The sequence below is a fragment of the Eschscholzia californica genome, unplaced genomic scaffold, assembly GCF_041429995.1.
Source record: "Eschscholzia californica isolate CP2 unplaced genomic scaffold, dmEscCali1.0.p SCAF_4, whole genome shotgun sequence".
Lineage (NCBI taxonomy): Eukaryota > Viridiplantae > Streptophyta > Magnoliopsida > Ranunculales > Papaveraceae > Eschscholzia > Eschscholzia californica.
In genome coordinates this window covers 16,331,211-16,398,678 of record NW_028238461.1, presented here as the reverse complement: position 1 = coordinate 16,398,678, position 67,468 = coordinate 16,331,211, and the positions used below count along the sequence as shown (strand labels likewise).

General features: G+C 37.0%; 5 protein-coding genes, 1 long non-coding RNA gene and 2 other non-coding genes across 58 annotated transcripts; 7 read left to right on the top strand and 1 right to left on the bottom strand.

Moving 5' to 3' along the window:
• Positions 1-9,823: 9,823 nt before the first annotated feature.
• Positions 9,824-11,320, top strand: LOC147543215 (blue copper protein-like). 2 transcript variants are annotated; one of them, XM_086633703.1, is made up of 3 exons: positions 9,824-9,859; positions 10,247-10,472; positions 10,583-11,320. In XM_086633703.1, exons 2-3 carry the CDS (start codon positions 10,286-10,288, stop codon positions 11,083-11,085), a joined length of 690 nt encoding a protein of 229 aa, XP_086489829.1. In that variant the 5' UTR covers positions 9,824-9,859; positions 10,247-10,285; the 3' UTR covers positions 11,086-11,320. The 2 variants fall into 2 exon arrangements, with proteins under 2 accessions (XP_086489829.1, XP_086489828.1); XM_086633702.1 differs by having other exon boundaries at positions 9,824-9,964.
• A 450-nt stretch (positions 11,321-11,770) lies between these two features.
• Positions 11,771-18,634, top strand: LOC147543214 (Mitochondrial substrate carrier family protein). Its single transcript, XM_086637209.1, has 9 exons — positions 11,771-12,201; positions 12,754-12,869; positions 14,296-14,353; positions 15,321-15,470; positions 15,878-16,088; positions 16,975-17,020; positions 17,456-17,576; positions 17,689-17,761; positions 17,942-18,634. Exons 1-9 carry the CDS (start codon positions 12,120-12,122, stop codon positions 18,180-18,182), a joined length of 1,098 nt encoding a protein of 365 aa, XP_086493335.1. The 5' UTR covers positions 11,771-12,119; the 3' UTR covers positions 18,183-18,634.
• Positions 18,635-18,900: 266 nt separating this feature from the next.
• RUS3 (root UVB sensitive protein (Protein of unknown function, DUF647)) lies at positions 18,901-24,979 on the top strand. Its single transcript, XM_086632493.1, has 15 exons — positions 18,901-20,009; positions 20,096-20,153; positions 20,248-20,307; positions 20,743-20,781; positions 20,874-20,936; positions 21,063-21,119; positions 21,257-21,320; positions 22,133-22,216; positions 22,732-22,814; positions 22,939-23,068; positions 23,591-23,683; positions 24,016-24,154; positions 24,238-24,278; positions 24,380-24,567; positions 24,661-24,979. The coding sequence occupies exons 1-15, from the start codon at positions 19,864-19,866 to the stop codon at positions 24,757-24,759; spliced, it is 1,344 nt and encodes a 447-aa protein (XP_086488619.1). The 5' UTR covers positions 18,901-19,863; the 3' UTR covers positions 24,760-24,979.
• TRNAD-GUC (transfer RNA aspartic acid (anticodon GUC)) lies at positions 19,608-19,679 on the top strand. The gene has a single exon. It is a non-coding gene; the product is annotated as a tRNA-Asp (tRNA).
• Positions 24,980-28,251: 3,272 nt separating the features above from the next.
• On the top strand, positions 28,252-31,729 carry LOC147543211 (DNAJ heat shock N-terminal domain-containing protein). Its single transcript, XM_086632492.1, has 3 exons — positions 28,252-30,104; positions 31,079-31,134; positions 31,254-31,729. Exons 1-3 carry the CDS (start codon positions 28,353-28,355, stop codon positions 31,309-31,311), a joined length of 1,866 nt encoding a protein of 621 aa, XP_086488618.1. The 5' UTR covers positions 28,252-28,352; the 3' UTR covers positions 31,312-31,729.
• A 561-nt stretch (positions 31,730-32,290) lies between these two features.
• On the top strand, positions 32,291-33,016 carry LOC147543210 (uncharacterized). The gene is made up of 2 exons (XR_015224280.1): positions 32,291-32,588; positions 32,743-33,016. It is a non-coding gene; the product is annotated as an uncharacterized LOC147543210 (long non-coding RNA).
• A 2,739-nt stretch (positions 33,017-35,755) lies between these two features.
• TRNAG-CCC (transfer RNA glycine (anticodon CCC)) lies at positions 35,756-35,826 on the top strand. The gene has a single exon. It is a non-coding gene; the product is annotated as a tRNA-Gly (tRNA).
• A 66-nt stretch (positions 35,827-35,892) lies between these two features.
• LOC147543208 (uncharacterized) lies at positions 35,893-50,525 on the bottom strand. Of its 50 annotated transcripts, XM_086632447.1 has the most exons (18): positions 50,372-50,525; positions 50,154-50,243; positions 44,026-44,098; positions 43,820-43,916; positions 42,747-42,836; positions 41,517-41,602; positions 41,133-41,278; positions 40,842-41,051; positions 40,658-40,753; positions 40,409-40,558; positions 40,154-40,303; positions 39,904-40,044; positions 39,650-39,796; positions 39,424-39,556; positions 39,044-39,259; positions 38,527-38,651; positions 36,500-37,989; positions 35,893-36,426 (listed from the first exon to the last, which is right to left on the bottom strand). In XM_086632447.1, exons 4-18 carry the CDS (start codon positions 43,853-43,855, stop codon positions 36,166-36,168), a joined length of 3,477 nt encoding a protein of 1,158 aa, XP_086488573.1. In that variant the 5' UTR covers positions 43,856-43,916; positions 44,026-44,098; positions 50,154-50,243; positions 50,372-50,525; the 3' UTR covers positions 35,893-36,165. The 50 variants fall into 50 exon arrangements, with proteins under 50 accessions (XP_086488573.1, XP_086488565.1, XP_086488572.1 ...); XM_086632439.1 differs by having other exon boundaries at positions 40,842-41,278; XM_086632446.1 differs by lacking the exons at positions 50,154-50,243; positions 50,372-50,525 and adding an exon at positions 44,358-44,766.
• Positions 50,526-67,468: the final 16,943 nt, after the last annotated feature.

The window sequence follows — 67,468 nt, the reverse complement described above, 5'->3', positions numbered from 1 at the left end:
AAAGTCCCTAGTTGTCAAGTGGAGATTTTCTTTTCTATAAGTGGCAATGTAGAGATACTCTAAATTAATTTTTACCCTAATGGAAATCTTTAAAATACTTCTACTTCGTACACTTGTCACTATTAAATTCAATAGAGCTAATGGTCCCCTAATTTGTGATCAGCTTCCCGCCTGGCCCCCTACTTTACAAGAAATACCCATATGGCCCCCTAGTCGCTGTTACCGTCAGAAAATCGTGAAATCGCACATTTTACTTCCGTGATTGCCCTTCCGTGTTGTCAGGCGTGCCTGACAACCACGCCCCGTCAAATCGATACATTAAATGGACGTAGCCCGTCAAATCGACGCATTAAATACCACTCCCCATCAGGTTGCCTTTCCCCCATGCCCGCCGTTTCTTGGGAAGACAACGACTCCCCTTCGCCTTCACTTACCCACCCAGCATTTAACTTCCTTCTTCTTCTGGTTCATTCTCTCTCTGACTCTTATCTCTTCTCTCTCTAAAACTCTGCTTCATTCACCTACTTTATTCTTCTTCTTCTCATCTGATTTTCCCCAAAATTCTTCCATGGACGACAAATACGAACCCCTTTATCCAGTAGAAGATCTGATCGATGTTCAGGTTCACTATGGTGGTTATTTTCCTGAGGGCACCGATTGGAACCATATTCACTACACACAATACATTGGTGGAGATGTAGTTATATTTCAAGACATTGATGTCCCTCTGACGAAGGAGTGGACGCTCTTGAAGTTCCTTGACGCCGCATGCAAAGGGTTTAAGTTACTAGAGGGAACGCTTGTGCTTAGTTTGTGGGCAATTGTTCAAAGCAAGTCCTTTCTTAGTATGGTCTTAGACGATGAAACATTGAACCTTTGCTTTCTGAAGGCTAGAACTTTGAGAAGAGGCGGTGGATATCTCCATTTTTTTCTTGTTGTTGAACATCCAGAAGCCCCCCCCCCCCCCCCCCCCCACCACCATGTCTGTACCTTGAATGGCATGGTGAATGGCATAACCCCCCTAAAATGAAGAGGTTTAAGTCGAAGGGTGGGCATGGGCTGAGGGAAAGAATTGCCACAAAAGGGTTGAGGTTTCTAGAAGAACAGAGGAAGGGAAAAAGGATAATGTTGACTAGAGGAGCAGTAAAAAGAATACCTAACCTGATCATTATTGATTCTGATGATGAGATTGAACAAAAAAGAGGTCATTTTGCTAGCGGGTCTGGTAGTTGTCCACAATCTTCAGGGGGCGAATGGGAGATGCTTCATCATCGACATCAACAGATTCATCATCGACATCAACGGATTCGTCAGATTCAGGTTCAGAAGTTAGACAACCAGACATTAACCAGAACGAACAAGATTCACCATGCCTGCAAACCGAAATTGATCAACCAGATATAGATTTTGAGGAAGGCACAAAGATTGATGGAATGGAGGAAGACATAGGTGGATATACTGAGGTTGATACGATGGATCAAGATTTGGGGGGTCAAACGGGAAACAATCAAATGGAAGAAGATTTGGGGGGTCAAACGGGAAACAGTCAAATGGAAGAAGATTTAGGGGGCCAAACAGGAAACGATGAAATGGAGGAAGATCTAGGGGGCCAAACCGGAAACAATGAAATGGAGGAAGATCTAGGGGGCCAAACAGAAAACAATGAAATGGAGGAAGATCTAGGGGCCAAACAGGAAACAATGTAATGAAGGAAGATCTAGGGGGCCAAACAGGAAACAATGTAATGGAGGAAGATTTAGGGGTTCGAACAGATTCAAACCAAGTTGAGGAGGATTTAGGAGGTCAAACAGGAAATGATACTGACTGGGCCAACTTTGATTGGGATCAGTTTATGTCTAGTGATGCTGATACATGGAGATCGATGCTAAGACAGATAGTGGGGGCAGAAGAGGTCATAGTAGGAGGAACTGAAGGAGGGGATGAGGATAACCCTACTGAAGAAGAGGAGGGTTGTAACTTAGATGAGAATGTCGATCCTCAAGAAGGTTATCAGAGTATGGATTCATCAGAGGACGAAGATGATGAATACGATTCAAGATTTGATGAGTATTTAGATTTTGTTGAAGGGACTCAGAATATGTACATGGCAGAGGAGGCAGGGGCCGAAAGAGAAGTTGGGGAGCAACCACTGGTGGCAGGCATGATGTGGCCAACCATTAATGAGGCCAGATCATTCATGAGGTCATATGCCATCTCTCATCATTTCACATTCAAACAAGTGAAGAATGAGAAGAAGAGGTTGAAGTACAAATGTAGGGAACCGAGTTGTGAGTGGAGGGATTACATTGGTCTAATGCCTGATGGCAATACTTATAGGGTTGGGGGGAACTGTAATTTTGTGCATACTTGTGCCGCGGATGCTGAAGATAAAAACCCAATGGCCAATTCTCAGTGGACAGCACAGGGTCTGATAGAGGAATTTATGAGAAACCAAGAGATGACTGTCGATACTATAATGAAATGGGTTAGGGCAAATCATGGGGTGAATGTCACGTACAAAGTTGCCTGGAATGCTAAGAATATCATGTTGGAGAAGGTTAACGGGAATTTTGAAGAAGGGTATCGTCTCGCACCAGAAATGGCAAGACAGATACTTCTGTCTAACCCAGGTAGCATTGCAACTGTTTCTAGGGATGACAACAGTGGCAATTTCACAGGTATGTGTGTCTCTTTCAAATCTAGTATTGATGGGTTCTTGAATGGTTGTAGACCAGTATTGGGTCTCGATGGGTGCTTTTTGAAGGGTAAATATGTTGGTGTATGTTTGTCTATAATGGCTCTCGATGCTTGTAATGGCCTTTTTTCCAATAGCCATATACATCTGTCGAAATGAGTGTAAGGAAACCTGGACTAGGTTCCTTGAGACTGTTGGAGGTCATCTAAAGAGACACCCTCAACCTCTTACCCTTATTTCAGACCGACATAAAGGGTTAGTAGATGCAGTAGATACTGTATTTGGTCCTGGTAGGCATAGGTACTGCTTCAGGCATATGTACAAAAACTTCAAAAGGGTCCACCCTGGTCTGCATCTTGAAGAATTGGCTTGGAATGCATCCAAGTCATATACCAGGAGTGGGTTTGATAGATGGATGGGAGTAATGGAAAGTACCAACTTAGTCGCCAAACAGTGGCTTATGAGAGAAGAGCCAAGTACATGGGCACGATCCCATTTTGATGAATCTGCTAAGTGTGAGTACATCACCAACAACTTCTCTGGGAGCTTCAACAGTCAAATTTTGAAGTTCAGATACAAACCTTTGTGCAAGATGATTGAAATGTACTGGATGATGGTTATGTCATCTATATATAACCGAAAGATGAAGGCCAGGGGATGGAAACAGGATGGATTGGTACCAAAAGTGGAGAAGGAGTTGACAAAAAGGAAGGAGAACATTAGGGACTACATTGTATCACCATCTGACTCAACTCTTTGGAACGTTTCTATACCTAATAGGGCTAGGTGGCAAGTAGATTTGAACTTCAAGACTTGCACCTGTTGTGCATGGCAGATCTCTGGTTTGCCATGTGTACATGCACTGGCTGTTATAGTGCCTAGGCGAGAAGATCTGACTAAGTAAGATTTATTTTCCCTATTGGCCCCATTTCCTTATGTTGTGATTTTGAACAAAGTGGCAACTTATACTATGTTATCTTTTGTTCATATATAGGTATTGCAGTCCCTTCTTCACTGTTGAAGCCTTCTCGAAGACGTATAACCATCGAGTTGTTCCAATTCCTGATGAATCAGTGTGGGGAGAGGTAAATTTTTCCTTTTTGCCCCTTTTCCTTTTTAGCCCCCTTTTCCTATTTAGCCCCTTTTCCTTCTTAGCCCCCTTTTCCTATTTAGCCCCTTCTCCTATTTAACCCCTTTTCCTTCATATGCCTTATGCAGCCCCAATATGTAGTAAGACCTCCTGTACTTGCAAGACCTCCAGGCCGACCAAGGAAAGAAAGAAGGAGAGATCGGGACGAAGATGGTCGTTACATCTGCACAACTTGTGGTAACAGAGGCCACAACAAGAAGAGTTGCAGAGGAGCCCCACCACCAAATGCAGCAAATGTAGGAGAATCATCTCCAGGAGGTCGAACTCAGAGTCAGCATGGAAGAGGTAGAGGAAGAGGCAGGAGGGCCGCTGGATGGGGTCAAGGAAGAGGAGGTGGACGGAAGAGGGGGGCAACTCAGGAGGTCGAACTCAGACTCGGCAGGGAAATCAACAGAGTGAGCAGACTCAGCAAGGAACTCAGCAAAGTGACCATACTCAGCAAGGAACTCAGCACAGTGAGCAGACTCACCAAGGAAGTCAGGAGCAAAGTGAACAACAAAGTGGTGTAGCCAGTCAGCAAAGTGTAGTCGGACAACAAAGTCAGCAAACTCAATCGCGGCCTTACACTAGGCCAAGGTTAGTAATTCCTGGGAGGCCCGACCCACAGCCCATCTTCATCGAGCGAAGGGGTCGAGGAGGACGACGCACAACCTTTTTCAGTATGAGTCGAGACCCGGGCGGCCTGTGATAGCTTTTGAAAAGTCTTTTGACGTTCGTGAATGGTGTTTATTTGATATTTTGGACATGGTATGAATGATGTTTTACTTAGTAATTCGATGTGTTTTGAACTTAGTGTTCTGGATGTTATGAATGATGTTTTGAACTTAGTATTCTGGATGTTTATGAATGTGTTTATTTTGAACATATCAATTTCCTCAGTGTTACGATTTAGTTTGAACTTAGTATTCTGGATGTTTATGAGTAATGTTTTGAACTTGGTATGTTGGATGTGTTTTGAACATTATATTTGAGCCTTTTCCCATATGGCCCCATTTTCCCATATGCCCATTTCCCATATGACCCCATTTTCCCGTAAGACCCCATTTTCCCATATGACCCCCTCACTATGTGACACTGATCTATCCACTCAAATAACAGCAGGTAGAACAAAGATGGGCAAAATATAATGAAATTCATACTCAAATAACAGCAGGTAGAACAAAGTTTAGGGTTATTTCCCAAATGGCCCCCAACTTTGTGACCAGCTTCCTGCCTAGCCCCCTACTTTAGCAAATATTCCCATATGGCCCCCCTTTTTCTGTTATCTTTAACTGTCCGTTACTCTCACTCCTCCACCTCATTTCCTCTTTCTGCCAAGTCACTCAAAATGCCACATCATCGTCTTCTCCGGAAGGGTCGCCGGCCGGCCAAATTTCCGGCCGGCGACCTCCATTGAAGGTCTGTTCGATTGAAACAGACATTCAATGAAGGTCTGTTCGGGTCTGATTCGAACAGACCTTTGAAGGTCTGTTCGAATCAGACCTAGATCTGGTTCATGATAAACCAGATCTAGAGAGAGAAAGGGAAATTTTTTTTTTTTTTTAGAGAGAGAGGGAAAAAAAATTTTTTTTTATGTTTGAAGGTCGCCGGCCGGAAATTTGGTCGGCCGGCGACCCTGCCGGAGAAGACGATGATGTGGCATTTTGAGTGACTTGGCAGAGAGAGGAAATGAGGTGGAGGAGTGAGAGTAACGGACAGTTAAAGATAACGGAAAAAGGGGGTCATATGGGAATATTTGCTAAAGTAGGGGGCTAGGCAGGAAGCTGGTCACAAAGTTGGGGGCCATTTGGGAAATAACCCCAAAGTTTATAGGTTACATAACATTCTTCTTCATAAAATCCTTACAGAACTCATCACAAGGAACCTCACTATCTACCATCTTAGACTTTCCTTTGGGTGATTCAACCTTTTCAATCTATTCCGCGACCCAATCGAATTTGTTGCAAGTACCACAAGTAAAGAATTTTCTCCCATAATTTTGAGTCGTTAACGAAGTTCGGATCACCCTCCTACCTATGCAATGTGGTCTCGGACAAGGTGTATCGGACCATGGGCATTCCTTAGCCCAATGATCAAGCTGACCACAGTTGAAGCAGGGTTTAGGCAAATCTAAAGCAGTTGAGCCATTTCTTGAAACCGGTGAAGATTTTAAGACACTTGATCCAATTTTTACTTCCTCCTTCGCCTCATCAAGCCACTGGAAGCTAGGGCATGTAATAAACTGACAAGCTAGGTATTTTCGAACTTTACCTTCCCTGTTCGTCGCAGCAGAAACACATCGAATGCCTATACATTTTGTAGCTTTGCAGGGACTGTAGATCCATGGACAATCTAACCCGTAATGTGTTTTTTCATCACAAATTTGACATATCTAGAGAGAGAAAACGTAAAACCAGAGAAGTTTTATGGGGAAAAAAATGGGGGAAAATGAAGATGGAGAGAGAGTGAAGATAAATGAAGGTATCTTACCGTAACTGTACTTTGTTGTTCATCGCCACCACCCATATCTTCTTTTTTTTATCTTCTCATGAACCAGTCTTTAATGGTGATGAAGATGGAGACAGAGAGTTAAGCTTGTTGTTGGGAAAGATGAACTAAATAGAGAGAGATAAGATGAAGAATAGAGGAGAGAGAGGGACTAAATCTTGTGTTGGAATTGACAAAAAGGTGAATCTGGGCATTTAATCTATCGATTTGGCGGGGCGTGGTTGTCAGGCACGCCTGACAACACGGAAGTGAAATGTGCGATTTCACGGTTTTCTGACGGTAACGGCGACTAGGGGGCCATATGGGTATTTCTTGTAAAGTACGGGGCCAGGCGGGAAGCTGGTCACAAAGTAGGGGTCCATTAGGGAAATAACCCAAAAAATAATTAGAAACAAGGATTTTATTGGTTTAAATTTTAAAGTGGCACTTATAGAATCTGGAAGATACTCTAATTTTAGAGTGTCTCATTTTTTTTGTAAGTGAACAATGGCATAAATACATCAAAGATGTGATAAACACGGTAACCGCTGAAATTAAACTTTTGAAACAAACAAGCCTAAAGCCCAACTGAACTACTGGCCTACAGTCCAACGAATTAAATGGCCCAAAGTCCAACATTTAACCGGCCTAAAGGCCACCTAACTAAATTATTTATACCTTTTAGTACTCAAGTTCAATAAACCATGGATTCCAACTCTTCTAGGTATCGAACTTGGGACCTCCAGAAATTTGGAGTTTATGTCAACACTATCCACCACTTGGGCTACCAAGTGTTGACTATAGAGTGTCTCTCTTGAGAGTTTCAATTATAAATGCTCCGCATCATCAGGGAGTGTCAAATAGACTGTCCCATTGGAGAAGTTTTTTAACAAAACCTCTAAAAACCCAATGTGACACTTAAGTTGTAGAGTTTGAGTATCTCATTGGAGATGCTTTCAATTCTAAGATATCTCATGATAGAACCCAATATTTGAGATTTCTCTTGAGGATTTCATGTTATCAACTCAGTAGTGAAAACAATATTACCTATCTAAGAAATGACGTCTGAGTAATTTATAAGTTTATACAGTGTTGCATTATAAATGTCTTTTGAATTAAGCATCTGAATGTTGTTATCTCGGAAAGAGAATCCCAACTAAGACTTGATACACAAGACAATTTGATTTGTTTTGTTTGAGTTTTGCATTGGAGATACTTTTAGAGCAATCCTTAACTAAACAAAAAGATACTCTTAGAGCAAGTCCAAGGGGGAGGGGAAGGGGGCCCTTAATTCAAATCCCCCCCCCCCCCCCCCCCCCGGTCTCTCACCTTGGAGTAAGGGAGGGTTGAGGCTCAAACGTTCAGCCGCCCCTTATTAATTAGGGTCGGTTGAACCTCCCCAACAAACCGTTGGGGAGCTCTCAACGGTCATGTTGGGGAGCCAGATCCCACCGTTGGATCACATCCAACGGTGGGATTATTATTATTATTTTTTAAAACAAAATAAAAAATAAATAAAAATTACTCATTAATTTAAAAACTTAAAATTCATTAAAAAACTTAAACTTAAAATAATCTCAAACATTAATTCAAAAACTTAAAAAACGTAAACTTGAAATGATCTATCCGTTGTCGTTAGATAAATTCAAAATTCAAATTTAACGGCCTGGGACCGCTCACCTTTGGAGTTGATTTTGAGGGGCTGAACTGGGGTCCTTAAATTTGAATGAAAAAGTGAAAATAAGGGTCCGGGACAGCTCACCCTTGGACTCGCTCTTAGTCTTAAAAATTTGGTAATTTCTACAAGAGAATCTCCAACGGGACACTCGAGAATTATTTAAAGATCACCTATTTGATATTTACAGAGTAATTTTAGTTTAAACCCATAACTATTTAGTATTTCCAACTATTTAGTATTTAGTACCATTGGTCATACAACAACATTTTTAAGTTAAACCAGATGCTTCTAAATGTAAGATGAACTTCTTTTCTAGAGTGGCTTTAAAAAAAAAATCAAAGATTTTTAGGTCAAATTGTTTTCTCTATATGATCCAAAATTTTGGCAGATAAATGTTTTTTTTTTATGAAACAGATAAATATTGTTAGCCGGTAAAATTTTTTGATCCAATAGACATTTTTAACAATGAAGATTTTCAGTGATGCCACTTAGTTGAATTTGTTTCTAAAAAAATGACAGTAATGATTAAAAATTTGTAACAAAAATTGATTTAAACAAACATTTCAAAGAATTCTATGGAATGACAAATGACAACCAGATAAAAGAAATTTTATTTCCGTGAAATATGTTCCACAAAAACTCTTTATTTTGGAATTGTTTCTCCAGTATCAAATATAGCCAAAACTTTTTATGTAAAGAAAATGTGGTTCTCCAATTTGACGGGAAGCTATGAATTCTTTACTATCCTCTATATAATACTTTTATTGCACAAAGATTGAACAGTTGCTTTCATTATAAGTGTTTCTGTTTTGTATCATCCATCACACTTAGATTGAGGATGTGGTTTTGTGCGTGTAAACATTATATCAAACATTGAACATTAAAATGAGACGACTAGTCGACTAAATCTCATTGTTGAATGTCAACTGACTCCAGGTTACGAGACATGCATGTCGCTGCTGTAGGGAAACGAAGAAACTTTTTAAGAATAATCATGTTCTCCTGACGTTGCTTAATCTGATTTTGTAGACAAAGAATTTCGATGAAGGGGTCCTCCTTTCAATAAAGCTTGGAGAAAGAAGGAGAAAGAGAGAAAAATGCGACGAGGGTAGCCGGCAGAGAATCGACCAACAACCCTTTGCCGGCAAGGTTAGAAGAGGGGTGTGTTCCGGCAAAAATCCCATTTCTCCCCTCTGTGAAATTTTGTACTCTGAATTTTTTTTACCTTAATTTGACTAAGGTCCCTTTGACTAATCCTTTGTTTGACTCTTTAATTTGACTAAACTAACTCCCAGAATTCCTTCGTACACAGTACCTTGTGGATGTCTTCACACCGAAACTATTTATAACAACTTCCCTGTATAGAGGGACAGCTACAATGTAAACTGGCCAAGCGAATAACGATACGACCTAACCCTCTATCTTCTGCCACATCTGTCATATCACATTTATTTTGATAAAAAAGTTACAAAATTACTCAATTATCAGATGAACAGCTACAAATACTGAGCCATACAAATTTCAACCAGCCGAGAAAGACAAAGGGATCATACTTATATTATGGTATTTTCAAATTCAGTCCACGAATCTCCAAAATTTACAAGTTTCACCACTCATTTTCAAGTAAATTACAACCATATCCTCTCTCAGACTCTCACAGCCTCAGTCAGTCGTCAATTTTAAATGTTTAATTGCGGAAATGCCATTATTTGTTTTTTCCCAAAAATACCCTTGTACCACACTGTAAAAGGACACTTTTTCTGCAGAAGGTACCTAAAAATGACCAATCTACCCTCCTATCCACAACTATATATAAGATGGAAATTTTGAAGAAGGAAATCAATACAAACTCTTCTCTATTTTCTTGAGAGTGAGAACCAAACAATAACCACATTTCATTTCCACATTTTACTGCAGAAATAGTAGTAAAGAAGTTCTAGGGAATTATTTTTGAGAGAAAACTCAATATTTCACAGTGGGTAGTTGATGTCATTAACAAATAACATTTCTATTTAGGCTTAAAAAAACTTTGATTTTTTTTATTTTATTTACATTTAAAGTTGTTATTTACTTATTTACCTTCATTTTATTTAATTAAGGCTTGATTTTAAATTGATTTATCAAAAATAAATATAAGCCAAACTTTTATTTGAAGAAGTACATGGATTTCCTTTAACTATTTGGTCTATTCAATAGTACGTGTAATTCACAACTAGTGCTATAAATGGAAATTGATGTATTTGTGTTTGCATTGCAGAGGAAGTTTTATTTGAGCCAATTGGAGTAATTAAGAAAGATGAATCATTTGGGAAGTGTATGGATTTTTGAGACAATTATCAAGTTAATGTTTACGTTGTCGTTTATCATTTTTCCTCATGTTGGTGCAACTGATTACGATGTTGGTGGAGTTACTGGTTGGGATCTTACTTCAGACCTCCAAAATTGGAAACCATCTAACACTCTTTACACGGGAGATAACTTGGGTATATATATTTTTTTCTTAAATCTAAGTTTATTATCAAAATCTCAAGTCTAAACTTTATATATAAATGTATAATATATATATATATATCTAACACACAAGAAAATGCAGTATTTGTATATGGATCCAGTCACAATGTACTTGAAGTGGACCAAGGAGGATATGCAGTGTGTAACACGAGCAACCCAATCGCTACATATAGTGGGGGAGATTCAGTTATCGCGCTTGATACAGTTGGAACAAGATATTTTATATGTGGTACGCCTGGTCATTGTGCATTGGGTCTTAAACTCCTCGTGGATGTCCTCCAACCTCCTGACAATTCGACCTCAAGTGAACCCAATCGTAGAGGCGGTGGTAAAGGTGGCAACAAAGGTAAAGGTGGCAACAACGGTAAGGGTGGCAACAAAACTCCCCCAAGCCCAAAGCCACTTCCCCCGCCACCGCCAAAAAGTAACACTACTAGAGCTCCTCCTCCTCCTCCTGATTCGATTGAAATCCCAGATGTTCCTATCAGCCCTACTGCTCACAAAGGCTCAGCCATAAAACTCATTCATGACAAATTCATACTACTTAGTCAAGTTTTGATCTTAATTATGATCTTTCATGGATGATATGATCCAATTTTGATGTTTTCGGTTTTATGTCAAGTTTGTGTCTTCATTGCGCTTATGTCTCTAGTTTTGGTTGTCGTGCTTTTACTAAATAAGTATTAATAGTGTGTTGTGTTGGATCTAGTAGTGGTTATTTGTGTTTAAGATGCTTGTGATGTTAGCTAGTTTTATGAGTGTTTTCAAAACCTTTAGTTCTATCAATATAAAAATAAATTCATGTGTGTTTGAAAGAAAAGTGTGGTTTAATTCTATGGTCGATTTGATTCGGAATAATTAAAATTGACCATCTTCATAGCATGCATTGAAAACTAAAAAGTTCCTAATGAAAAGGAACAAAAAGAAACCTAATTTGTATGGCGATCAAGTTTTATTTTCCATTGAGGAATGAACATAGTAAAGTTGGGTCTTAAATGGTGAGATTTTCGGTCCCTATCCATTGATATTTATAGAAAAATAGTAGAAGTCCGATGTTACAAGAACCCATATGCAAGAAAACAAAATGGGGAAGTCAAATATTCACAGGATGAGTGTGCTTATTGGAGATGTGGTGTCCAAGCCCCAAGGCCAGACGATGGTCCCCAAATCATAGATCAAGTAATCTCACTGGCTGGAACAATTAGGCCATTGTAAGAGGGAAACTATTACGAAAGTCGGACAGTTGGGGCTGGGTAAATCTCTTATGCTCATAGTAAGGATGACTGGTGAGCGTCGTTGCCGAGCCAAACCAATTAAATTTGGTCTAATTTGACTCCGCTGTGTTCGGTTTCGACGAGTCCCGACTGCCGAGTAATTTTGTCATTCGGGCGCGCCGTGCGCTTTTGTTTGAGGAGCAAGAAAGAAATGGACCCAAATGATAAAATAAAAGAACGCACCCCGATAAAACCCCGAAATACCATAAACCCTGGAAATGGATACCAGAAACCCTATAACGAACTGACGACTCCAGACAGGGAAGAAGATAGAGAGATAGAGAGAATAGAGAGAGAGTGAGAGAATAGAGAGAGAGAGAGAGGCATATCAGGTGCTGTAAATTAATGGCGGCCTCAAGTTCAAGTTCAGACGGTATCCAACTTCCAAAATCTTTTCTAATGGATAAAAACAATAAGAACTTCTTTGGTAAGCGCGGTCCTTCAATTCATGTTGACTTCGATCCTCGAATTTCTGGAAATTTTTCAATGTGTTCATTTGATTTTGAGATTTAAATGCGTTATTTTAGGTTTACAGTGGTAGTTTCGGATGAAAGAATTAGGTATATTGGAATTTGATTTCAACTATTTTTGGTGTAGCTTCACGTAATCTAAGTTTGACTTGTTAACTTTTTTCTTCAAATTGTAGAAAATCTAGATAGAAATTAGTCCGTCTATTATCGAACTTCAACGAAATTGCTACATATTTGACGAAAGGATTGGTTGTAGGCCGATTAGGACCTTCTAATCGATGATATTAAGTAATTGAATCATCTCATCCACTGTTTTTGAGTAGTTAAGCATTTGCATTGTGTATTTTCAGTGGTTATAATCACCCTTATATGCAGTTGGAAAGGAACAACTTTAGTTTCTCTTATTAACTTGGCTAGTAACTCTTTTTGTCCCACATGTTGGAAGTTTTACGTTTGATACCCACTTCATTAGTTTTTGTAGTTCAAATTCTGTATTTTTCGTAATGCAGTATGGAGGGAATTTGTATATGGAGCCCTTGCAGGAGGTTTTGGTGAAGGCATGATGCACCCGATTGATACGATAAAGACACGGATCCAGAGTCAAGCCATGATTAATGAACTTCAGGTTCGGACACTACGCATGTGAAAACACTGTAGTATATGTTAGGCATCATACCTGATAAGCATGACGTCGAATTAGGGATACACAACATGACTTAGTAAGTCAGAACCGAAAATCATAAAATTGATTCCATAAGCATCTGTTATCAATCAAAGGTGAGTGAACGAGAAACAAGTAAGGCATCCAGCACACTTGTTTGATGCATAGAGAACCCTTACTAATACGACATCAGGATCTAACCCGTCGGACTCAAACTCGGCTTTGAGATCGGTAAAGGGCCGAGCGGGACTCTAGGTCGAGTCAAGCATAGCTACATATCACAATTAACCTATGAACAATATATAATTCCAATGTTGTGCTTATGCATAGTCCGCTATTATGGTTCAAATTGAATTCTCACATTCCACGTAACTACTGACAAATAACAAGTAATATTATAAACTAAAACACCAAATATCAAAGATGCATATGTTCCTGAATGAAAAAATATCAAGTCATTGACGCTACTCAGAATAAACTAATAACTGATAAGTCATATCTTCAAATAAATAGCAAGAAAGACGCATATTAATATGACCAGAGAACAAGTCACTACTTGGCTCGCCAAGTCATACTGACTCTGGACTCGACACAGACTCGACCGAGTCTAACGAGTTCCTCGCGGACATCCTAGACTCGAGTTCTACCAAGGATCATCTCAGGCTATATCCTCGAGCCCGAGCTCGAGTCATGAGCTACTCGACAGAGTCGTCCAAGTCAAACTATATAGATTAGGATGTGTAGAAGAGACGAGAACTATAATGTCTAGGTCCCACATGGGAAAAGGGCGATCTCTTAACCAATAATATAATGTCTAGGTCCTCTCCACAGTCCACACATTGCCAATTGGTTTTGAGTTGGATGACCACAAACTTAACATGATATCAGAGCTAGGCCCCCACTTGAGGTTTAAAATCGACACGTCCTCCATGTCACCCGAAAAGAGAAAAACACGTGTTACGCTAAAAAATGCCACATGTGAGGGGGCGTGCGAGAATAGCCCCAAATAGGGAAAATGTGATCTCTAACCAATAATATAATGTATAGATCCTCTGCACTCATTGCCAATTGGTTTTGAGGTGGATGACCGCAAACTTAACTGTGTAAAAGAGACGAGAAGTACCCAGAGATTGTAAACAACAATAATGCCACGTTACACCGTGAGAAAAGACCTATTAGTTGGCATAAATGACTAAACAAGACCAGAACTGAATTTTACTTCCCTAAAGACCAAATTAAGTTTGTATATTTTTTGAATAGAATAGGTGGGATATTTGCTGCTTTCTGTTTGTTTTACCCCGTGCTCCACTTTGTTGGTTGAACTCTTTCCCCTTTTCGTCATAAATGCATCAATCTGTATATTTACTTGATATTTTCTCACATAGCTCAGCCTCCAAAGAGCATCTTGCAGATGGTCCGAACAGTCTGTATTGCTGATGGATTTAGAGGTAAAGAATATGTTTTCCTGCATAAGTAAATTTAAGAAGATATGGATGACAAATTGTAGATATGTATGTTGCACATAATGGTAGATTAGCTAAGGATTCACCAGTTGTAATGATGTAGGCATTTGAAATGTTTCTTGAAATGTCTATCTTCGTAGTTTCACTTGTTTATTTTATTTAAGGGTAACACTAAGTTGCCTTTATAGTGTTAACTGTTAACTATGAGTTGTTGATCCATCTGAACTGTCACTGCAGTCTGGATAATGTATCTGTCACAGCGTCACGACAGTCTGTAAGGGACTTTCTTAAAGAACCACTCTTGGCTGATCTCTCAAATGACTGAAATTATAAAATTTATCAATTAGGTGAAAAATAGCCTCACGCTCTAAGCTTTCTTTGTAGCTGGATAGATGCAGGGTCATCTAAGCCTGCAAAAGGTAGCTGGCTAGGCCTTGCACCTATGGCTTCGCCAAGTGGTCCATTAGGGGGTTTGGGGTACTTGGGGTAATTTTAAGGGATCAGCAACCATTTAAGAGATTTATGTTGTCATCCTGTAGTTACCTAGGTCACTACGTGGGTATAAACTTGCATAACACGACAAATTAGAAGTCCTAGATACAAGTCCAACTAATATTCTATTTAAGTGCCTAATCTGTTTATGGTTTCAGCCGTTCCTAAGTAGTGTCATTTGTTATATGAAGCACGTGATACATAAAATTTATTTGTTTGAATGGGAAAACAAAATTGCTGATCATGTTACTTATTTATCTTTTTCAAACTCTTTTAAGGCTGAATTTAATGTTTTCTAGCTTCAAGTCTATATGTTTCCAGTACTTCTCGAAGCACTGCCATTTATTCTATCTTCCATTTGATTCATAACTTAAGGTTATAGCACTCAAAAAAACGCTGAGGCAACCGTGTACTTTTTTAATTGTTATGTCTTCACATTTGTTACACATAATTTCAACAGGGTTTTATAGAGGAGTAGCTCCTGGGGTAACTGGATCGCTTGCAACTGGAGCAACATACTTCGGTGTCATTGAGTCAACTAAAAAGTGGGTAGAGGAATTGCATCCAGATCTTGGAGGTCACTGGGCACACTTCATTGCTGGAGGACTTGGTGAGCTTTTGCTAGTACTTTGATCATCTCTTATATGTCGATCTTGATATTTTTCACTACTTACGGAACAGCAGAAATCTTAGACTTTATTGTGTTTTTAATGGTCGCCGGTCACATTTTTGAAGGCGGAATTTGTTGATTTTGGCCCCCTCTTTCTTGTCTTGTCTTGTCTTGTCTTGTCTTGTCTTGTATATGCATCTAAAAGATATTGAGTTGTTTCTGCTTCAAGTGTGCTCAATTTTACTGCGACTTTGCGAGAAAAATCGACTAAGTGGTCAAATTCTGAAATTCTCTCAGATACTATGCTGCTCGAACACATCTATCGTTCATTTTTGATAAAACAAATAAATAGAAATCTGAAGAAAATTTTGCTAAGGGTCCAAGCTTCTGTCTTTTGTCTGTTCCAGGTGATGCACTTGGATCTTTTGTATATGTACCATGTGAAGTGGTGAAACAACGTATGCAGATACAAGGCTCCAGAAATTCTTGGAGTTCTATTGTAAAGAAAGAAAATGTAAGCCAAAAATCTGGGGCGGAGATGTATGGCTACTACTCAGGAATGTTTCAAGCAGGAAATTCAATTTGGAAACAACAGGGTCTAAGGGGACTGTATGCTGGGTATGTTTTTCTTCATCCAAATAGACCATCCAAGTGGATTGCTATACGTTCATTTGGTTTTACTTTTCATAGCATCTCATTGTCGTGGCTCAAATTTGGGGATACCTTGCTCTGCTCACCATGCACATATAGGAGACTGACTATAGGTTGTGGAGTCTCCTAGTGGTATTCTACATTTTGAATTACCAGTCTTAAATTAGATACTCATAAATTGATTATCACGTGGGAACTGGCTTAATTTATCAAGGAAGAGTCATCAGTTCAACCGTCAGATGATTGAGTACGTTCTCTTACAGTTTTTTGGTTGCAAGTCAGATGATTGAGTAATACCTGCTCAACTCCCTAGTGCAAAAGAAGCTTGAGAATGTGGTTGCAAATTTGAAACTCTTTTCGGTTTTACATTTTACAATAGATCAATGTTAGAGTGTTTCCCTGGTGAAACTAAAGATGGTCTCGAACTTCTGTGGTAATCTCAATACCTAAACTTATATCTTGCCGGACATAGTTAATATCCTTTTTCAACCTCTCTTAGTAGTTTGGTCTATGATACCAATAGTGATTATTTGGGTAATATGGAAGGATAGAAACGATAAAATCTTTAAAGACTCTAATCCAAATAGTATATTGGCGGTGGAGTGTGTTCTGGCCTTACTGTTCCAGTGGAACAGGAACAGTATGTGGACAAGAAATATCACTTTTATGGACTTCTTTTCCAATTGGGAGGCTATTATGATGTAACAAATAGGTTTCGTTTCTTTTTGTAGCCTCTCTTACTTTTTCTTTTCTTTCTTTATAAACCCACCCTTTCTTTTCTTATTAATATTAATTCAAAGCTTCAAAAAAAAATCCTTTATCAACCACTGATGTTCTGTTGGTTGTTTGACAGATACTGGTCCACCCTTGTAAGAGATGTGCCATTTGCTGGTCTAATGGTATGTATTGTTAATTTAGTGTGCAGAATCGCGGAGTGAAGAATTGGATATATATTTTTCTTTTTGAAACGTTTGAATTGGATATATATATATATATATATATATAGGGACAAGTTAATTTAGATAAAATAACTGTTTTTCAGTCTTCACAAGGCATGACTTAGTTCTATGTTGAGAAGTTTATCTTTTGCAGTACTTCATGTAACATCGAACACCCACTTCAAAGATAATGCATTTAGATAAGTTGATTGATACCTACTATCTGGTGACATAAGAATTTTTTTTGATTCTAACTATTGTTAAAAGAATCATATAAAAGTCCCCACTTCTCAATGAACTTGGAGATAGCTTACTTATATTTCACTCCCACTCTCTGTTTTTAAGTCAAAATCCGACCTTATGTTTTCCGTTTAAATTGGTTATTTCTATGTGTAGGTTACCTTTTACGAAGCACTGAGAGAGTTGACCGAGTATGGGAAACAAAAGTGGCTGCCTACTACAGAATTTCATGTTCATAATTCTGTAGAAGGATTATTACTCGGCGGAGTGGCTGGTGGTAGGTATCTTACTTGCATATAATCTTCATTACCAAAAAAAATCATGAACATCATCATTCTTTAATTGACCTCTTTCATGATTGTGTTTTATCGCCATACTTCATCTTGTAGGCTTTAGTGCATATCTCACAACACCCTTGGATGTCATCAAAACAAGACTTCAAGTACAAGGTTCAATTATAAGGTATTGATTTCTATACTTTCATGGAAAATTGAGATGGTTTTGCCAAAATAACTAGGTCTCTCTCTCTCTCTCTCTTGCTCTATATTGTGCTGTGTCTTTATCGTCTCAATTGCTTATTTGCTTATGGGTAATCAATTTAGGAAGATCAATCCCCTAAATATCGCTACATGTTCTTAATAGGTACAAAGGATGGTTTGATGCTTTTACGAGGATTTGGATGATTGAAGGACCAAAGGGTTTGTTTAGAGGCAGCGTCCCACGAATCCTATGGTATATTCCAGCATCTGCTCTCACATTTATGGCCGTAGAATTCCTCAGAGATCATTTCAAAAGGGAACTAGAAATGGGTGCTAACGAAGTACATGAAGTTTCAAACTTATCAATAGACAAAACAAGCTCTACTTTACCAAAGGTGTCTTAAAAACCCTGATGGACATCATTGATTCCCTAACTGGTTTACAGATGAGTTATATCAAATTGGAATAGCGCCTTTCTCGGCAAAAACCCTAATTACCTTTTGCCATGAAAGCTAATTTTTTAAACCTTCATTTTTCGAGCAGAGGCAACATGAGTTTTAAAGAAATGGCCTCAGTGATTACTGTAGTCAGGGTTGTATCATTCAGAGTAATTGTTGTCAGTTTCCACTTCATTAAACTAGCAAAAGCTAATACATTTGATTCTTTTCGGTATCTCATTTTCTTTGATTTGAAACGTTTGGTCGAAAAATAATTTCTTGGTTGTGGTCGAAAGATTGTCATTTTGGAAGGTTTGGAAGACTTGTATGTGACTTTTGTATATATTTGAGGAGGGGAAGATCGGAATACAATAATTTGTACAATTTGATTTGGTTCGATATATACCTATCTTCGAGCATGTAGTCGCGATCAATACCTACTCGAATGCTTTTTTATTGGCTAATGTTGATGCTTTGGATGTATGTTTATGTTATTCAGTAAAAACCGGTAAAACATAAGCTCCAAAGAGTTCGATAACATTGTTGCAGGTGCTGGATTGTTCAGGTGAATAGATAGAGAAGTACATGACACTGAGCAAACATGCGGAATGAGTCATTCACATTTAAGTGGTGTTTGATCGTAAGAAAATGTATTCTATGGAAATATGTTTGTTGCTACGAAGTCCGAGGAAATGGTTATGTGGGAGTAGCAAAGAAGTGTATTTTGTAGAAGTATTGAAAACAACAGGTTTAAGTTAAGGTGTCCAAAAGTTCCACGAAATAATCCGACAACCAAAACAGTAGAAACTAGCCTACTGTAATGAGAGGCGAGAGCTATAGGCTACTGTTTGAACAATCAATTGAACTCACGAAGTGAAGTCGACTTATACAGGATCCTGTCTGGGATCCTGTCCGAGGAGATGAAAAACAATTCTTGTCTTTAGAAGACACTAACCTTATAGTATGATATTACCCAACTAGGTAGGGATGTTGCATATTCTACATATGTAATAAAGAATCGTCGAGCAACTACCGGGTAAGCAAGAATATAAAAGACAAAATGCTCAAATTAACAATTTTCGGAAGTACAGTTCAACCAAAAGATCTCATGAAAAGAGCACCTCCACCGTTCCTCTCTCTAGTCCAACTCGACAAACTCGAAGTATCTTTGGAATTATTAAGGTATTTTGTTTTGTTGAAGTCTAAGTCTGATACGTTTGAATCAAGTGAACCCAAAATCAATCTAAATCGTTCACTCAAAAGAATTAGAGTTTGACATGTCTGAATCAAATGAACCAAAATCAGTCCGAAAAGAGTCGAACCAATTCATATATGCTTTGAGTTAAGGTGTAGAATTGCTCAAATAGGCATCAAAGAATTTTGAAGCAACAAGTCGTTGTAGTATAGTGGTAAGTATTCCCGCCTGTCACGCGGGTGACCCGGGTTCGATCCCCGGCAGCGGCGTTATTTATTTTTAATTGTTTTGTGAATTTTCCCATACTTTTTGTTATGCCTTTTGTCTAAAGTCAACTAACCCAGAGAGGCAGATAGATTGATGATTAAATAGAAGAAGAAGAAGAATCAATCTGGGCAATACAGATTTGAATTTTTTGAAGATTTAAAAATAAGGGTTTAGTTGGTTTTGTGCATGATGATGACTGAATTACAACAAAGAAATGAACAAGTTTCTTTACCATCTTCTATTATAATGGAAGAATGGAATGGATCTTCTTCTTCCAAACTTACCCTTTCCTCCATTTTAACTGCTACTCCCTCTTCTCTCCATTTTCAAAGGTATCCTCTCTCTCTCTCTCTCTATCTACAATTTGATGATTTACCCAATTGACTAATCACTTATTCTTGAAAAAAAATTATACAAGATCTGGTAGTAGATTTACCCATTTCTCTACAAGGATTATTGGAGCTTTTGTACCAGAAGTAAGTTACTTTTATTCTTCAAATTATTTTGAAAATTGGTGGGTTACCTATTGTTTTGCATTCTTATTGAGAATCAATTTTTATTGTCTTCTAGGGTTTTCCAAGCAGTGTCACTCCTGATTATGTTCCTTTTCAGATATGGGATTCACTACAGGTACATTATTAGATAAGAAGAAAAAAAAGAAATTAGTGCTTTCATGATAACATGATTACAAGTCCTGTTGAAAGATGAGAAGTCTTTGTTATGTTTGGTTTTCTTCTAAGTCAGATAGAAAATCTGACTAGAGGTCTGTATTGACTCTAGTCAGATTTTAGAGCGTTCGTTTGTGTATGACTCGTGATGTCTGGCTCGTTTGAAGTGCTGGTTTTGGGTCAATTTGATTTAGACGAGTTAGGCGAGTCGATTCCAGAGGATGAGAAACTGTTAAGTTTGTGGCCATCCAACTCAAAACCAATTGGCAATGAGTGGAGAGGATCTAGACGTTATATTCTTGGTTGCATAGCCCTTTTATCATGTGGGACTATTCTCACAGAAACAAAAACTGCCTCTGTTTACTCTTTATGATCCTAAAATTTGATTCTTTTATAGGGCCTGTCGACGTATATTCGTACAATGCTTTCTACACAAGTAAGCTCATTTATGTACTTTAAATGAATGACATTCTATCTTATACTTCAAAGTTCAAATCATATATATGAATTTCATGAATTGTGTTCTAGGCTTTGTTGGGTGCTATTGGAGTTGGAGAGAAATCCGCTACTGTACTCGGTGCGACGTTTCAGGTGATTGTTTGCCTATTTAATTGTTTTTGATAATTGTGATCCGTACAGTTAGCAGCTTCATGTAATACCACTTTATTGTTTGATAGATCGGATGATCATGATGATAAGAGTTGGAATCTTTAACAGTGGTTTTTGAGAGATTTTACTGGAATGCTTGGGGGTATCTTATTCACTTTCTACCAGGTATTTTACTTTTTGTTCTTCTATAACTTTATCCAAATGGGTCGTGTGATTACGAAACAACACCTGAAGAGAGTTAGGTGTTAAACCGAAACCCCACCTGATTGTCTGAATGAATTTTTAAAATGATTTCTGATCAGGGATCTAATCTGGACAATGACGCTAAAATGTGGCGTTTAGTTGCAGATCTTATGAATGATCTTGGTATGAGAAAGTCTATTGTTATTTCTTGTGTAAATGTGTCTTCTTGTTCTTGGAATGTAACTTTGTAGTTTCCAAATTAGAATTTTTTGTCTCGCATATTAAAAATAGACGAATTTGTCTCCACATGTTTGAGTATTGAAGCTTCTTTGTTAGCATAGCTCATGAAAAAAGTCCCCCAAGTGTCTCCCAGTTTCACAGCCTAGGGTTTTTTTCCTCTCTGAACCTGGTATTTGGCTATTCCCTCGAATCATATCTTTACCCGCAAACCTTGAAGAATTTTTTAGTGGAAAGTTTTGTTTTGCTGTCAAATACACTTCTACAACACTGTGTAATAAAAGAAATCACTCAACTTTTTTCTTATTCATATAATGATATAATGTTCGTTAAAGAAAACTTGGAGGGATTTGTCGATTTAAGTACTTTTGATTACATGGACCCCGAGAGTCATTACATGACATGGATACATCATGAATATCTAATTATGTAGATGCATCATGAATCGAATAAGCCTTATAATTGTCATTGCCAAAGACATCTTGGGCCCTAAAATCCATGTAAAGACCCTTAAGGCCATCCTATGGGGCCAAAATCCCATTTGTTCCTACCTTTACTTTATTTATATCCTTAATAACTCAAGTTCAATAAATCATTGATTTCTACTTCCACTGAGAAATCGAACTTCGACCTCTGAGTTCCAAAGTGGGTGTCCAACCACTACACCAAGAGATGGTGGAAATGTTCAGTACTTCTCTATTTGTGTTAGTGTTTGTGTTTGGTATTTACTGATAAGAATTTTTTTCATTCGGTTGCAGGAATGTTGATGGACCTTGTTTCACCCCTTTTTCCTTCTGCTTTTGTTGTAATAGTATGCTTGGGCAGCATATCAAGATCATTCAGTGAGTTATCTTGATATATATATATCCTAATCCTGTAATATAGACCGTAGTTTATGGATCGGCGCTGGACTTGGTTACGCGATTAATTTTCTTGTTATGCACTAATTTCCAAAGCAGAATATATTAATTGCACTGCAATGAATCAGTTTGTGGATTCATTACTCATCTAGCCAAAGTTTGTGGATATATTTCGGTCTGCATTTGCATATTTAAATCTACAATAACCTTTTGTCCTTCGAAGTTGAGTCCTGAAGGGAGGCGTAGTATATTTCTCGAGGGCTCATGGTATCAAACTAAAGATGCAACTTTAAAGCGTAGAGGGGAAGTTTTCCTGTCGAGAGTATAGCTAGAGTTGCAAGTTTTGTAGTTAGATGTAAAGATACATTCTCATAGAACCCTGATTTAACATGATATAATCTTCATATCAATATATAGACACTATAGTTTTAGAGGTTTTCATCTTCAAATTGTTTATTTATATTGGGTCTAAGGGTTATTTTTTTTCTCTCAATTAGCCGGAGTTGCAAGTGGAGCAACTAGAGCTGCTCTGACCCAACATTTTTCCCTTCAAAATAATGCTGCTGATATATCGGCCAAGGTACCAAAATATATGTTCTTCTGAGTTCCATTTATCATAATGATTTGAGTTGTGCTCAAATTACTCTTATTTTGTAGGAGTTAAAATTTAGAACCTCACAATCTTGTGCTTGTGGTTTTGATAGGAAGGGAGTCAAGAGACACTGGCAACAATGACTGGAATGGTGTTGGGAATGCTTCTTGCACGCATTACCATGGGACATCCTTTTGCCATTTGGTTCTCGTTTCTGTCTCTCACCATTTTTCATATGTATGGTAAGTTTATTTTTTTTGCATATCTCCGAACTTGTTTTTATGCTAACAATCCTCTTTATAACCAGAAGGAAGCCCTCTTGCTTTCCTTAGCCTGATAATGGCTACTTTCGCCTTAATGTTCAAATCAAACTGCAAAATAGTGCATATGTGATCCTATAGATTTTGCAAATGTATCAACTCGTAGGAAAGAAAACAAATATGGCTATATATGGTTTTCTTCTCTCACTCTGACCTTCTCGATCTTTCTATTGTGTACTGTATGACAAGTCATTTATTGTTTTTTGTTAAGTAACAATTTGTTATATCTAAAGTTGGTGGATCACTTGTTCATATTTTTTCTTTTGTACTTAACACGAGGAACCTGGTGATTAAGAAGGGCAGTTTGATATATATATATATATGTATATCTATATTCGATACATGCTTATATGTGATGTGTTCTATTTCATTATCAAGCATAACGTGGATTTGCCAATATTGTGTGCTTCATAGACGTAAAATGTTTGCCGTTTCTCTTTATAGCAAATTACAGGGCTGTCCGCTGCCTTTCCTTGACAACATTGAATTGCCAAAGGAGCTCCATTGTTTTGCAGCATTTCATGGATACCGGAAAAGGTGATTTTTTTAAACCTTCGCTATTATATGCCACCTGTTTTCCTTTATTTTCTTCAACATCGTTACTGTCAATCAAGGGTGTCTCGTTCAAAGTTTAAGTTTTAGAGTTGCAAGTTATCGATTTCATGAAATCCATATTAAACTTCTGTTTTATAAGCCATGGTTGAAACTATGAGGGATTTAACGTTTGAGTTTCAGTCATAAAATTTGCTTCATGGTTCTTGATTTTACTAGTGTGAGTAAGCATCACAGTTTTCCGAGACTATAAATTTGAATTCGTGAAGCTTGTCCATGAATTCACGTTACTAACTCTTCTATTGGGATATTCCTAGTTCTCTCTCCACAGCAAGTCTCAAAAATGGAGCATATTTTACCCTCCTTCACTAGCTTATGGGGATCAAAAACTGCTAAATTACTGCACAAGAAGATCCAATTAGGCGTCAGAGCTTCCTCGCTAAATCACCCGGAAATGTAAGTTTATTGCATCATCTTGTTTACTCTGTTAAGTACCCAATAATGATATCATCTAATGATTTTAAGTACTCCAAGAGCAGGATGGACCTATCAGATTCAGCAGGTTCTTACTATAAGAAAGGTCGGGTTTTCAATTTTTTGATTTGCTCTCAACTTCTAAACTATTATTAAGTCTATTAAGTTTTCGGCTCATTCGACATATCTTTGTTTGTCTCTCTTCAGAGAAATATTTGTTGATGGAGAGAAGAGGAGTTATCAATGTCTTTATGCATAAACAATCAGAAAGTGCTGATATTTTGCAGTCCTTTATGCATGCTCTTGTGGTGGGTAGACTCGTTGGTAAAACTAAATCCGTTCATGCTGAAAGTCGAACATGGATGGATAAACATTACGAAAATTTCATTTTAAAGGTACTGTTTATTTCTTCGTGCATTTTCTTCCGCATGAAAACCTAAGCAAGTAAAATAGAGTAACCGACGGTTTTTTCGCTGCTTATTTTGCAGCTAAAGTCATCAGGATGGAAAACGGAGCGGCTTCTTGCTCCATCAATTGTTTGGAGGGCAAACTGGGTTTGTGAACCTTCTAATGAAAAGATTGAATAGGAGAGAAGATAAATTATTACGACAAAAAAGGAAAACTTCACGTCTCGTTTATTTCTATGGGCACAAATTTCGTTCTTTGAATCGATGATGACATATTTTACAAATTATGATAGGAGTATTGATTTAGAACTGTATGATTACTGTAAAATTGGTGTTTTAATGAAGATGCTATTAATTTTATACCGAAGTAATGAAACCAAAGAATGATCATTGTGGGAAACAGTGAATCCAACCTGCATTTGAGACAAATCTTTAACAATCATATACCAGAATATGATGTTTTCCTGTAAAAATAGGAAAACAAATACATTAGACTTATAGATTACGAATTTCCGATGATCGTCTTTAAAATGTAACCCAAATTTTTCTTGTGAGGGTTTCTCCGTGTTTCTTCGGGGTTGAGATTGATTCCTTTTTGGGAGTCCGAGTCTCGGGTGGACGTAGTCTGTAACTACTTTGCTTATTATAGTTGATTTGGTTGGACTACGAGTCCGGTGGTTTTTACTTCTCATATTGAGGAGGTTTTCCACGTTAAAAATCGTTGTCTTATTTACTTTCAGTTCTTTGTTTATTGCTCCCACTATTCTTCTATATTACCCTTGTAACTAACACAAAGGGGGAAAATATTTCCGCTGAGTCGACTCGACCCGTTTTTCCCAACAAGTGGTATCAGAGCTCTAGGTTAGAGAGTTCTTTGGATTGTGATAACTTTGGTTATTGATTTGCTTGTGTTAGTGATGGAAAATATGGGTAGAATGATAAGTTTTGATGGTGCTAATTATCATCTATGAAGGGTAAGATGGAAGACTTGCACTTTGTGAAGGAATTTCACGCTTCGGTGTTTGATGAGAAGAAACTCGATGAGAAGACTGAAGATCAGCGGGCGACTGAAGATCAGTGCGCATTATTACACATCGCCAAGTTTATGGTTTGATGAGGCAATGGGTGGATGATAATGTGTTGCATCATATTAAGAATGAGACTAATGCTCGTTCTTTGTGGGCGAAGCTGGAGCAGTTATTTGCTTGGAAGACAGGAAATAATAAGAAGTATATGATGAAAAAGATTTGAAATATCTTCTAGGAATAGCGGGCTGGTTGTTCAGGACTGCCGAGGAAAAGCGGAGCTGGCTGTTTTCAGGGTTGTCAAGGGGACAACAAGGCTGGCTTTTTCTGCCACCTAGTCGGAGGGGGAGTTTGTTGGGTTTTCCTCCTACTGGGGAACCTAGTTAGATTTTTCTCCTAGTGGGGAAACCTAGTTAGGTTTGGTTTAGGAAACAAACCCGGGCCCAACCAAATCAACTATAATAAGCAAAGTAGTTACAGACTACGTCCACCCGAGAAAAAGGAATCAATCTCAAACCCGAAGAAACACGGAGAAACCCTCACAAGAAAGAACAAAAAAAACAACCTAGAAATTTGCAGTCCAAAATGAACCTCAATGCACTAGGATTCCGGCTACCAATCAACAATCCCACCGTACAAATACTAGATGAATAACTTAAGAATATTTCTGCCAAATTTCAGCTTAATCGGAAAAGAACTCACCGTTGGATTTTCCGAACAACGAAGACGCGCGTGCTGAAAAAGTTGTGCCCCGCTCTTCTCGGCAACCTCCTTCTCTCCCCTCTTCTCTTGTGCGTTTTTAATTGTGCTCTCAACTTCTAATTAAGATTAAGGAAGCATTTATAGACTTCTCCTTAACCCTAATTCCACCGTCATAAGTAACCGACCTAAAGAAACTCGACTCGGGTCCGGGTTTGTTTCCTAAACCAAACCCAACTAGGTTTCCCCACTAGGAGGAAAACCCAACAATTTTATCATTTTTGCATATAATTTTTTTCCCCAGTAACTGACTTATTTATGTGGTATAAATACATCATGAATCCGTCAGTATATGGTATGAATACATCATGAATAACTCTCTCTATTTACGGAGAACCACAACCATTTGTCTAGGGTTTTTTTAGTCGAACTCTTGGTGGAGGGTTCCAGTACACAATGAGAAAGATAGAGAGAGGAGAAAATAGTGGTCTGGTAGCTAGTTGTGGTGGTTTGGTAGCTAGTTGTGGTGGGTGATTGGTGACACTAGTGGTGCCTGATGAGAAAAAAAGACTTCTTTCCAACAATAAAATTCAACCAAATTTTCGGTACAATGTTACCGTGTGAATAGCAATTACAAATCGAACAACTTTTTTTTTTTAATCAACAACTCTACATGACCCATCTCTTTGGACTCCCACTTGAATTGCCTGTGATAGAAACAAGAATTTCTCTCTACACGTGACTGAATATGTGAGAAGAGAGAGAAACAACCCTTGATTTCAACAGCTCAAGTGGGAGTCTCAGAAAGTGGAAGAATAGACATCTTACCAGTTACCACTCCAACCAAATGTTGTTGACCCAAATCGAGGGACTTAACATTTCCTGTGGTGTATATAGCAAAAAACGGGGTGCATATAATGATAGTATAATACTCCATAAAATTGCCCCTTGTTTAAAGGGAGAATTACTGAAACCCCCCAACTCTCATAATGCCTTTACTGAAACCCCCCACTTTAATTAGTAATTACTGAAACCCCCCAACTCCGTTTGATTTAACTTTTATATTTTAAATATTACTTTCTTGCCCTCTTACGTTTTACCCCCACTTCTGATAATTCGTTTACTGAAACCCCCCACTTTTATTAATAATTACTGAAACCCCCCAACTATTTGAAATGAATGGAGAAGCTCAAAATGGATGGCCAAGATGACACAAAATTATGGCCGCTTTTTTTACCGTTTTACACCTTTTTGAGCCTTATTTTTTCTATTTAAACCTATGAAACCACCCTACAAACTTCACCCCTACCATCTCGAGCTCATAATGTATGTCGTCACGAAGCTTTTAACTAAACCAAATCACTAGTAGTTGTAAACTTCAGACAAATAGCAAATTTCAGACATATCTAACGACATGAAGTGCAAACATTAACAAAATTAACAGTATCACATTATTCGGTTCAGACTACTTTCTCTCGGTTAGTAATATGATGTTCCTAATCACTTAAGTATCGCTAAAGTAGCACTAAAGTATCACTAGTAGGATGTAGTTGTAATTGTAATCCTAAGACAGATAAAGAAAAATGGGTGAATTATGAAACTTAAAACAACCATAAATATAGGAAAATAAAACAAAGAAGAAAAGAAAAAGATGAATACATGTTGGTTGATGTTGGTGGGGTAATGAAGAAAGAAAGAGAGAATGGTTTTTGAAGTAAGGGAGAATTACTGAAACCCCCCAACTCTGATAATGCCTTTACTGAAACCCCCACTTTAATTAGTAATTACTGAAACCCCCCAACTCCGGTTTTAGTAAATGGTCTTTTGGACATTTCACTCTCTCTAACGGCACAATACCGTTAAATCAAACGGAGTTGGGGGGTTTCAGTAATTACTAATTAAAGTGGGGGGTTTCAGTAAAGGCATTATGAGAGTTGGGGGGTTTCAGTAATTCTCCCTTGTTTAAACGGTTTCCAAAGCCCCCAACTTGTCATCCTTCGATGAATTGAGAAACCCTAAAATTGAACAAGGTTCCAAATTGATGAAACAATGGCATCCCAAGAGAAGAGATGCCTCTACGAAATTCTAGGGTTAAACAGAGACTGTCCTCCTGAAGAAATTCGTTCAGCTTACAGAAAATTAGCTCTTCAACGTCATCCCGACAAACTAATCAAAACTGGAGTTTCTGAAGAAGAAGCAACCGCCGCCTTCCAAGAACTCGTCAACGCCTACGAAGTTCTTTCTGATCCTCGTGAACGAGCTTGGTATGATTCTCATCGATCTCAAATTCTCTTCTCTGATGCTAAATCTGCTGGGAAATCTTCCTTTTCGTCTGTTCCTGATCTTTTCTCTTTCTTCTCAAATTCTGTTTTTTATGGGTTCGGGGATACTGGAAAGGGTTTTTATAAGGTTTATGGTGATTTATTTGGTAAAATTTATGAACAAGAATTGTCTTTTGTTAAGAAATTAGGGTTAGGTGTTGGAATTGTTAGGGATGCTCCATTAATGGGAAATTTGGAAAGTCCTTATACTCAGGTTTCAGCTTTTTATAGTTATTGGTTAGGGTTTTGTACTGTTATGGATTTTTGTTGGGTTGATGAGTATGATGCAATGATGGGGCCAAATAGGAAGTCAAGGAGGTTAATGGAGGAAGAGAATAAGAAGGCGAGGAAGAAAGCTAAGAGAGAGTATAACGATACGGTTCGTGGATTGGCTGAGTTTGTTAAGAAAAGGGATAAGAGGGTAATTGAGATGCAGCTGAAGAGGAATTTGGAGATGGAGGAGAAGAGAGAGAAAGAGAAAGAGAGGAAGAAAGAAGCTCAGAGAGAGAAGTTGGAGAGAGCTAGGTTATATGAAGAGCCTGAGTGGGCAAAAGTTGATGAGAATGAAATCGAGAATGAATTTGATGAAGTCATCGAAGATAATAATAACAATAAGAATGCGAATAAGGAGTTATATTGTGTTGTTTGTAGTAAGAAGTTCAAATCTGAGAAGCAGTGGAAAAATCACGAACAGTCGAAGAAACATAAAGAGAAGGCTGCAGAGTTTAGTTATTCATTTGTTGATGAAGACGAGGAAGACGAAGAAGAAAAGTATGTAGAGGAGACTCGAGAGGATTTGGTTCCTTCTGTGTCCGGTGATGTGGATGTAGTTGCGGATGAAATATCAGAAAAATTTGAAGATGCTATTGAATTACAGGAAGAACAGAGTGAGGAGGGTAAAAATTCTTCAAGTGGTGAGGACGAGGAAGAAGAAGAAGATGAAATTGACACATTCGATTTGAAAAATAATACTGAAGCAGGTATTTACGTTGGCAGTGATGATGAAATGAGCATTCTCAGAGCTATGATATCTGGGCAGAAAAACAAAAAGAAGGCGTCAAAGCGCGAAGCTGAGATGTCATCTAGCAAAACCCATTTCAGCACTGATAATGGAGAGATGGAATTTATGGAATATGATACTAGGAAAAAGAATACTCGGAGAAATCGTGCGGCAAGGAAAGAGGGTGGCAAAAAGTCCAATGGAGAATTTGCGAAAGCAGAAACAAGTGAAGTTACTGAGGAAGTAATTCCAAATTCTAGTGACAATGTTGGTGAGAATGAGGAAGATAATAGACATGATAACTCGAATGCTTTAGACTCCTCGCCCAATGAGGTTCATGAGGTTGGCCAGAATAGTAAAGTGGATCCACCATCGCACAAAAATGTGAAGGATCAAAAGAAGCCAGTTGATAAAAGAGGTACCGTGAAGGGAGATATCAACACAAAGTCAAAGAGCACGTCTAAAGGAAAGAAACAAAAAGTAAGATCATCTTTCTCCCATGGCTACAGTACTTTATGATTATTCTTTTATAGTTCAGCTCTGTGATTTTTGTGGTTCTTGTATGATAGCTTGGTACCACTCGACTCATTCTTGTCTTGATATTCAATTTCTCATAGTTGTGTTTGGTTCGGGGTTCATTTGGTTCCGAATGAACCATAAGATATGCAAGTTCATAGATATGAATTCACTGTCTAGGACCTGTAGGTGAGGAAATATCTTGTGTTTGCACAACCTAGAGTTGAAGCATCGAGTCCTAATGCTAATTGTTCATGTATCGGGGTTGCTTAAGAATCCACTCGATCTTGTACCTTTTTATATCTGTTGCTGAGAAAATCCCATTGCAGAAAAACTGTCTACCGTTCTTTGTTAGCCCTGGACAATAATGTGTGCATGACAGAAAACATATTTCCAAAATAGTGGATAATTGAGTGAATATGCACAATTATCTAGCTACTTCTCCGTACACAATAGTCTATGTAGCTTGCTAGCTGCTGCTGTATTCTGTTCTTAGCAGCTTATGTCTTTATGAGCCCAGAGTCACATCTTGTAACCATTTGATGTAAATGTTGGTCACTCTATTATTTTATAATCAATTTATTGTGCTGTTGATCTTGTATGTTTTGAGCAATTTACTGAAAACCCATTTTCTTGCATTGCCGCTACCTTCCATCATGAAATGCCCGTGATCAGTTTGAATGGCAAAGATTGCTGTTAAAGTTTGTGAAAAAAATACCTGTCTTTGTTTAGTAGTGATTAAGTTTTACGAGTTTAATTACTATATCTGGATGAGTGCGTTCAGCTTATGGGATTCCATAGTTGTCATTGAGACGGAATAACTTTCTCGAACCAAGTATTTCTAGATTTCAACCTGATTATCTGATCTGCGAACTACTGAGCTTACAGTTAATCTGATCTCCTCGTGTCTAACATAATTGCTACCTCTTTCTTCACAGGGGAGCTCAAAAAATGGTCATTTTTGTGAATCATGTGGAGAGAACTTTGATTCAAGGTATACCTGATTGTTCCAATCACACTCTGAACAGCCATTTCATTATATGTTTTTCTTCTTTCCATTTCAAATTCTCTTGTTTCTAGCAGAATCTAAATCTCTATAATTTGGCATGACAGGAATAAACTGCATCAGCATTTGGGCGAGACAGGTCACGCTTCACTGAAATCACGATAAGAAAACTAATATTCAATATTACAATTTTGGGTCAAAAGCCATGTTTCTCTGCAGCTGTTGCCAAAGTTTAGAGTGAGAAGTTGTGTAAGTTCCAATCAGAAACAGCAGCAAAAAAGCGAAGACGGTTGTGATAAAAAGCAAGGCAAAATGTTGCTAAATGATGAGCTGGGTAGATCTGCAACTAATTCAACTTGATTTGAGTGGATAATTTTTAATGTAAAATTTCAGGCTCTTGATCTTGTTATTATGAAATTGAGATCACATTTTTATTCTTATTCCCAAATTTCAAGAGAGAAAGGGGTTCCAAATTGTCTTGAAAGAAAGATTTTGACAAACTGTAGTAGTGCTAAGCAAATTGTTTCTATTGTGGGAAAATAACAAATCTTTGTTTGATCAAATTAATTAATTTCATTCTATATGTTCTTGTTGTGCTACTATTTAATTTTCAGAGTTTAATAAGAATTAAATGACAGTAAAAAATCATGGGGTCCATTTGAATCTTTGAGGAAATTATGATCTTCCAAGTGAAGAAATATACTTATTAGGTATACTCAACCCTCTTCGTGGGACTCCCACTTGAACTGTCGTGAGAAAAACAAGAGTTTATCGCTCTTCTCACATGTTCGGTCATGTGGATAGAGAAATTCTTGTTTCTCTAACAGTTCAGTCACGTGGATAGAGAAATTCTTGTTTCTCTACTAGGCGGTTCAAGTGGGAGTCCAAAGAGGCGAAAGAAAAAGAGAAATTGTTAAAGAGTTTGGCCTTTGAAAATCCATAAAATTAACAATATCATCATATTAAGGTGCAATTCTAATTCTAACCCTAATCTTAATCCTTTGACCACAACAAAACATCCAAATTTGGTTGTGAAGAAGTTGACCAACTAATATTAGTTGGTCTTAATTATAGACCACTAATTAATCACCACCATCTATAATTAGCAAACATCCTTGTCATTATAAGACAATTCTTGACAATGGTCTCATTGAAGCTTTGAACTTCCTCCATCTTAAGAAAATCCAATCCTTCTCTTATTCACTTCCATTCTTTTATTCCAAAAACAAAACAAGAGATGGAAATGAAGGGTTTCATGATCATTATGTGCATTGTTGTTGTCATGGTTGCTACCATGAGAACAACAGAAGCAGGAGGAGTAGAAGGTTTCGACGCGTGCCATGGTAAATGTTCTGCCCCTTGTCTTCAAGAAGGAAATGACAAGCCCTTTTGTGATCTCAAATGTGACAACTATTGTTCCGATAATGTCAAAATGACCACAGGTAATTTTACGATACAATTCTCCTTTTTATATTCTTCACCATTATTTTCGAAGTTGTTATATTTATGTCATAACCGATCTTAGGATTTTACGAATATTTTCTGAAAACTATAATTAAATTACTTTTTTTGTTTGTTTGTTTCGTGTGGATATAGGAAGCGCTCTGGATAATGATAGAGATACCGATCACAATGATCACATTGTGGAAGATGTTCTAGGAATTACAATACCCGAACTTGATGACCAAGATGAAAAACGTGATTAAGCAAAGCAATTGCCAAAATCTATTTTTTTCCTTAAGATGTAACTGTTGTTCGAATGTATAAGATAATTGTAAAATGTGCAAAAAAAACATTATTGTTCAGGGGAGGAGATTTATGATAAATGACCATTTTTTTTATCATATATGTAATTTGATTATTTGGTGTATTTGAGGTGTTTATGTCTAACTCCTATATGATAACTTGTTCTAATCTACTTATGTTTCATCTTGTTCAAACTAATCAGTCCAACTTTTTTAATTTTAATTAGGATCAGAAGTCAGAACTACTTCAAAACAACTTACAAGAAACAATTGTCTTAATGCCAACACAATTTTCTTTTCCGTAATAATAAACACGAAAATAAGTTTTCATGACATTGGATTTTTCGTGTTTCATTGATTTTTACTACACAAGAAATTAAGAAACAGGAAATTGAGCCGAACACCCAATTTTAAACCGTTTTAAGTTAGGAAACAAATTATAGTTTGTTTGGTTAAATCCAACATGTGAATTTGGATTGGGCAAAACACGATATTTTTGCAATTCATTTGCAAACCAGCGGTAAACTTCTTGCGATCAAAGTTGGAAACCTAGTTCAACAGGAAAAAAAAAAAAATCAAGTTGGAAACGTCTCGGAATCATTGGTAACCTCTTGCAAATTGCAAAAATACCAACAAAGTTGAAGACTAGAAAAAATAATTGAATGATCTTTTTTCACCAAAACAAAAAATACGAAGAGTGTGACCAAAATTTCCATTTTAAAAAATAAAATTTTAAAATCCATAATAAATTTATCAGATTTGCATGTGATGAGCATCTCCAATGTGAGACTCAGAATGCCACATATGTTTTTCTTTAATAGTTTTTTCCTTAAAAACTCTCTCCAATGCAAATCTTAATTTGGATCTCTAAGATGCATAAGTTTTTTATATAGTTTTTTCTTAAAAACTCTCTCCAACGGATGCAAAACTTAATTTAGATCTTTAGGATGATGTAGCGGTAGCCACAATTTTGCAGTTCATCATTTTTTAAAGAGTTAATTCATATTTGGCCCTCTACTTTGTGACCAACTTCCTTTATGACTCCTTGTTTTCTGTAAATTCAAATTTGACCCCCTATTGTTATGTGAATGCCATAACTGTCCCTCCCATTAATATATTTTCAAAATTAATTTAATTAGTAAATATCCCTCTCCACCTCACATCCCTCTCCACCACACATGTCTCTCCACCTCATCTCTCTCTCCAACTCACCTCTTTCTTCTCCGACGAATTTTCCGGCCGACGACCTTCAACATAAAAAAATCTCTCATCCTCTATCTCTCTCCTTTCTTCTCTCCCACTCTCTCTCTCTCTCTTCTTTCTTCTCTCCCTACTCTCTTTCTCTCTCTAAAGCTCCGACAAAGGGGAGGAGCCCCTTCGTTGACCAGGTCTGGTTTCGTCTTTTTCCAGACAAGACCAGATCTGCTCTAGTTGAAACCAGACCTGGTTTCGTCTAGAAACTAGGAGCTCCGGCGAAGGGGCTCCTTCCCTTCGTCGGAGCTTTAGAGAGAGAAAGAGAGTAGGGAGAGAAGAAATGAGAAAGAGAGGGAGAGAAGAAAGGAGAGAGATAGAGGATGAGAGATTTTTTTTTATGTTGAAGGTCGTCGGCCGGAAAATTCGTCGGAGAAGAAAGAGGTGAGTTGGAGAGAGAGTTGAGGTGGAGAGACATTTGTGGTGGAGAGAGATGTGAGGTGGAGAGAGATATTTACTAATTAAATTTATTTTGAAAATATATTAATGGGAGGGGTAGTTATGACATTTACATAAAAATAGGGGGCAAAATTTAAATTTACAGAAAATAGGGGCCATAAAAGAAGCTGGTCACAAAGTACGGGGCCAAATAAGAATTAATTTTTTTTTTAAATTTAGACCAATAGAGATCAAATCTTTACATATCTTCAAAATAGTTAAATATTTATGTACAAAAATTAGTATGTCACACCGATAAACAAAATAATTTTAGAGATTTGCATTGGAAACCTACAAAAATTAAACGATCTCAATAGTGTCATGTAAGAAAGAGAATCTCAATCAAGACTTAGGGGTGAGATTTTAACCCGAGAGCCCGCTACCCATTTTGAGCGCCCGAGTCCGAATTGCCCGTGGGCGCCCACACCCAAGACGGGCATCACCCGCCCTACCCGACAAATATTGGTGGGCGGGCTCGGGTGGATAGGCTTACCCGAACCCGCATGCTAGAGTCCGTCCGAATCCGACGACCGTCCATAATAATTGGTTTATTGTTACAATAGCTGGTATAAGCCCATTAGGAACTATTTTCCACAACTCAAGGAGGCAGAAGGAATACCTCTTATGAGTTCTAGTGTTGGGGTAGTTGGTTTATTTCCTCTTTCTTTTCAATGTGGCGCTATATTCTCAAAGACAAAAGCACAAGATAGCTTAAGTTACATAGTCTCACATCACTCATTTACAAGGGAGAATGAGATTGAAAGCTTTTATACAAGGGTAGGAGGTTAAAGATTTTATGTATCAAGTTAAGGATAGCTAAATGGTTGAGTACTTAAGCTAAATGGTTGTACACTTGAGCTAAATGGTTGTGGACTAAAGGGTAACTAATTTATAAACCTATTGCCAATGAGTAACCTGATGCGCGATTCACCCGAGTGAGTGTACTATTGGGTATGGGTGGGCTATGGGCAGAATAATTTTCAAAAGTACCCACCTGATTCGCATGACTACCCTAATAGCTAAACTCCTAACTTGCCCGACCCGCCCATACCCGCCCGATTCCCACCCCTATCGAGACTTTACACATGGGATGACTTTTGAGTTTTGCATTGGTGATGCTATTAGGTATGGCCTCAATGGTCATTACAAGGGTAACCCAAGTCCTTGAACAAGAAGCGCATCTGGTGTAGTGGTATCATAGTACCCTCCCACGGTACTGACCAGGGTTCGATTCCCTGGATGCGCATTTTTTGCCTTCTTTGTTCTTGCAGTGAAATCTTCTATTAAAACAATATCTGTTTCAAGTACCCAATTTTGCCACAAATAGTTCAATTCTCAACTGTCAAAACATAATATCAATAGTCAAGCATCTCTAATCCAATCCAGAATCTAGTTTTCAAAAATATAAATCCTTGTTTTTCTTATATGATTTAGTATATATTAGTACTTCTTCCTTCCTCTATTTCTTATGGTATTTATTGAAAGACTAATTACCTGATTTGCTCGGAAAATAACACCAGCTTTACACCACACTGCGACTTTCTTTCGATTCAATGCTCCATGTTGTTTATGTACACTGGCCAGGTCAGTTTTTCCTCCCTGCAAACTTTTTTCTCTTAGTCTGGTTTTCGTTCGTAAATAGCTCAGAGAATTCTTCAGCTATTTTGTTCCATTTTGAAGGTTCATTCTTCTTATGCTCTAGTTTGTCATGAACGTTGACACCTTCCCTGTCTTTGCGTTTTCTTGTCGGATCATTCAAATCAGCGAAAGTTACTTTCTTTGGCATTCTTGATAATGGCGGGTTCTCAGTGGCCACAGAACTCGTCGGGGTTCTATGAGTAGTAACCTGCTTATTACATTTAATGGAAATGATTAGATCATTCAATTGAATAACATAGTTGCTTAGTTTAGGCCCGTACCTGATGAGATTTTGGAGGAAGCCCTGGTGGCTGCAAAACTTCTGCAGATCTTTGGGCCTGCAAGTTTGGGCTCTTGAACGGGCTTTTAGAAGGATCCATGGACCTAATATTTCGCATTTTGGATGAGCTAAGAACGTTGACGTCAGCAACATCGGCTTTTTCTTTCTTAGTTGTGGTCTCGGATAACTCATTCCTTTCGTTCGGCTTATAAGGCTTGGCAAAACCAGGTGGACTTTCCAAATCTGTTGCAACACTTGCCGTCCTTGCCAGTGATTTCTCCATGGGTCGATTAAGAGTCGCGTCACCAGTAACCCACTTCTCCCTTGAACCATTATGAGCTACATAACCAGTAACGGGCCTTGAAAATCCAGGAGGTCCATTCTGAGCCACATTAGCAGGAACTGGTTTGGAAAACCGAGGATCGTCATGAGGCACATCATTTGATACCTCAAATGACTCATTTCTTTCATTCGTCTTAAAAGACTTAAGAAAGCCAGGTGGACTTTCTAAATGTCGTGCAATAGTTGCTAACCCTGCGAGTGGGTTTTCCATAGGCTTGTTCCGAGGCGCATCACCAGAGATCTTTTCGTTCTTCTTAAGATGCTCAGAGAAACCAGTAACCCGCTTTTCCGTTGAACAATTATGAGCTGTGTAACCAGCGGGCCTTGAAAATCCAGGAGGTCCATTTGGAGCCACATTACCAGCAACTGGTTTGAGAAACCCATGAGAATCGTCCCAAGCCGTACCATTTGATACCTCAAATGACTCATTCCTTTCATTCGTCTGAAAAGGCTTACGGAAACCAGGTGGAGTTTCTAAATCTCGTGCAATAGTAGCCATCCTTGCGAGTGGGTTTTCCATGGGCCTGTTCCGAGGCGTATCACCAGAGCTGTTTTCATTTTTCTTACGAGGCTCTGAGGAACTAGTAACCTGCTTTTCTGTTAAACTGTTGTGTGCTCTGTAACCAGTAACGGGCCTTGAAAATCCAGTAGGTCCATTCTGAGCCACATCACCAGATACCTCAACCCCTCCATTCTTCAGAGGCTTAACCAAACCTGGTGGAGATGCCAAATTTTGTCCAACGTTTGGCGCCCTCGGAAGTGGCCTTTCCAAGACAGGAAAGCCAGGAGAGTCGAGAGCATTACGCGGATCTGTTTTTGGTGACACTGACTGATCTGAGTTCTTGTTTCGATCAAAAGCATTTGAAGCAAGACACTTTCTCTTTGGAGTCTGAAGCTTGAACTTGACTTTTGTTTGCTCAGGATGCTGCCTTAAGACGGGCTTATCTATCTCCCCGACCTCTACTCCACCCACCATGTCGATTTCCATACTTACTTCTTCAGAGTTACTTACGTTGGTATTGCTCAGAGAAGCAAAGCACAAAGGAACATGCTCTTCCTGCTGTCTCCTTCTCAAAGGTGTAGGAGAAGAACATGCAGATTTTCTGGAAGACCGAAATATACCCCATAGATAGATCTTCATGTCGGTTCCTGTTTAGGTTATCATATATCAATTTCTTGTTGTCAAAGTAAAACAAACACCATACATACAACTAGGATACATGATAAGTTACATTCTTAGATGCCAATTCTTTGTTTATCAAACCCATAAGATAACCTAATCAAATGTAAGTCTCATGATTTCATCCTTCAGCATTCTCCATGACCTACTTCTACATAGTAGTTGATCCATTAACATGACCCACAATTTATCATTTAAAAAGGAGAGATGGCCATAACTTTCTAGGCCAATTCTTTTTGTCAAAAAGGATCCACCGATTCTCTTAGGCTTCAACTCCCTACATAAGGTTGTGCATAGTAAGTTCTGCAGATGTTTGCACATGATTTACATGGCCATAGTTTGCACAAGTTTTTCTGGGGAGGGCAAGCCTAAAAAAGTAGTGACATGAGACTCGATCTTAGGTCCATTTTCCTGTTTTTCGTAAAATCAATGAGGTTCACTGACATTGTTACCGACTCTTTTAGTATAAACAATATCACTCACATCACATAAAGAGAAAAACTTACTTCGAGAATCTACAGCCAATTGTTTAGATGTAAATAACAACAACTCCACGCCATTCACGGAACTTTGCATGGCAAAATCCCCCACCTCAATAAATTCCAACAGATTGTCGTAGTTTTCTTTTGACCTACAAGAAAAGAGAAATTATGTAACGACAGTGCTCCTAAAGGCGTAAGAACGGGAAAACGTAACGGCACAAGCTGCACAACTGGAGAACAAAATTTAAATTTGAGCTAGTGATTTTTTTTCTTCAAATTCAGATATGAAATGACTCAAGATCTTATTGGACTCAAGTCAGATTTCAAAATCTTTGTTTTTCGCTTGACTCATGCGTCTGACTTGTCCGAGTAGCTGACTTGGGCCGATTCGGATCCATTTGAGTTAGATATAAATTGAGTCTGAACTAAAAACCCATTGTTTAGAATAACCTGAAATGACTATTCAGGCAAGTTAGACTAAGGTGAGTCAGATTCAAACTATCTGAAAAAGAAGGAAAAACAACACCAACTAAATGCAAACCTTCCAAAATTGTGAGGGAGAAAATACAAGGCAACATCTTCATGCGTAGGGCAGTCAACTTGGAAGATATCTGGCCACACAGCGGAACGAGCGCAGAGATCAAATTTCAGCATAGTCGGCATTCCTTTTGCAAACTTGTATGCTTTAGGATGAATTTTTCCTGGAGGATGAGCCTGAAGTTCCTCATAAGTACCATTTGAAACCTCAAAGCTTCCCCTGGAGACGTTCAATTTAAATTAATATGGTAATGCAAATTCCATAGACAGAAGATGGAAACGTGAGCTTATCTATAAAAAGATCACTTGTAGGCAGCAAGCTGATCTTTTAGATAGAATAAACAAATTCACTTTTTTCGGTACTACAAGGAAGGAGCTACTCACATCCATAAAGAACCAGCACCGATATTATCTGGAAACCCCTCGAACTTAGATAACATGCTAGATTCGGCATGCGAAGAAGATGTCTTCTTTGAACTTTCAAATTGTTGAAAAGGTTGAGAAAGGTTAACTTGTCCTGAAACAAAAGTACCAAACACCAAGCAGACATAAATCTTCATACTAATAAATAGAGAACAAAACTATTGTAATCACAAACAGGAAACTATACCCATTGGCTTTTCCTTTATCGACAATTCTGGCTCTTCAAACTTCTTTGTTGCAGCATGTGAACTTCCATCTTGTTTAAAAGGTATAGACTCATTTGGCTCTTCCGTGCCAACAGCAATTTCATCGGTTGATTTACAAATCACTTCACCTGAAATGAACCGCCCAATGAGTGTGCGATATATCGGTTATAAGTGAAAATTATCAGGAGCAAACAAAATTATGAATTTTTGGAAGCTCAAAGAGAAGAAACTGTACCATCCTTTCTCGACAGTCTTGGCTCTATACGCTTCCCTCTTGCCCTATGTGAGCTTCCACCTTGTTTAAAAGGTACAGAAACGTTAACAGGCTCTTCCAAGATAACACGGTCTTCATCCCGTGACCTGCCAATCGCTTGGCCTGAAACAAACCTCCCAGTCAATGTGTGACATTATGCCTTTTAAACAAAAAATTCGGTCAAAGACAAACAAATATACGAAATTTTGCAACCTCAAAAAGGAAAATGTACCAGTAGGGTTATCCGTTCTCAACAGTTGTGGCTCTTTAGGCCTCTCTCCTGCAACATGTGAACTGCCATCTTGCTTATAAGGTACAGGAACATTATCTGGCACTGCTGTGCCAGCTAGTATCTCATCTTCTGACCTACGATTCACTTTGCCTATAATAAACCTCCCAATGAGTGTGTGATATAACGTCTTATAAGCAAAAATTTCCCCACAAACAAATAACTGAATGACCTTTTGCAAGTAAGAGGAAATTGTACCAGTGGGCTTATCCGTTCTCCACAATTCTGGCTGTTTACGCTTCTCTCCTGCATCATGTGAACTTCTCCCTTGTTTAAAAAGTGGAGAAACATTAACGGCCTCTTTCATGGCGACAACGTCTTCATTTGGTAATCTTTGGATCACTTTGCCTGAAACGAACCTCCCAATGAGAGTGTGATACTAAGCAAAAGTTCCATCACAAACAGATAAACATACAAATTCTTGCAAGCTCAAAGATGAAACTGTACCAGCGGGCTTATCACCTCTCAGAAATTGTGTCTCTTTAGGTTTCTCTCTGATTACACGTTCCACATGCCCAGGAGAGTTTGATGGGGGGCGGCATGCTACAGCATTTATCATTTTAGTCAACAAAAACTTCACTCTAAGTCGAATGTCTCATTTATCTAAACGTTTTAAAAGTAGAAGACTTACCTGGAGAATTCGTCCGAGGCTTCTTCACATGCCACTGTGGGGAGGGTTTACATTGCCGTGGCTGTAGGCTAGTATTAAGCTGCCCACTGCCCAAAACTGAAGATGTTGAAGATTCAAATGATTTTGAAGTAGATACAGTTTCGGAAAATTTCTGTGAAGCTTCAGCCACAGAAACTGGAATCTTCTTACTGAGTTTGTTAGCTTTGACTCCTGCACTCAGCCTACAAGCATCTTCAGTACTAAGAAATTTAACTTTCCCTCTAATATTTCTGTTTGAGATTCGTATATTGCCTTCCTTGTGAGGAGGCACTGAAGATGAAATGTTGTTTCCCCTAGGAGCAGGTTCTCTCACATTTGAATCTTCTCTGGTAAGACATGCTTCACAAATCCATTTCTCTGGAACAGCAGTGAGGTTAGGTCGCATGCAGTAACTGCAACTAGGAAACATAGTAGGATAAGAAATAGTGTCTCCATTATAAATTAACCACGCAAATTTCCCATGATCTTTTTAAGAGAAGTAAACATGTCATATAGATTATTGATCTAATTGACTCCCAACTTCTATGTACTATTTTCGACACATGAGTATGATATCGAAGGGCAGTGCTCTTTTTCTGAGTCAATGAGAACCCGACAAAATGGAAATAACGAAGTTTGAGAAAGAGTATATCTTACATATGCTCACATGACTTATGGCATATGCAACACGTTGCTATAGCATATGGCCAATCACTACTGCCACAAATATCACATGGTGTTACCTGCAAAATGAATATAGGATAGATGAATTAACACTTGCAAGTGAAAGTAAGTTCCTTCTAGAGAAAGTATTCTAGACTTACATCTTCTGAGAAGAAACAATTAAGTTACCCTATTAAATGTTTCAAACGATATCTATAAGTGAAGTCAGATAAGGAATATATATTTAAAGATAGAGACACACAGACAGTACTAATAGACAATAATTAGCTGACAAGTAATACGAGATACACGTGTAGCTATAGTCATTCTTGTTAAACTAGCAAGAAAGTGCATTCAAGTTCTTCACAAATTGCCCCAAGTATGGTCGAGATAAGAATTCGTAAAAGACTAGCTAACTAAGATGATTGCAAGATGTTCTTGCAACCTTTGATCTCTTGTTGCCTCTATAGCACAAACAATTAATACCCTCTAATAGTTTCTCTTTCAATGTTCTTTTACTGTCTACTTCTTAAGATCCTGATCATGGGCATTAAAATATATCACCATTTCATATTCCTACCAACTAGTTGGTATCACTCAAGCAATTCTAGAAATGAACTCCAGCAATGCCAGAATCCCACTAAGATTTCAAGCAACTGATATGTGCTCTGCCTAGTCAGACATGAAAATTGCATAAAGAGACATAAAAATAAGCTCGACAAACAAAACAATAAACATATTAACAGGAGGTACTTAAATCAAGGATAGAGTAGTATACTACTGTCAAGTTAGTATGTTCTTGGAATCTAGGTACTACAACTTCAATTTTTGGTGTCACACCAGGAGATCTCTAGGAATTTGTTCCTCTTCTTTTCCGATAAGCTTATTGAATTGTTCTTTGACTACTATTACTCACACTAGTAGGAATAAATGTATTAGTAGCTTATATGTGACGGGAAGGGTACAATTTTAAGGAGCCTATAGAGGAGAATCCGAGAATGCTATGCTAGATTCCACTAGAGGCTGCAATATTGAGGACATAATACTTATCAAAGGACATCTATCTAGTATATAGGGACGGTTAGTGAAAATCAAAGCCAATATGAAACTTCAAGACGATACCTCATACTCATAAACACGAAGCAACAAACGTTCAAATGATGCTTATAACAAGCGTTGAAACACGTGACAACGACACTAGAAGGATCAAGGTAGGAAACTTGCCCTGTTGCCTTGAGTCATGATGTTGCTCCCGGCAGCCTTAAAGCTAACTGAAGCACACGGGTTGGGCCTAGAATGGACCCTTCGATACCACTAATAATGAGTGTCACTAAGAAGGGAAGCTTCGATTAGCACCTCCTTCTCCCTCACAAACCTTAAACACAAAAGATACTGCCTCATCTCTAAGAGCTTTTCCAATGCTAAGTCCTACTCTAAAAGCCAAGTAGAAGATACATACTTCGAACCCGAAAAACATTAAAATGATAATGTGATCTCACAATTTGTTTTGTAGATGTTGTGAGAATGGAAAGAACACTCTAATCGATCCTCTTGTTTCTAGATGTGTCCTTAGAGGATCTAGTCACAAAATCTAACTAAAGATATCACTTTAAACATGGATAATCTAAATCAAGAGAATTTATCGAAACTATAATATGGATTTAGAGAATCTTCTAACGAAGTCAGCTGTTAAAGATTATCTTATACAATTTATCGAAACTATAGTATGGTATATTGGGAATTGAAAGAAATAACACAAAATGGAAATATTGTCATAAACAAAACAAGTAGAAGAAAATCAGCATATATTACAATGCAAGAAGTTCAACCCTAAGAAAGAGGCTTAATCTTATACAATTTTTTTTAGTAGGGAATTCAATTAGGACTAAAACAATCTAATTAAGTAATGAAAACCCCATAAGAAAACTTTCTTCCCTTGTGATCAAATTTAAAATGAAAACAAAATATGAATAAATCATAAAGAACTCCTAATAAAAAAATTAGAGAAAATCACAAGGACCCCACAAATAGCATGTAAAACAAATGAAGAACAGAATAAAAGAAATAGATCAAACCCACATTAAAGAACAGATTATTAATATCAACAAATCAATGCCATATCAAGAAGATGAAGAAGCAGAACTTAGAGCTACCCAAAACCCTCATTAAGGGTAAAATATGAATTCATAAAATAATTAATGAAATTGGTTGATGAAACTTAAGAACTAAGAAAACAAGTAGTAGTAAATAAGTTGAAGAATCATTGCAAAAAAAAATAAGTTGAAGAATTTTTTTACTTTTTTTGCAGACGCACTTCTCTTTGACCTTGCCATTTCAAACTTTTTCCAGTTCTTCTTCTTCTTCAGTTCTCCACAATGCTCTTACTTTCTCTCTCTAAAATGAAAACAATAATGGTTAAAATGGGACTGAAAATGAAAATGGAGTAACAAAACCATCAAAAAAACAAAATGAAAACTGAATGAAATGAGAAAAGAATTACTACCCAGTACTTCTAATTCACACCAGAATCCTCTATTAAACTTCTTTCTTAAACCCCCATTAAACCTGCAAAATTCCTGTTGAAGAAATCAAACAAAACCCAAACCAAAAAAAAAAAAAAAAAAATCAAAGTCAGTAGAGATATTCAAAACTTGTAATACTTGAGGGATGGGAAAACGTACAGTCATTGTTGAAGGCTTGAGTTATTAATGGTGGATGGTGTTTTTTTTTTTTTTACTTTTTTCAATAAATTGGTACAAGCATCTTACTATTTTTAGTGTTTTTGTGTATGCTAGTTTTAGAGAGAGAGAGAGAGAGAGGGGGAGAAACCCATACCCATTGGCCATTACCCATTTCAGAATTCACCAAAATAGTAGTAGTAGTGCTTTTAGTGGGGAGGAGGGAGAATGGTGAGTGATAACCTCAAAGAAACAACATGGAAGTTTTATGCAATTTTTTTGTCTTTATTGAATAATGGGGTTGGCCAAGACTATACCATTTAAGGAAGGAAGAAAGTAGGAAGTTCTCAAAATTTTCAAAATGCATTTTTTTTTTTTTGATGAAGGTTTCAAAATGCATTTGGGTGAACAAATTTTATTCTACTACTAGCATTTCACGTTTCAAAACAATGCCCTACTATAATATGTGCAAATTTAGAACCCTATATGTTCTTTTTTGATCACTTTATTTAGGACCAACAAGCTTTGTAATTAGAGAAATTTCTAGTTCTTAATTAACTTTGAATTCATAATCTTGTTAATACTTGTTTGTCCTTTACCCAAACCAAAATGTTTAATGCTAAAAATTAAGGTTTTCTCTAGTTAAAAATGTAGTGTGGGTCTTTGAAGTTTATGTTGTTAGGTATAATGTTACAATCACTTGAATTTAAGGTAAATATTCAAGTGAAAAAGTTCTTTTATTAGTAACCATGAACAATTGCCTCTAATGGTTGTTGGCATTGGTAGTGGAATGTGGTGGCATTGAAATATAACAATTAGTCATGGAAAGGAAAGATTTTAATTTTAATATTAGTTTTGTGAGAATCTAAATCCAAAATTTTAGGAAGATGATGTAAACCATGAATATGTATTGTGTGTGTGTGTGCGAGTAGAGTTAAAGAACCGAGTGCCAAGTTTTTATGGTTATTGCCCGGTTAACAATTTGTCATCTCAACCGACCGAGATTCTACAGGAGAGGGACCAGACATAATATCACTGTTGAAAAAAGATCGAAATTTTAAGTCCAGTAGTGGACTCACTTAAACGGTTTGAGTCAAACTATTTTCTCCTTTAAGATTATCTAAATTACTAAAATACAATTTAATACATCAACAAACCATCCGGGAAATCCAAATACTATTTGTATAATATGTAATATTGTTAAATTTTAAAACTTTATTTCGCCAACCAAATTAGTGATACTGAACAAAAAGATATACTATATAATACATTTATTATTTGGTGTTCAGTCATCTAAACCTTAAATCTACTAAAAAATTGGGAGGCAATCACTAAAATAATCACCTTATCCATGATATATTTTGTTCTAAAAAGTAATGTCCAAGTATAAAGTAATCAAAAGTTACTCAAAAAAATACTCCATAAGTAGGCTTAAAAGAATAAGTGGATACGAGGAAAGTCCTTAATTTAGTGACCCAAGCATCCAAGCTAGACAAATATCAATTAGGTACCAACATTCCGAGTTAGACAAAATATGCTTCTTATGTCTAATTGGACAATTATGTGGGACCAAAGTAAAAAAGATACCTATAGACTAATTATCTTTTTTTTTTTTGATGAAGAATAGACTAATTATCTTAGACCTAACTAACTACAATTTTCTTAGTTCCGAAACTAAAATTTTCTTTTAAGTTCAAAAAAAAAAAACTAACTATTTTTTTTGTTGCAGGATACCTCCAAGGGCATCAAATCGAACAACATTGACAAGTACTTTCTTATATGCGGAAGATCAAGACACTGTTTTCATCTTTTCACATTATTAAGTTTGATCACATAGAGTGTAACAACAAGATCACAACAAATTCTCTTGTTAAATGGACAAGGAGACACAAGTGTAATGATACATTGATGTAGAGGAATTGACCGATAATACATAAAAGAAATGAATGCGGCCAAATATAAAGGTAACAAACTAAAACATCCAATACTGATGTAGAGGAATCGACCGAAAAATACATGGAAGAAATTGATGCGGCCAAATATAAAGGTGACAGACTAAAACGGGCAAAACCGAAGCTATTGGTGTCGGAATTGGATGAAATTTTGAGTGATGGTGCAAAATAACCATTCGCTTATTTGTCGCTTGCTACAATAGGCCCACTTTGAGGGTCAAATTCCATTGTTTAGGTCTCAAAACGGACTTTTAATAATTTTTTACTATTTTAGTAAGTGTTTCTTAGTTTAGGTAGTCTCTTATTTTCTTGAGATTCTAATATTTTATTTTCTTAAAAATTGTTATCTGTATTTGAATAGGTTCAGGAAACCCTAAAGCTAAATAAAAGGGGATCTAGTAGTTGTGTTATTGATTCAGTTTATCAATAAAATATCAGTATTTAGTTTAGTCTTGTTAGTTTCGAGTTTTAGAAGTTTCAGACGAAGATCTAAGATTTTTTCGGAATTTTTCGTTGTGTCATACATGGTCTTATATTCCTCCACCAGTCTATCATTTAAATAATCATGTTACTCTTATCTATTAAGTATTAATTTAATTCTTTATTTCAACAAAAACAAAAACTATTTTTTTTGCAGGATGCATTATTTAGGTGGAAATTATTTTTTATAAACTTCAATAAAAGGATCCCATTTAGAAATATATTTTTCTCAGAATAATGAAATCAAAACTCGTCGAATTAGTTTTTTGAAAATTTACTTACTACTTCTCTGAAAATTAAATAGTTAGTTGATAATGTAAAGACTAAATATCTCAAGAAAATGGTAATTTTTGGGTTTCAACGGTCGGTTTCGTTTGGGTATCTAACTACCCAGAGCTGAAACAACTAAAAGTTTTGGTTCTGGTTCCTAGTAATATAGGGGTCCAGAGTCGGGACCCATAAAAAATGCAGATACACGTCGTCTTGTATTCATTTGTCGTCTGTACGATTTTCATTTAATCATTTTTACACTAATTAAGAAGCTTATACTTCATTGACCTAATTATATTCAGGGTTAATTCCGTTTTGTCTCCAAGTTTTGTGACCAACTCATCGTTTTGGCCCACATAAGTGTCCGACAGTTCGTTTTTGCCCCCAAGAAGCAAAAAAATTTCAACTTCTTCTTGAAGTGCCCTTAGAGGCTAAAATAGAATTAATTCCAAGAAAAATTTAAAATATAAAAACCACATCATCTCCTTATTTTCCCTCCATCTCACCCCTCTCTCTCTCCACCAACACTTTCTTCTCCGGCAGAAGGTCGTCGACTGAAACTTTCCAGTCGGTGACCTTCAGCACTAACTTTTCTTCCGTTCTCTCTCTAAACACTCCGACAAAGGGGAACCCCTTCGCGGGAGTGTTTAGAGAGAGGGAAATAAGGGAAAAAATTGAGAAGAAGGAAGAAAGGAGGAGGAGAAGATTAATTGGAAGTTAGTGAAACCCCTTTTCTGCACTTACTATATTTTGTTACTCTTCCTCTTATATTTCTACTGCCGTCATGACACTCTAACTTCAATCTCCTTGTAAATTCTTATCTAATTTATAAGCTCAATTACTAATTTCTCTTCTATCATTTTGATTTTTCGTTCAGTTCATCATTTCAAGTTGCATTTGCATTCATTGAATGTACACTAGTTATAATTAATAGAAAGAACAACCGAGATCAAGAGGTCTTCTTCGAAATTGACCACTCTGGGAAACATAAATTTTAACCTAAAATGAATAACAATTGAGAAGTTACAGTTTTTGTTGAGAATTTTATGAATTTTATTTGTCGAATTGTTGTGTTTATTAATTTTAAGTGTTAGATGAATGTTGTTAGTGAAAACAAATTGGATTCAAGAGAAAAAAAGACATATATGAGAAATGAAGATTTGTCGGAAGCACATCGATGATGGTGGCATACCAACAGAGGGATACGAGTGATCAAAGAAAAATAGAAAAGACAATAAGGATAAAAAACAATTTTCATACTTTTAAGTGAAAAAAATGGGATTTCACAAATTTCAAATTAAAAAAGGAGGTATCGCTAGTTTGGTTAAAGACAATGTGTCGCTTAAGAGGCAATGGCTCAACCAGAGTTTGACCTAAGAGCAACTCCAACCCCAGTCCGTCTTAGGCCGAAAAAATCACTTTTTCACCCAAAATTTTTGGTCTCAGCTCAGCCTCAAAAATTCAACTCCAACCCCAACGTCTCTTGAGGCCGAATATTTGTTTATGTGCGAGAAACATGTGTGATTTTGTGTATATAAAAAAAAACGTTTTTGAACTATTTTAGAAATATATTTTTTTTTTCAAGGTTGAAAAATTATTCGATGACCGACACTTTCGTTCAATGTATTTTAATATTTTAATGTAAAAGTCGGTTTGTATTAATATATTTTTATTATTAATGTTGGTTTTGATTTTTAAGTTATTTTTAACTTTTTAATTATTTTTAATTTTGTATTTAATTTTTTAGTATTTTTTATTTTACAAAACAAAAAATTGAGGCAGATCTTGCCGTTGGATAATCCAACGGTCAAGATCAACCCCTAATGTTAGGGGCGACTGAAGCATCGGCTGGGGCCTCCGCCCGACCGGCGTTGGAGGGCCGGACGCATGCCATAATTTTGACTGACGACTTTGACTGATTTCTTCTTCTTCTTCTTGACTGATTTCTTTCTTCTTCTTCTTCTTCTTCCCCTCCTCTCTCTGAAACCATCTACCTCAACTCAGTCATTAACCAATCTGTCCTCGAAATATTATTATCAGATGGTGAATGGTAATCAGCTCTTGTAGATGATGACTTCTAGGTGAGGTTATAATCAAGAGAATTTTGAGCGGCAAAATAAATGTGTTGGTTATTGTCAAAGTCATCAGAAGATAGGTACTCAAATAGAGAACAAAATCTGGGATAGACTGATGATACAACCCTTTCTGACATACCCAAATTTTCCTGATTTTTCATTGAATTAAAACCTAGGGATTTATGAGCCCTCCCCTGGAAATGCACAGTAAAACAGGTGACTCTTAAACATGCTATATACTAACATATATAGATGCTTTAGGTTATTATGATGTGTGCTAAAATTAGACCCTGAACTCTGAATTTTGCAGTTGCCCCCTGGTCTGATCCACGAGGGTCTTAGGTCTGTTCTTAGTGATAGATCTAGGCTTATTAGGTCTTGTAAGGAGAAGAAGAAGAAGGAAGGAGAAGGAGAAGGAAGGAGAAGAGAAGAAGATGGAGAAGGAAGGAAGAAGGATTTTTATTTTTATTTTAAATTAAGGTCGCCGGTTAGAGATGACCGACAAGGACTTTTTACCAAGTGGGTGAATTAAACCTTCAAAAATAATATTGTCTTTCACTAAATTTGGTCAGGATGAATTGATCAAAGTCAAACTTAAAAAATAAATTGCCTTTAACGATAAGTGAGTTTGCTTTTAAAATTACCCATGTTCGATACCTCCACACCATGTGCCAAACATTTTTATGGTAACAAAAATTTCCGACCATCAATAATATTGCTCAAAACCCTAAAAAAAGTTTTGTGTATTTTGCCCTAAACAGTTACGCCGCCATCTCTCTGTTTTGTCGCTATCGACTTTTGTTTGGGTTCTGTCTAAAATCTTTTAACTGGTACTTTGAATAACGAATTTGTATCACTTCCATGACATATTTGATTGATTTCAACAAAAAGAATGATAGATTTGATTGTTAAATATTACCATCTTATAGACCACTTTACTAAATGGGATTGTTTCATTAGTTTGATGCATTTTTGCACTATCTCTCTATAGATCGCATGCCTCCAATGTCACATATTTTTGTGACAACATGCATATCCGACATGGTATTTTGACATCTAATAACTAATCTAGCCTGAAAATGAAATTTGCAACGAGGATGTAAAAGAGAATAATTTCACCCCGATCAGTCAAAAGCTTAAATCAAATTTACGAAACAACAGAGTAATTATCCATACCTTACTTGTATCAATTTTGATTGTGGTCACTAGATTTAAGAATCTTGATTGGAGAACTCAAGATCAGAAATTAGATTTCTTTCCCTGAATCTGCGTAAATAATTAGTTTTAACAATGAAATCAGATTTGCATAAAAAAGATTAAGAAAATAACTGGACTCTTAGTATCCTTCAAGAACTTAACTTAAAATTACCAAACAAAATATTGACCAATTGTACCTTATGAATCTCAAATTTGATCGCAATCAGTAACTTTAAGAATCCTTATTAAAAACTTAAGATTTTGCAAGCGGATTTCTCTTCTTGAATTTGCTAGGTTTTTCACCCGTCCACTAAGATATATAACATGAAAGTCTAAACTCTAGAAACACATAGAGAACTTAGAGATTGGCACCTAAAGTTAATAAAATAATGTTGGAGGTGCCTATAGCAATGACACCTGCCATCATCATGGGCTGATTACATTTACCAATGATCAATAAAGTTCACATTTGATTTTAGATTGTCATATGTGTTAGAGTTATTATTGATGTTGCGGCAGTGCCTAGTATGAGTTTGCTCTTGCCCCATACATCTCTTGCCCCATACATGTTTGAGGTTCCCATGATTACAGAGGTTTCAACCAATGAACTTGCTTACAGATGGTATCAGAAGCATAAGAATTTTGTTATTTTCGATCTTGTTTGTTAGTTTTTTTTTTGTTGAAAGCTTTTTTTTTTTGTTGAAATAGCTTATTTGTTAGTTCTTATCATCATCTCTAAGTTTTTTTATCTACGCTCAAAAGTCAGTCTCTCCACCAATTTTTTTTGTTTCATCATTACCATTTTTTTTTTTCAAATTTTGTTTTCTTTAGATTCAGACTGAACTTGAATCACTATGTGTAATCCGACCAATAAGGTACGGTTCAGTTTTTTCCCCCATTACAACATATCCGCATATCTCTATCAGCACCACGAAGTGGTCTCGAGAGCTTTGAACTAAATAGAGCTACATAGGCAAGCTCCGATTTAACCCAATTTCTTTTGAGCCAACTAGCCCGACCCATTTACTTTCAACCCATATACAAATCTTCGTCTCAGTCGTTGAAAACTTTTAGGGTTTTTCCCCTTCTTGTCGACGCCTATCATTGTCCTTCACCTCCGCTGACCCCCTTGCCCACCCATAACTGATATACTCTTGTAAGGGGACTACTCATTGTCCAAGACTATCCCCTTGCTGCATCGACACCGATGGATCCCTATTTTGTTCCGACAACCGTTTTCCTCTCTAACTTCTTCTACATCCGGGACCACCATATTGTCGTTCTTTTTGGCTTTCGTTGGTCTTCATGGATAATTAGCCCCTAATTCACGACTGACTGTTTTGCGATTGCTTCAAATTACACTTTCTCTCTAGTTTATATAGATATCACTTGAGTTTTTCCCCGCCTGATTTCCTACTGATTCACGGCCCGAGTAATCTCTAAAACTGATTCACTCACCGTCTGAGACCATCTCCTTGCCGGCGCTTCTTCTCTGATTGCCTCTTTGCCAGAATTCTCCATTTCATTTGTGACACTTTTTTTCGTGTGACATTGTTTTTTTTTTTGGAAACATCTTATCTGCTGATGCTAATATATGTTAATCATTTCCCACCGTTGCTCCTTGTATAAAGTTGTTCACCAAATAGTTTTTCTAATTGACAATTTATATAACTCTCACCACGTGATCAATTTTTTTTTACATTCAACATGTTTAGTGAATCAACTCCGGTTACCGGCGTTTTAGTTTCTAACAACTCTTCCCCACTAGAAATGAAGTCTCATCCGATTGGCGATGTTTATTATATCCCTCCCTCTGACAGTCCGACATCAGTTTTTTACTCATCAATTCTTTCTGTTGATGACTATACATGATGGGCTCGTGGCATGAAGATGACTCTCATTGCCGGAACAACAGGGGTTCATTGATGGCTCCCTTCCTCCACCAATAAACCCGACCACGTTTCATGATTGGAGGCGTTGTGACGTCATGGTCTTTAGTTGCTACTTCATTCCATCTATCCGAAAATTCGTTCTAGTGTTCAACATTCTCCTTTAACTTTATTGATCTTGGTGAATCTGAAAGACAGATACCACTAGTGGTACCCGTTATAAAACGGTCCAGGCCGAGTTGCGGGTCGAACCCAAGCAACCCGACCTGGAACGGTCCCGGGCGGGCCCGGATTGGCTAAACCCATGACCCAATCTGGGACCAGGACTTGACCTAGGCGGGGCCCAAATCCGAGTCTTTTCAATTAAAAGCTTACCTAATCTTAAAAGTAAATTTAATGAAGAACTTACTTATAAGATAATGAGTTAAAACAGAAGGATTTTTACCTTTTCAAAAGAAAAAAAAAATTAGATCTCAGGATCTAAAGTAATGAGTATTTACCTAAAAGGAAGAACTTACCTAAAAAATTTCTTAATATTACTTGCCTAAAAGATTTTACAGAATTAATCTAAAAGATCCTACAAAACTAATCTAAAAGATTTGATATAGTACTTACCAAAAAAATTTAAGAAAAGATTTTCTGAAACTTAAATAAAAAAGGTTTTATAAAACTTACCTAATTTTGTTTTATATTCTCTACTTAAAAGGAAAAGATCTTCTAAACTTCTATAAGATATAAATTCTTAATAAGAATATAAATATCTTCTATAACTTAAGAAGTTACCTAATTCTTAATAGGAATATAAATATCTTCTATAACATAAGATTTTCTAGAACTTACCAAAGATTTCTTCTCTAACTTTGGTTTTTTATATTCTCTAAATCTATATAATAAAACAGAAGGTAAAACGCTGAGCTGACTGGGACAAACACCCTTTTTTAATAAAGGATATTTTCTAAAAGTCCTTCTCAAAATTTAAAATATAATCCTTCGTAAAGATAAAGTTACCTATTTAAAAATAATAAACGTATCTTTCTTAGAAATATAATAACTAATTTAAGAAAAAAAGAAACAAAATAAATTTCAAGAGTTAAAAAAGAAATTAAAATCTCTCTCAATAAAATAATAATTGGAACGGACCCCTTCCCCTCAAAAAAGCTCCCGGGCGGAGTGATTTTTTGGGGGTGGTGGCGCCACCTACGGTTTGGACGGTTTCCGGCGATTTGGGTGGTTTTTGGGCTCAATCTGAACGGTTTTTTCTTGGCGACTCTGAACTTCTACTTTCTTCTTCTTCTTTCTTTGCTTTCGGTTATTGGTGAGATTTAAGTCTCTTTTCATTTATCATCTCTTCTTCTTCTTCTTCTTCTTCTTCTTCTTCTTCTTTCCCTTTGATAATATGGATGAAGATGATTCACTTCCTCCTGTTCTCTTTCTCTTGTTCTCCTTCTTTCTTCTAATATCTCTCTCCCCTCCTCTCCTTCTCTCTTTTCTCATATGGATGGTTTGTGGTGGAACGGTTGAGTTTGGTGGTATCTGATCTGGTTGTAGTGGAGGGGTTATTGGTGGTGGTGGTATTATACGGATCTGGTGGTGGAGAATTTTATTTTATAATTGAATCGGGTGGTGGTGGTGACTTTAATGGTGGTTTGGGATTCGTTTCTGATGGTGGTATAGGGGAGATGATGGTGTTCGGATCTGCTTCATCATATACTTATTTTGTGGAGCAATTACATTGAAATACTTTATCAAATGTATAAGCAGTTGGGTCCATTCCAAATCTGAAACATCATTTCTAGCAATTTCTTTTGCATTTAAAGGTCTTAATCTAACTGAAACAAAAATCCTTCATGGGTATTTTCCATTTCCATTTTCTCAAACCGGATCACTGGTTCTTCTTCTTCACTCATAGCACCCATTTCTTCTTTGTGGTGTGGTGGTTGTGGCATGGAGCAACGAAAATTTTAGATGTCATAAATGGTGGTGGTGGTGGTGGTGGTGTGGTGGTGGAGAAGAGGTTTGTGGTTAATGATGGTGGTGGGGGGTTATTAGGGTCTTCGTGATGGGAATGTGGGTTGATGGTGATTCGCAACGGTGGTATTTTCGGTGTCTGTTTAGCGGCGGTGTGATGGTGGCGCGGCGAAAGGTAAAAGAGAGAGGTTCTTTAGTATTAAACTATAGATTAGTACAATAAAATACAAGACAGATTACTTAGTATATCCATACACTAAGTATAATTATTGGCGAATTCTCAGTGGTGGTGGCGTCTTCCTGGTTATGGTGGAGGCGGCTCGTTCGGTTAGAGTATTACAGCCTCAGTTATGCGCTTGTCGACCTTTAGGGTCTTTTCGTTCTCGGCCTTTAGGGTCTTTTGTTTGTGTATATATCTTTTATTTTATTGAGTCGGTGTCTAGTCCAATTTCTTTCTCTTCATGAGGCACTTTGCATTTAAAGGTATGTAACTCTCATGAAGTTTTCAGAAGAGAGAAATAAGAATGATCTTCCATGTAACATTGTGATTTAATCACTTATGAATGAAATGGTTCTCAAAAAAAAAAAAAAAAAAAATAATAATAACTAATTTAAAAAAAAGAATACAAAAAAATGACGGTATCCTGAATATAACAATAAAAATTTCGACCACACACAGCAACATCTGATGGGTCATGAAAATGTCCCATCTGAGTCGTTTAATTTAGCCGAATTAGTCCGTTTCGAGTCTTTATTATAATAAAATGGTTGGTTTTCTTGATTAGGTGTCTTTTACAGAGTTAAGTGTGAAAACGGTTAAAAAGGAGAAAAAGAGGCATGAAGGGTATTTTGGTCATTTGGAGACAAGGGTATTATGGTAAATTTGGCCAAGGTCAGTTTATGGGTGAAAAGTAGAGTCCGAGACGAGTCCGTAGGAGAAAACGGAAGTCGATTCGGAGTCCGGATGAGGAAACTAAGCAAAGTCAAAGTTGGGTCAATATTCGGGTAAAGTTCGGGAACAGTTGGACATGTGTCGCAATCTGGAGGCCTGAAGCACTTTAACTCCGTGGTACGTGAAACACCAGAACTGATCTTAAAGTGTTCGATTTAGTGGAGCGCGGAGCAAGTTAGATTCGGTAGTCCCGTCCTCGTACAACCGTCCACATCCGTGCACTTTTAATCGAACGGATGCTGCTTGTGGTACAACATAATACCGTGGATCAGCTCACACAATAACTTTCAATTTCCCAGCTTTGGAGACAAGTAACGGACAAACCTGATTGATGCATTAATTCTATAGCCGACACTTGGCGCCCCCATATTCACAATAGATGCTTTTCCTCAAAACCCCAAAACGGCTAATAGGCTTACCCTCTTGTAACGAGACAAGTGTCCTCCCATTTCTCTCTTTTAAAGTGAGAAACCCTAGCCGCCTGGGTACTCCGGGGTTTTTATATTTTAAACCTAAAATCCCACAAATAACCCTCCTATTCTCCCATTTCTACCATTTAACCTCAATAAACCCTAACACTATATAAGACCTTTTTCCTCCTCCATTAAAACGGAGACTTCAACAACCCTCTCAAAAGGCTTCCTTACCTAATTTCTAAGCCACTTCTTATCCTCTCTTAGCCTCCTTTTCTCTCTACCTCTTCTCAACTAAAAACCCTAGCCACCATTCTTTTCTTCTACTTTCTCTACCACCTTCATCTTTTCTCTACATTTTCTTTCTAATTTCTTTCTCCTTCTAATTTCTTCTTCTAACCTTCTAATTTCTTCATACCTTCTTCTCTAAAATCTCTTCTTCTTCTATCTCTCTTCTAAATTTCTCTTCTTTTATCTTCTAATAAGCTATTATTTGGAGTTTTGAGTAATATTCTTGAGATACTTGGAGCTTAAATTGGACATCAAAATGGAGATACATGGGAGTATGGATTGTGAACATTCTTGGTGATTTCTTTCCATTAATCTTTTGTAATTCCATTTATTTTATGAATTCAATGAATATTATTTTAGATTCCATGAGTAGCTAAATTTTGTATCTAGGGTGTAGAGGAAACCCATATTTGGGCTTATTTTGAGATATGTTATAAATCAATGAATCCTTATTTTGAGCTTCAATGCCTATTGATTGTCATTTCATGTTGATTCTATAACCTTATTATCATTCATGTATTATAATTAGATATTTCATGCTTTTATTGATTTATTAGATGAGATATGCCTTTTAGATCTTGAATGATAGAGTAGGAAATTAGTTTTATATGGTAGTCAATCATACATTCTTGATTTTGAATTGTGTTATTAAAGAATATATTCCGAAATCTAAATAGTTTATTATGTTAGATTTTGAGTTATACATGAGAAAAGGGATTTGTTAATTAATGCATGTTTTAAGTAGTCCATTTATGTGGTGAAATCGAAAACCCTAGATTCTTCTTCTCATCTTGATTTCATTCTTATTAGTCTTTTAGTATTGCTTTCTTTTTAAAATAGTTTCTTAAAAACAAATCAAAATTAATGAAAGGGGGTTTTAATTCGAGATTTAGATAAAATAGCTTGTCCTTGGGACGATTTCCCGATTTACTAAAATACTATAACTTGACCCCGTATACTTGCGGGAATAGACCTATTTTTAGGCCTATCAAGTTTTTGGCGCCGCTGCCGGGGATAAGTTTAATTTTATTTTCAATCTTGAATTGGTTTTTATTTTTATTTTTGTCTATTTTGATTACTTTGACTTGTTTTTCCTTTCTTTTTGTAGATTCACAAAGGAGGGAGCATCAAGGAAGAGGACATCAAGAAGACCCTTTTTAGTTATTTTTACTTTATTTTTATTTTGGTGAGAGAGTGTTATAATCTTTTTTTGTATTTCTTTATTTTTGTTGTTTTGTAATAAGGCCTTTATTGTTTTGACCCTAAATTAGAGGGCATTTAATTTGTAACCGAAACTAAGAAGCCTCGGGTTCGCACACTTGCGGGAAGAGTGGCCCGGGTCGTCTACAAAGGTCGTCGCCCGTCTTGAACGGGAGGTAACTTCTTGATCACCCGCGAATCTCCTGTAAGTGGGTACTTGAGATGTTTTTTTTGCTTGCTAATTGATTGTCGAACCGTTAGTTTAACTATCATATTAGTAAGGGCATTAACCCATTACAAGATAGGAGTCGGATTTCATCACCGGTCTCTTGCCCATCTAGGTAACAACATCGCCGATCCCAAGCCTCACCTAAAATTAAAAATCGATTTAGACATTAGCCAAAGGGTAACGAGCTTATAGGACATTCTTGACAAATCTCGAACTTGATTAGTATTTGGAGTTTTCCCAGGAAGAGGGAACGATCCAAGAACACAATTCTTGATCGTTGTACTGTGACGGAGTAACTCCTCATAAGAATCATAGTTCAAGTTTTGGTAAGAAGTAGAAGCTGTCTAGATCAATTTTTAGGTGAAAAAGACTACCCGGTCGTCTAGATTGTGTCTAGGTTGCTTGGTGGAGTCAGCTTGCTTGCTTTGTTGTTTTCCTTAGGATCTTCGTAGTTTCGTTACTCTTTTAAAAAAAAAAAAAAAAAAAAAACCAAAAAAAAAAATGGAAGGATTCTTCAATGAGGACGAATTGGAAGAGAGACGGAAGGAACAATCATTGTTAAGAACACAAGAGATACTTTTACGGAACATGTCTAGACTTGAGGTGACTAACGCTACTCTTGATAATTTTGACCAGTCCCGTAAAGATGGTCATAACGTCGATAACTATTGGAATCATCATCAACCTCAACAAGGTTGTGTCCCTCAGTTACAAAATACCAATAATTATCAACGTTTTAACTATCAAAATTATTTTGAAAATCCGAGGGATAATGTCTATGGTGATAATTATAGGGAGTATTGTCAACCTCAAGGAGGTTATGAGTCACATTATGCATATGTCAATAGTTCATCCTACAGTCGATATAATGAAGAGTTTTATGAACCAAACATGTCCCAACCACCTCAATGGGATAACATTAGAACTAATGACTCTTCATCATCTTCATTAGACCAAATTTATAGTCGTCTTGTAAGGTTAAATATAGAGCTTGAGCAGAAAGGTCAAGAGCTACGAGCTGAAAGATTAGCTCTAAATGAAAGAATTGATAGAAATCTAGAGTTGCCCCTTAATAAGAAACCAAACATCATGGAAGATGAGTCCTTTGATAATATGGAGTACAATACACAATATCATGAGTCTTATGATGATGAGGAAGGTAGTATAAATGAGGCGAATACTTTGTTTGATCCTACTCCATGTTTAGTTTCTGACCATAGTATTTTGCCAACCATAGAGTCGCCGCTATCATCATATGAGTCCATTGCTGAGGAAACTCTTGAACCACCTTCAGAGAAACCAAAAGCTGAGTCTGTTTTGTCTCCCGAGTCTAAACCTTTTACTCATCTTAATGATAATTTTTTGGATCAAACTAGATGTCTTACTAAAGATGAAACTGATGAACTTTGGCTAGTTGAAATGTCCAAAGAGAGTGATGACTCATTTGACTTAGGTGAAACCTTAGAATTCTTTAAGGACACCGATGACATCATAATAAGAGAAATTTTAGAAAGTTTTTCAGAGTCTTTACCTAAGTCAGACTCAAATGAGCTTGTACCTAACTTGGAGGTGATTTTACAACGAGCCAATGAGGTCATTTTAGAACCTCCTAGTTTGAGTGTTGATCTAGATGAGTCCAATCTCTTAAATAGTTATGCACCATGTCCCTCGGAAGTTCAAGTTACCCCGTTGCAATCGCTTGTAAACTCTACCATGGTCTCTCAATCCATTTGTCATGTTTATGAGGATCCGTTTTATCCAATGTCTTTCAACTTTAGTTTATCGCCAAACTTAATGATTGTTGCTTCATCTAAGTTTGGGGATAAATCATTCACATTGGAAGTCTCACTTAAACTGCCATATCATTCCATGGACGTGAGACTGAATGATGAGACATGAAAATGTCCCATTTGAATCTCTTAACTCGGGCGAGTTAGTCCAATTCGAGCCGTTACTCTAATAAATTAGTTGTTTCTTTTATTCAGGAGGTTTCTATGGGATTGAGCACGGAAAGTGGTTAATAAAAGGGAAAAAGAGACACAAAAGGGTAGTTTGGTCTTTTGGGGAGTTCAGTAATTTTGGCCAACGTCGATGCTCCGATGAGAAAGTAGAGTCCAAGACGAACCCAAAGGCAAAAAAGGAAGTCGAATCGGAGTCCGGATGAATAAAATAAAGCTAGTCAAAGTTGGGATAAAAAAGGAATCAATTGACCACGTCAGCTAGGAGACACGTGGCGGGCGATCCAACGGAGATGGAATAATTTTCGGTACACAGGTTGTAACAGGCGGGTCATCTTTGGCATTTATTTCAGGCGGCAATTCCATGTAATGCAGTGCAAGATACTACAAAGCTCCCGGTACACGTAGTACTTGATCTAACGGTCAGAGATGATACGGGACACGTGGCGTCATTGCTAGGTCTGTTGCGCCTTCATTACATAGTCCGGAAACACCAGATCAGTCCCACTTGCCAGCAATAGTCCCGATTGATTCCCAAGGTCGTGGGTTGCTTCTCCATTATCTTCTCACTCTATTTTCAAAAAGAGAAATTAAAGAGGGAAGGCAAGATTGAGGGATATTTCTGAGAGAGGGAAACCGAGATATTGAGCCTCAACATTAGAAAGAGAAAGGAGATTTCATAACAGAGAAAGATGAGACCGAGACAGAGCTAAAGATATTTAAAGAGAGAGATATTATGGGTATCTTTAACAAAAGAAAGATAGAGAAAGAATAAGGAAGGTTTGGGTTGATGGTAAGAGCTGGATATTGAATATTTGATAACTTCATAGAAATGGAAAGGAAGATAGCTGGATATTGTGAAATCAGTAGAGAGAGAAAAGGGCTGTTACAACTTTCTGTTTCTTGGACTTCTATAAAAACAGAGAGTTGTAGAAGAGGTATATCAACTCGGTTTTGGGGATTGATCCTCTCGAGCTCGACCTATAGCAAAATCAGAGAGAGAGAGAGACAGAGAAAGACAGAGAGAAAGAGGAGAATCATCTCTCCATTCGGCCATTAAAGTATAACCGAGAGCTAGAGTGAGAAAGAGTTTGAGAGTTTACTGTTAGGTTTCTTTTTCTTTTGATTCTTCTCTTTGTGAGAGAGAGAAGGAGAGATTGAAAGAGTTAGTACGAGAGAAGCTCTTGAATTGTAGAGAGAGAAAGAGATTTAATTAAAGTTATAAAACTCCATTATTATTTTTTCTTCTTTCTTCATCATATTCGGTTATAAAGATTAAGAGAGAGTTTCTGTGTTCATTAGAGAGAAAAAGAGAGAAGATTGAAAGAAAAAGAAAGAGAAAACAGAGAAGGAGAAGAAAAACCAGGGAAGGAAAATTATTTTCTCACCTGGAAATCGTTTCCGGGAAGACGAGAAAATAGTTTTCCCTAAGGGTCTGTTTGGCGGAATTTTGGGAAAAACAGAAGGAAATCATTTCCCTAAGGCCCTGTTTGGTTTGGAAATAGCGAAAAAGATAAGTTTTCTTCCATTCTCTTTTATTATTCATATTTATTTAAATCTCGATCATGATTAGCTAAGACTCTCCATCTAGGGTTTTACGATGAAACCCATTTTTGACCTTTTAGAGATATAATTTTTATTGATTAACTCTTGATTAATGTTTCATAGTTTAATTCGTTTTAGTTTGATAAATAGATTTTCTTTTCACTATTTATACTTTTCGATTTGATGAATCGTGCTTATGTTAAATCATTTGACGGTTCATACTTATTAATTGATAAATAGTAGTTTAGAGATTTATTTATTTAAAATAAAATGATTACATTGTTATGTTTTATTCGGTTTTAACGAAAACATCTCCCGGAATTAGGATAGTTCATTATCCGAAATTCTGAGTTATAAAAAAGAGAATTAACCATTTTAAGTATTTGTTTCTAAAAGTGATTTTATGTGGTGGAATCCTAAACCCTAGACTCCTCTCCCCATTTGAGTTCATTTTCATTTCCGTAATTTTATTTATTTTACTTTAAAAACCAAAATCAAAACCATTTTCAAAATCGTCTTACTTCCAAGTCTTAGAATAGGTTTCACTTAGTCTCTGAGGAACGAACCGGTCTTACCGGAAATTATTACAACTTGACACCCGTGCACTTGCGGGTGTAGACCTATTTAGGGTAACCTTTTTAGGCCCATCACTGAACCTTCCTGGATACTTCATCTTTTGGGTTGACCCTCAAATCTTCCGATTACTATTGTATGGGGAGTCATCAACCCTTATTCCAGTAGGTTTACAGTAACTTTTCTTTCCTTTTTCTTTCATCATCGTCTGGCTGAAGACGATAAACTTAGCGCTTTTTGGGAGGCAACCCATGCTTTTGATATAGGACAGTGGAGTCTGGTAATATCTTTCCTCTCATATTTTTATTTTGGCATAGTCTTTAGAACATTGAGGACAATGTTCGGTTTAAGTTTGGGGATAGGGAAGAACTTTTTGCTAAGTCCTTCATTTCGAAAATTCGAGAGGGTTAAAAAAATTTTCAATTTTGGACCGAAAATGTGAGTCTAATGGTTGTTTTTGGCTTGTTAATAGTTATAGAGTCGAGTTGACCGTACTATCCGGTTGTTAAAGGTTTCTTCATGAATTTCGAGTCTTGAGGTCGTCTGTGTGCTAGCCATGTGAGTATTATGGAAGTGAAGGGTAGACGGTTCTGAGAGAACTAGATTAATCATTAGTGGAGACTTAACCCTTGTGAGATTTCTGAGCCTTTCTATTACCTTTGAGTGTACTCTTCTGCGCTGATTCCGAGTAGAGTGAAGAGCTACTCAACCTCGCAAATTTGTAAAAAGAGCTCATTTGATCTCGTGTGCTCAACTTCCATAACCACTAGGAGTGACATCAGGATAGCGAATAAACCTTACTCTTGTAGTCCATGAAACCCGACAATAGTGTCAACTTTAGGAAGACGGATACTCCACCATCCATTCATCATATGACTCCCGAGAATGAAGGCATGAAAAGTAAAGAAAGAAGAATGTGAAAGCAAAGTGCGAAAAATAGAAAAGTTGATTGTTGAGAATACTAGTGTTGGTATTGCATTGTTTGTATTATTTATAGTTGAGTTTCAAAAAAAAAAAAAAAAAAAAAATGAAGTGAAAATCTCTAAAAAAAAAGAAAGTTTGTGTAAAAAGTTCATGTGAACTTTAGTTTGTTATGTAAAATAAGTGTTCGAAGCAAAAAGCTAAGTATGGAAGTTGCTTGAAGTTCTCTAGCATTGAAGGCGTCGACATTCTCGGGATCTCATCACTATCCATCTCATCACTTGTATCCGTTGACCTTTAGGAAGCATTATTAGAGGGTAGAGTGGGCGAGAAGGGTAAGTGAGCTTCCCCATTCCATTTAGTGGTTATATTCCTTTTCGTAGATCATTCGTTCTAAAATATTGTCCTCACCCCTTTTTATGTGTTGAGTCTATAGTCGTGATCACACTCACACATACAAGCGAACCATTTCTGAGTGATTTCATCTTTTAGAGCGTATGTCTGTGAGGCCAAAGTCGAGGCGAAATGTATTAAGATAGGGATCAAGGCTCTGTGTGCTTGGAACTGAAGTGATTCTCATTGTGGCTAGTCACGTACACTTTGAGTCTAGATTATTAGTGAAGAGATTTTTAACATCTGTATAGTGTTGTTAACTTTGACTGATTCCTATTAGCTTGCTAAAATTTTCTAGGAGATAAACATTTTTGGTCTGTCTTAGTTGACTTTGAGTGTTTTTGGACCCTATTATATTTTTGAAATGTTTTTGAATTTTGTGGGTATATTCTCTGGAAACCCTCACGAGACAACACTCGTCCACTAGGGAAACCAAGGGGTTTAACGGCTTGTTGCATACGCTAAATGCAACCGGGATTCCTCCGAAAGTGAGTTAGGTCTTTCTTTTATTTTGTTTTGCTCGAGGACTAGCAAAATCTAAGTTTGGGGATGTTTGATGGGTCATGAAAATGTCCCATCTGAGTCGTTTAATTTAGCCGAATTAGTCCGTTTCGAGTCTTTATTATAATAAAATGGTTGGTTTTCTTGATTAGGTGTCTTTTACAGAGTTAAGTGTGAAAACGGTTAAAAAGGAGAAAAAGAGGCATGAAGGGTATTTTGGTCATTTGGAGACAAGGGTATTATGGTAAATTTGGCCAAGGTCAGTTTATGGGTGAAAAGTAGAGTCCGAGACGAGTCCGTAGGAGAAAACGGAAGTCGATTCGGAGTCCGGATGAGGAAACTAAGCAAAGTCAAAGTTGGGTCAATATTCGGGTAAAGTTCGGGAACAGTTGGACATGTGTCGCAATCTGGAGGCCTGAAGCACTTTAACTCCGTGGTACGTGAAACACCAGAACTGATCTTAAAGTGTTCGATTTAGTGGAGCGCGGAGCAAGTTAGATTCGGTAGTCCCGTCCTCGTACAACCGTCCACATCCGTGCACTTTTAATCGAACGGATGCTGCTTGTGGTACAACATAATACCGTGGATCAGCTCACACAATAACTTTCAATTTCCCAGCTTTGGAGACAAGTAACGGACAAACCTGATTGATGCATTAATTCTATAGCCGACACTTGGCGCCCCCATATTCACAATAGATGCTTTTCCTCAAAACCCCAAAACGGCTAATAGGCTTACCCTCTTGTAACGAGACAAGTGTCCTCCCATTTCTCTCTTTTAAAGTGAGAAACCCTAGCCGCCTGGGTACTCCGGGGTTTTTATATTTTAAACCTAAAATCCCACAAATAACCCTCCTATTCTCCCATTTCTACCATTTAACCTCAATAAACCCTAACACTATATAAGACCTTTTTCCTCCTCCATTAAAACGGAGACTTCAACAACCCTCTCAAAAGGCTTCCTTACCTAATTTCTAAGCCACTTCTTATCCTCTCTTAGCCTCCTTTTCTCTCTACCTCTTCTCAACTAAAAACCCTAGCCACCATTCTTTTCTTCTACTTTCTCTACCACCTTCATCTTTTCTCTACATTTTCTTTCTAATTTCTTTCTCCTTCTAATTTCTTCTTCTAACCTTCTAATTTCTTCATACCTTCTTCTCTAAAATCTCTTCTTCTTCTATCTCTCTTCTAAATTTCTCTTCTTTTATCTTCTAATAAGCTATTATTTGGAGTTTTGAGTAATATTCTTGAGATACTTGGAGCTTAAATTGGACATCAAAATGGAGATACATGGGAGTATGGATTGTGAACATTCTTGGTGATTTCTTTCCATTAATCTTTTGTAATTCCATTTATTTTATGAATTCAATGAATATTATTTTAGATTCCATGAGTAGCTAAATTTTGTATCTAGGGTGTAGAGGAAACCCATATTTGGGCTTATTTTGAGATATGTTATAAATCAATGAATCCTTATTTTGAGCTTCAATGCCTATTGATTGTCATTTCATGTTGATTCTATAACCTTATTATCATTCATGTATTATAATTAGATATTTCATGCTTTTATTGATTTATTAGATGAGATATGCCTTTTAGATCTTGAATGATAGAGTAGGAAATTAGTTTTATATGGTAGTCAATCATACATTCTTGATTTTGAATTGTGTTATTAAAGAATATATTCCGAAATCTAAATAGTTTATTATGTTAGATTTTGAGTTATACATGAGAAAAGGGATTTGTTAATTAATGCATGTTTTAAGTAGTCCATTTATGTGGTGAAATCGAAAACCCTAGATTCTTCTTCTCATCTTGATTTCATTCTTATTAGTCTTTTAGTATTGCTTTCTTTTTAAAATAGTTTCTTAAAAACAAATCAAAATTAATGAAAGGGGGTTTTAATTCGAGATTTAGATAAAATAGCTTGTCCTTGGGACGATTTCCCGATTTACTAAAATACTATAACTTGACCCCGTATACTTGCGGGAATAGACCTATTCTTAGGCCTATCAACATCCTCCTCGTGGAACCCCTCCATCCTCTTTCTAAAATTAATAATTAATATCAAACAAGAGGGAAAAAGCAACACATTTCTAGCGGGTCTTCATTTGACTATTCGACCCTTTTTGTCAGAATTATCGACTTTGTTGCCCCGAATGTCTCGTCTGGCCAATAGAGAAAGCAACCTCGTCCATATTACATGGTCATTCCACTTATAAATGTAATAAGAATGTTGTATGTATCTGTCCATTGCAATAAACGTGGACACCCCATTGAACGTTGCTTCCAGCTACATGGTTATCCTAATCGCAAAATGGCTCGACATTAAACTTTAGGTATTTCTGGTCCCTTCGAGTCGAGCATCTCCACTACTCTTGTTCTTTGTCGAACAAACTATTACAAGATTATAGCTCTTATCTAAGGGGCTTCTGACCAGAACCGCAGGGCTACGACACAACCCCTCGGTCTTTTTTGTACAAAAGTGATGGAAACATGTAATTGGTTAAAAAAACTTGACAAAGTCGTTTTCTCTGACACTTTTTATATAACAATGTTTATCATATCATAGTTTCCATTTTAACTTGATTTATGTCAGTCAAACGAGTAAAGCTTTGAATTGCACCGTTAACTTTTCTCGTAATTGTTATCTTTTTAAGTCTCTTTCAACGAGCATGCTAATTGCTCAGGGTAGCACGACGTTTGGCCACTTTCTTCTTGGACAACCTAGCTCAGACCGTTTACGTTTTTTATCTGAGCACTCCGAATTTATTTCTTGTAATTATTCCAATGATTATTTTGTTTGTCAAATGGTTAAACAGTAAAAATAAAGATATTTATATTAGTACTTCAGTTTTTCAACTACTTCATGCTGACATATGGGGTCTTTTTTTTGTTTCGTTTCTCACGCACAAACATTATTTTCTCACCCCTGTCGATGACTACTCTCGATACATATGGACTTTTCTAATGATTATAAAATATGAGACAAAAAAGTATTTATTCTTTAATTTCAAACTTAAATAATAGAAGCAATCTATCTCATCTACATCACCATCTTCTTCCACCTGCTTTATTCAGAACTTTTCGCTCCGTCAATGGAGCTGAGTTTCTCACAAAGACTTACAATCCTGGTTCCACTCTAATAGGATTCTTCATCGACGTAATCGAGTCTACACCCCTCAACAAAACGGGGTTGTTGAACGTAATTATAAGCATCAACACTTGTTCGACGTCGCTAGTGCCTTGCGTTTTCAAGCTCATTTTCCTCTTAGTTTTTTTTTCGGTGAATGTTTAAAGGCAACAAAATTATGTTATTAATAAGACTAGCGTATTTCCCGTGCCCGAGGGCACGGACACTTGTATCAATCAAATGTTACGAAATTTATTGTTATATTTTATTGAGAGAGAAAGATTTTTATTAGTTATTATTTTTTTGTATTATTTTTTTTTGTTTCTTTTCTATTAAATTAGTTATTATTTTATTGAGAGATCTTTTAATTTCTTTTGGTCAGCGCTTTGGGGAAAGCTAAATAGTTTCCGGGGTGTGAAATTTTAAAGGGAATATGCAAAATTTTGAAAATTTTACGGGGAAACATATTTTATGGGGAATATGTTTCAAAAAAAAAAAAAAAACTCTCCACCTCACCTCTCTCCTCCATCTCATCTTCTATCTCTGCCACCTCATCATCTTCACCGACAAAGGTCGCCGGCAGGTCAATTTTCCGGCCGGCTACCTTCAAACATTAAAAAGAAACAATCTCTCTCTCCTCTCTCTCTCCTCTCTCTCTCTAAAAAAATAAAAAATTTCGTGAAGACCAGATCTAGGTCTGTTCGTGAAGAACGACCAGATCTGTTCCTTACGAACAGAACGGGTCTAGATCTGGTCTGTTCTAGGTCTTAAAAAAAATTAAAAAATTTTAGAGAGAGAGGAGAGAGAATTTTTCATTTTTTTTTTTAATGTTTGAAGGTCACCGGCCGGAAAGATGGTGAGGTGAGGTGGAGAGAGAGAGGTGAGGTGGAGATTTTTTATTTTTCCCCCTAACAATTTACAAAATAAAATTGTCAAACAAAGTTGACCAATTTTTGACCAAGTCTTCACACCCCGGAAACTATTTAGCTTTCCCCAAAGCGCTGGCCTTTCTTTTTAACCATTGAAATTTATTTTGTTTTTTTTTTCTTAAATTAGAATTTTTATTTCTAAGAAGGAAAAGATTATTATTTTTTAAACAGGTAACTTTATTTCTACGAAGGACTATGTTTTAAATTTTGAGAAGGGTTTCTAGACAATATCCTTTATTAAAAAAAGATTTTTATTTCTAAGAAGGAAATGATTATTGTTTTTTAAATAGGTAACTTTATTTCTACGAAGGACTATATTTTAAATTTTGAGAAGGACTTCTAGACCATATCCTTTATTAAAAAAGGATGTTTGTCCCCGTCATCGTTTTCCCTTCTGTTT

Coding starts and splice junctions, on each gene's coding strand:
- LOC147543215 (XM_086633703.1), top strand. CDS start 10,286: ATGAATCATTTGGGAAGTGTATGGATTTTTGAGACAATTATCAAGTTA. Junction 10,473..10,582: donor TTACACGGGAGATAACTTGG/GTATATATATTT, acceptor AAGAAAATGCAG/TATTTGTATATGGATCCAGT.
- LOC147543214 (XM_086637209.1), top strand. CDS start 12,120: ATGGCGGCCTCAAGTTCAAGTTCAGACGGTATCCAACTTCCAAAATCT. Junction 12,202..12,753: donor AAACAATAAGAACTTCTTTG/GTAAGCGCGGTC, acceptor TTCGTAATGCAG/TATGGAGGGAATTTGTATAT. Junction 14,354..15,320: donor TATTGCTGATGGATTTAGAG/GTAAAGAATATG, acceptor TAATTTCAACAG/GGTTTTATAGAGGAGTAGCT.
- RUS3 (XM_086632493.1), top strand. CDS start 19,864: ATGATGATGACTGAATTACAACAAAGAAATGAACAAGTTTCTTTACCA. Junction 23,684..24,015: donor TTTCATGGATACCGGAAAAG/GTGATTTTTTTA, acceptor GGATATTCCTAG/TTCTCTCTCCACAGCAAGTC. Junction 24,155..24,237: donor TCGCTAAATCACCCGGAAAT/GTAAGTTTATTG, acceptor CTCCAAGAGCAG/GATGGACCTATCAGATTCAG.
- LOC147543211 (XM_086632492.1), top strand. CDS start 28,353: ATGGCATCCCAAGAGAAGAGATGCCTCTACGAAATTCTAGGGTTAAAC. Junction 30,105..31,078: donor CTAAAGGAAAGAAACAAAAA/GTAAGATCATCT, acceptor CTTTCTTCACAG/GGGAGCTCAAAAAATGGTCA. Junction 31,135..31,253: donor GGAGAGAACTTTGATTCAAG/GTATACCTGATT, acceptor TTGGCATGACAG/GAATAAACTGCATCAGCATT.
- LOC147543208 (XM_086632439.1), bottom strand. CDS start 43,855: ATGGCAAGGTCAAAGAGAAGTGCGTCTGCAAAAAAA. Junction 39,797..39,903: donor AAGACTGTCGAGAAAGGATG/GTACAGTTTCTT, acceptor GGTTCATTTCAG/GTGAAGTGATTTGTAAATCA. Junction 38,652..39,043: donor CTCCCTCACAATTTTGGAAG/GTTTGCATTTAG, acceptor CTTTTCTTGTAG/GTCAAAAGAAAACTACGACA.